The 72,089-nt window shown below is 37.4% G+C and overlaps 1 protein-coding gene, 1 non-coding gene and 1 pseudogene across 2 annotated transcripts; 2 read left to right on the top strand and 1 right to left on the bottom strand.

Moving 5' to 3' along the window:
• Window positions 1-36,853: 36,853 nt before the first annotated feature.
• LOC149258283 (adenosylhomocysteinase-like) lies at window positions 36,854-39,369 on the bottom strand. Its single transcript, XM_089409063.1, has 2 exons — window positions 39,334-39,369; window positions 36,854-37,384 (listed from the first exon to the last, which is right to left on the bottom strand). Exons 1-2 carry the CDS (start codon window positions 39,367-39,369, stop codon window positions 36,854-36,856), a joined length of 567 nt encoding a protein of 188 aa, XP_089265189.1.
• A 20,047-nt stretch (window positions 39,370-59,416) lies between these two features.
• LOC149258282 (adenosylhomocysteinase pseudogene) lies at window positions 59,417-60,140 on the top strand (annotated as a pseudogene).
• A 289-nt stretch (window positions 60,141-60,429) lies between these two features.
• On the top strand, window positions 60,430-60,501 carry TRNAV-UAC (transfer RNA valine (anticodon UAC)). The gene has a single exon. It is a non-coding gene; the product is annotated as a tRNA-Val (tRNA).
• The last annotated feature ends 11,588 nt before the right edge of the window (window positions 60,502-72,089 follow it).

Genomic DNA, 72,089 nt, shown 5'->3' with positions numbered 1-72,089 from the left:
GCATGATCATGATGACGAATAGGTGGGAGGCCTTTGGGAGTCTCAAATACCTTGGAATGATTGTCTAAGAATTTTTTGAGATCTCGAGAAATAGATTATTTCGATGTGGAAACCTCTAGCGAACATAATTGTGCTTACTCCTCATTGTTCTTTCTTTAGAAGCTTTGTCATTCCGTTAGAGCTTATTAGCTTTCCCAGTTTCCCTGTGATACCCCTTAATTCAACTTCCTTTCCTTCTGAATAAAATTTCATGAAAAGTTCTTGAAAATTAAAAGCTATTGTACCCAAGGATTGTATCCATTGGACTCCTAGTATAAAATCAACACCACCCATTGGAATGGAAACCATTGGGATATTCAATACATATTATCCCATGGATAGCTTGATATTATAGCACTTTCCAGAGCAATTTATGGTTCCTCCACTTGCAACCATCACTTAACACTCTGGTGCTTGATATAGGGAGCAATTCTATTCCTTGGCTATCTTACAATGAATAAAATTATGGGTACTACCCGAATCAATCAACACTATTACCTTTTTATTCTTGATATGTCATTCTATCTTTATAGTTTGAGGAGTGGTAATTCCGACCAATGCATTACAAGATATGGTCGGATTCATTTCTTTTTTCTCTAGGGTTTTTGCCTGGTGTATATACTCTTCTTTTGACATTTATTGTTCCTTTTATTCCTCCTCTTCACAATCTATGTAAAATAATTTCTTCTCACCACACTTATGACCTTTAGTGTATTTGCTATCACAACTGAAACAAAGCCATTTTTCTCTTTTTTCTTCTAATTGTTGTGGTGTCAACCTTGTAGGTTTTGGAAGGCTAGGGGAAACAACACTTCCATATTTATAGTTTTGAGTGGTAGGCTTCCTTGTTGCCATAATTTTGCTTTCCATTTTTCTTGCCAACATGAATGCCTTCTCCAATGAATCAGGTTCCCAAAGGCGAACCTCATGTTTGATTTTATCCTTTAAATTCCCTATGAACACATCAATCATATTCTCCTCTAGAATATATTTTACCCTTATATTCAAATTTTTGAAGTCTTCAATGTGCTCCATCATTGAACACTTTTGTTTGAGATTTATCAATTGACTAAAAAAAGTGTTTTTTTTTGTATCCTCATAATGTGCTATCATTTCTTCCATAAAAATTGCCCAGGTGATAATTTGTTTATGAGAACAAAGTTATCGATACCATACAAACTGATTTGGTTCCAAATATAAAGTTGCAATGCATACATTTTTTGTGTTTTTCACATTAAGGGGATCGAAATATTGCTCCATCTATAGTATCCATGTTACGGGATCCTTGCCATAAAACTTCCTCATATCGATCATTGGAACATGGTGGGTCTTCAATCCACTGTTAGAGTCTATGAAATCATGATTAACATTTCTTTTGTTCTACTCATGAGTTTCCTCTACAACCATTTCTCCATTAGTAGGAATTTCTTGTACCAAAATTTCCAAATCTGTCTTCAAATATTCCATGTTGCTTTTAAGTTTTTCTTCTATACCATCTATCTTAGCTTCCATGCCTATCTTCAAATCTTCCATTTTTCCTTTAAGATTTTCTTCTATTCCATCCATATTTGTTTCCATGCTTTTTTTCAAACCATCCATCTTAGCATCCACATCTTTCTTTAAGCTATCCATCTTAGCTTTCGTCACTTTGTGTGAGAGTGAATTTTGTTGCACTTGGTCTTGTAATTTTGATATATCATGTTGCATTTCTTCCTCTTCTTCATCAGTCATGCTAGAGCATTCAGGTTGTTTACTAGGTGTTTCCATTTTCTTTCTTCAAGGAATAAATTAATGATAATAATGATTCACTATGCCCTTTGAATTCCTTCAAACTAATTTTTCAAACCAAACTTATGCAAAATAAAAAAAAAAAACTACAAACCTTTTTTTACCTTGTAGGAGCTCGATATTGAATCTGTTGTCACTCTATAATTTCCAATCTCCAAGGTCTAAAATTGCATCTTGCAGTAGCCCTCTGAGTCCTTTTTCCAACCCCATAAGTCTTATCAATGTTGGATTCCCCAAGGAAGATTTATGCCAAATCTCCCATGATGACCTGATTATAGAATAGTTCAATAGAGCGAACTTGTACGAAGTGCCATGTGTCATTGTTTCGACCTTAGTACCTGAAACTGATACACAGAAAACTAAAGGTCGGCATCTTTCTATAATTTTTTTACGAAATTTCAATTTGATGCTCAGAGAGAAAGTTATGATGATTTTCCGAAGGTCACCTTTTTGAGATATAATTCGAGAGCTTGCAAAAACCTTAAATTTCTTCGATCATATCTCTAAAAATATAGCAATAAAATATCTGAAATTCAGAACCGAGGTTGATTGGGATTTCAGCTCAAATGGATTTTCATTTCCATTTCTGAAATGTCACATAAAAAAAGTTATAGTGAAAATTCCATGATGACCTATTTGGAGCAACGGAACCCTAGAACCCAAAGCTCTGATACAAAATGTTATGTAACGAGCTCACAAAATAGAAGAAAAGATAGATCAATGACTTCAAAATCAGCCTCTTTGAGAGGGCAACCTCCTTTACATTACACAGATGAATAATTCTTGGATTATACAAATGAAAAAACCTCATTTCTATATATAGGAGTCTAAAGGGTCACAATATAATCAAAGCTGAAATAACAATAATAATATAAGGGAACAACAATAATAATAGTGGGTTGTTATGAGGCACAATAATAATAATATGGGGAAAATAGGGGCACAACAATAACAATAAGGGCTACAATGAAAAATAGTAATGGTGGAATGACTAGTATTATAGGAACCTAACATGCAGTCACATCATGATTACATCACACAGTCAATACACACTCACTTTCTACCCAACTCCACGAGTGTCTCATCGCTCAATCAAACAACAACCGTCACTTTCCAACAACTCTTTACTTCACAAACAATGGATTCTCTCTCTCTGCCATGAGCATGCATAGTAACTCTCCTCCACACTCACGGTAATGGAAGTAACTTTCCTCCACATGAACAGGCCAGATAGTCAATCAACAGATCAACAGATTATTGAGATGTGAAGTGGATGACCGATGGAGCGTGGGAGCATGAGTGGGTATGACACATGCTATTTTCAATAATATTAGATTTAAATTATCTGGAAAACAAGAAAGCAACCCAACAATTTTCAGCTTACCAATGTCCAACTACAACATAGGACCGTATAAGTAGAAGAGATAAGTGTTTTTAAGCTTCTTTCATAAGTGGTCTTAGATGTGTCTCTAATTCCTTTAAAAGATGAGATGGGCCTCTAGTGAAAAGTATCTTTGAAGTAGTATTTGGGAATCCCCCTTATGGATAAACCAACGCGCAAGAGTATCTGGGAACTGGTGCTCAACAAGATGCAAGACAAGATCAAAAGATGGACTTTTAGAGCATTGAACCTGGCTGGCAGATTGATTTTGACGAAGGAAGTTCTTCAATCCATCCCTATTTTATTTCTATCAACCCTGCCAGCTCCAAAAGGGGTTTTGCAACAACTCAGGAACATTCAGAGAGACTTTCTCTAGGGCAAGGAGGAGACAAGAAAGAAATGGGCCCTCATTTCTTGGGATAAAATCTGTACACCCAAAAGTCATGGAGGCCTAGACTTAGACGATCAGGAGATTCTAAGTAATGTTCTAGGAGCCAAACTCTGGTGGAGATGGGTTAAAGAACCAGGGGCGCAATGGGCTAAAACCTAGAAAGAAAAATATGCCAGCTCTTGGCAAACGAGTGATCTCATTAGAATGTCAGGGAACATAAAAGGCTCTCACATCTGGAATAAAGCCTCGGATAACAGAAGCCTAGTTTAGAACAATAGCTTCTGGGAAATTAGAGTAGGAGAACAAGCTCTCTTCTGGGAAGATAAATGGCAACAAGAACCAATGTTGTTAAGGGAGGACTTTATGAGCATCAAGCAGGAAACTGATTTCCAAGGACTAATAAAAGTCAGGGATTTCTGGAATCTTCCTCATGACACTGAGAAATGGAGAAGCTGGAGGAAAATAGAATGCAGAGGGGACGGCCCCATAAAAGAAAAAATAGAAGAACTCATGAAAATTTTAGAACAGAGGAAGATCTTGGTCACAGATGGGCAGGATCAGTTAAGATGGGGACAAAACAAAGAAGGCATCTTTAATATCCATGAAGCAAAAAGAATTACCCTTAACCTAGATCCCTGCATTTTGGCAAAGTCCTGGCAAAAACTTTGGAGCCACCAAGGATGGATGAAGATCAAACTGTTTATGTGGTTATTTCATCATAAGAAAATATTAACTTGGGAAAACATTCAGAAGAGGGGAGTTATGGGGCCCTCTAGATGCCCATTTTGCGAGGCTCAAGAGGAAACAATGGAGCATATTCTCAAAAATTGTACCTATATCAACTCATTGTGGGATTCTTTCAACATCATTTTTCAACAGACAGACAAAGATAAAGGTAGCATCATTAATACCCTGAACAAGTGGAGAAAAAACTTTTCAGAGAATGAGATCCTTAATTTGGCATGGATCTTGACACCAAGCTTCATTATCTGGAATGTTTGGAAGGAAAGGAATAAAAGAATTTTCAAGGATGAAAAAACTACTGCCCTTTGCCTGATGGAATTAATCTTAAAGCAGATTAAGGAGACTGTCTCCACCACCGTGCAAAGTTATCCCTCGAATCCTCCCACTGCACTCGAATTGAGAACTCTCAAGTAGCTGGGAATACATGAGATCATCCTCCAGGGTCTTAGCAAAAAAGTAAGAGTGTTGGAAAGGGAAAAGGAATTCTGGCATCCTCCACCAAAAGGTTATCTGAAATGCAACATTGATCAGGCTTCAAAAAGCAACCCGGGGACAATAGGTTATGGAAGTGTGTTAAGAGATGAAGAAGGAAAAATAATTTTCACTTTCCACTGCCATTTAGGCAAAGCCACCAACAACATCACTGAATTAATGGTGTTGGAACAATGTCTGGAGCTGCTTAAACTCAATCAGAACTCCAATGTTCTCATAGAAGCAGACTCCGAGATTTCTATAAATGCAGTTAAGAAAATCAGCTATGGAATAGCGCCTGAAAGGGTCTCAAAACAATGGATACTTATACAAGTGTACCAGAGAATCCATAAACATCTTCAATGCCTATGAACGGTTAGCTTCAATCATGTTCGGAGGAAGGCCATTAAACTTACAGATCTACTGGCCAACCAAGGAGTGATTAATTCCGAGTGCAGAATAGACATGAAATGGCAGGAGATGCCTCCTAGTAGGCTAAAAGCTATCTGCGAGGCTCAAGCCACAGAGGACAAGGAATTTATGATTATTGGGCTCGTGGGGCAAGAAAGATTAATTGGAGATAGTGAGACGGTTACCATAGTTCTTCAGGGTGAGCGTAATGGTAATCACAATTCCTTCTTTAAGGGAGTGTTCCTTTTCCTTTCTGGATTCCAGGTTCAGGTGAGGAGAAACAGTAAGCACGAGAGGAATCCTGGTTTTCTTGGCAGCTGGGATATTCTGATTTTTGGGGTTTGGAGGGATAAACCGCTTCACTGGCGGTTTTCATCTGATTGCACCACTCTCACACGGGAAATGGTATTTTCTTTTTTGGAGTGATCACAATTAGCTTCCTACACATGGCAGGGAGGTGGTTTGGGAAACCGCCCTTCCCCGCACACTATCGTGGGGTCTACTTGTTCGGTGCGATATAGATCTCCACCGTAGGATTCTGTAGATGTTAATCAACGGTCAAGTTTTTTTGTGCAGCTTGGAGGTTTGGTTCCGCTATACTTCGGATGTCTTGTCGGAGTGTTTTCAACCTCGGCCGTCGGTTTGATTGCGGAATGAATAGCCTAGATCGATGGGCTCTTCCGAGGGTGGGGTGGTGGGAGTCTTCGTGGGCTTCCAGAAGGCCAGAGGCTCTTTTAGTTTATTTTTCTTGGGTTAAATGTTTTTCCATGTTAAGCTAATTGGCTTGCCCTAATGGCATTTTTCTTAGTATTTTTGTCTCCTTGGAATCGAGGAGATAATTGTTTATATTGTAAACTATTTTTCCAATTAATGCAATAGAAGGACCGAAATTTGCTTCAGCAAAAAAAGAAAAGTAGCTTTGAACTATTATTATTGTAATCATCATAGTAAATTTCACAAATTTTAATCAATTTATACTCTTGAGATTCATATTTTTGTATCCTTAAATTGCAAAATAGATTTAAGATCAACCACATGTAACACTTGGACATATTAATAATCAATAGATTCCTCCATTTCATCAAGTCCAATAAAATTATGATAGACATATATCTACTATCCTATGCATTGAGAATTTAAGGAAGATAACTATTGAGTTATGAAGATAATCAAAGAAAGAGATTTATTTTATCTTAAGATGATTGTAGCTCTAGTAAACTTGCCAGCAATGAAATAAAAGATTTGGTAACAATGGAGCAATAAGATATTCTTATTTGCATTCAAATGAATGAGACAGAATGAAGAAATTTTCTATTTTTTAGATTGGTATCAAAGCTCACGTGAGCTATGAAGAAAGTACCTGCGCTGGTGGGAGGATCTTGTTTCGTTGAGTGGATCTGCCTTGAGTGCTTCTGTTGCTAGGTGTCGTGGATTGAAGAGTTTTTGTGTATTCATTTAATAAGATCTGCGTTGAATTGTCCCAGTTGTGTGAATGGTTTTCAAGGGACACATGGAGCCTGCTATTTTTTTGACGTAAAGCCTGACTATGGAGATCATTGTGTAACCGGTGGACATTGCTGCCTTGAATTGAAGATAGGTTTATTGAGAGGTTTGAACACTCATGAGCCTAACCTAAAGCGATGAGGAGGGTGCAATTTCCTATTTCTCGTGTAGTAGCAGAGCGTGGAGAGGTCGAGTGTAGTAGTAGAGCACTGGAGGTCATGCCTACTAAGAGCTCATTTGTGTTTGATCTATCTTGTGGAGCCAATCTGTGTTGTGGACCAATCTTACATCATTTGGAGGACCCGAGTTGTTGACGATACCAGTGGAGATCTGTCTTTCGAGGGATCTCGTCCGTCGATCTACCATAAGATTCGAACTGTGGAAAGTGAAGGTGAGTTGCAGGGAAGGGGGTTTGCGTCGAGTTGCCGTGAAGGAGATCTCGCATTGAGCTGCTGATAAGTAGTCATGGTGTGATACAGCAAGTTGTGGTAGCTTCATGTTAGAAAAATTTAGGAATTTAGTTTTCGTTTACGCGGAAGGGAGAGGCCGAGAGTTATGACTTTTGTGAAGCTACTTTTGCAAAACTAGGTTCGCGTACAGTGAAGCTAATTTCATGGGGCTACCTTCGCGCATTACGAGGCTATTTTCCAGAATTGGATTTTTCCCACTCCACAACTATTTTAGAGACTTATGAACAATATTTACTCACGGCAAAAATGAGGAAGTAGGTTTTGGAGCAACACAATAAAAACTTGGTATTGAATTCTAAAACATGAAATACATTTACATGAGACTACGGCTCATTCATCAAGTAAAATAAAAGTTACAGTGATTTAAACTTACGCGGAATAACACGCAATAAAACAAATTAACTGTTTCTTTCACGCGCCCACCAAAATTTGCTCCACCATTTTCTCCACAGAGACTTGCGCTCTTTTTCTTTTTTTTCCCTCTTACTCACTAACCTCTCTACACAGTCAAAATGAGTTTTACATTCATATTTAACTCAACATACAATTTTTACATTTAATTCATGACAGAGCAAAATAATTAATATGATGTTGTTGTTGAGTGTGTTCAGAATCACGCAGGTGTTTCTGGAGTGTGGGCAAAGGTTGTTGAATGAATGCTTGCCCATATCTGTTTACCAAAGTACATAACTTCTTTAAATGCCTTTGCTGAGTTTTTGAATGGTTCGCGTTTGGCTTCAGTCCTTCTATCTTCAAGCAGAGACACAACCTGCAAAAATACGTCTGACAGGTATGGCTACTGTTAGGCTATTTATTGCGGTGGTTGGGATTATTATTTCCAACACTCCCCCTTAATCACAACTGCCGCCATTGACAATTCCCAAACAGTTTCTGAGATAAACAAAACTTTCACCTGCCAATGGCTTTGTGAAAATATCAGCAAATTGTTCCTGTGACCTGCAGTGCTGCAACACAATTTCATCATTGTTAATCAACTCTCTAATAAAATGATATTTAGCATCAATATGCTTGGTCCTTTTGTGGAAGACATAATTCTTTGACAATGCAATTGCCGAGGTGTTGTCGCAGAAAATAGTTGTAGCACCCTCTTGGTCATGATGAAGATCCCTCAACATCCTTCTCATCCAAACTTCCTGACACGCTACTGCTGTTGCTGCGACATATTCAACTTCTACTGTTGATAGTGACACTATTCGCTACTTCTTGGAGGCCCATGAGATGTCTCTGGAACCCAAATGCAAAACATATCCTGACGTGCTCTTTCTGTCTTCGACACTGCCTACCCAATCACTGTTAGTGTAACCAACCAGCCTGAAATCACTTTTTACTGTGTACAAAACGCCATACTATTTTGTCCCATTGAAATACCTTAGAATCCTTTCCGCTACTTGCCAATGTGTCTCCTTGGGTGTCTCCATGAACCTTGACACCAAACTTACTGCATACATTATCTCTGGCCTAGTGGCAGTGAAATACATCAGGCTGCCTATCATGCTTTTGTATAATGTCGGATTGACATTGCTGCTACAATCTTCTTTGCTCAACTTCAACCCTATGACAGTTGGAGTTGGTGTGGACTCGCTATTCTGCATTTTAAACCTCTCCAAAATTTCTGCCACATACTTTGCTTGAGAGATAAAAATTCCATTTTCTGTTTGCTTCACTTCTATGCCCAGAAAATATCTAAGCAAGCCTAAGTCAGTCATTTCAAACTCACTCTTCATGACTTGTTTAAAATCACTGATGAGGAAATCATCACTACCTATAAAGATCAAATCATCTACATATAAGACGACAATGAGAATCTTACCTTTGCTCTCTTTGATGTATAGAGTAGGCTCACCATCACATTTGTCGAAACGGTTGTCCAACAAGTAAGCATCTATCCTGCTGTACCATGCGCGCAGTGCTTGCTTCAACCCATAAAGAGCCTTCTTTAACCAATATACATTGTCTTCTTGGCCTTTAATCTCATAACCAGGCGGTTCCGCGACATACACTTCCTCTTTCAGCACTCCATTCAAGAACACTGACTTTATGTCCATTTGATACATTGTCCATTTATGCTGTGCGGCAATCGCCACAACTACGCACACTGTCTCCATCCACATGACTGGCATGAACGTCTCCGAGTAATCTCTTCCATGCTGCTGCTTGTATCCTTTGACAACTGGCCTTGCATTGTTCCTTTCAATCTTTCCCTAAATGTTGCTTTTGGTGTTGTAGACCCACTTTACCCCAATAACATGTTTTCCTTTTGGAAGGCTCACTAAATCCCATGTATCATTCCTTTCTATTGCTTCTATTTCTTCCTCTATTGCCGCAACCCATTTTTCTTCTTTGACTACATCTTCAAAGGGGATTGGGTCATCTACATGAAAAAATAATGCAAATAAGGAATTCAAACCTGCGCTACTATCAACTTCATCTTGCTCATAAATTTCATTTAAATTTATGAATTTCGGCCTTCTTGTGCTTGCTGAAGATGGGCTTGATATGTCACTTGGTGTTGTGCTTCGCAGTGTGCTTGGAGAAGCACTTGCTTGGTTGCGTGAAAATGTCTTATTATTTGTTGATGGCGTTGCTTGCTGTCTGCTTTGCTGCGCTTGAATAGGAGTAGAGGGAGTCAGAGTTGAGGAATTACTTGCTGCTGTTAATTCCTCTCTGTCCTCATTTGGTATGCATGCTTTGACATTGACTGTCTTTTCTAAACTTCCATCCCATGCTTCCTCTTCTATGAACTGCACATCTCTACTGATTATGACTTTCTTGGTTAATGGATTGTACAGTTTGTATGCCTTGGATTCACCACAGTATCCAACAAATATGCATTTCTCCCCCTTGTTGTCCAACTTATTTCTCAACTCATCCGGGACATGTGCATAAGCCACACATCCAAAAACTTTCATGTGAGTGACATTTTGTTTTCTTCCACTCCATGCCTCTTCTGGAATGATGTTCTGGATGCTTTTGGTTGGAAATCTATTCAAGCTATATGCTGCACAAGCAACAGCTTCAGCCCAATAGTCATTTGGTAAATGCTTTGCGTTCAACATACTCCTTGTCATCTCCATAATGGTCCTATTCTTACTTTCTGCCACACCATTTTTTTGCGGTGTATATCTTGTTGTAAATTGCTTGTGAATTCCATGCTCCCTACAAAAACAAAGGAAATCATTTGAGATGTATTCACCACCTCTGTCAGTCCTAAGGACTTTGATATAGTGTCCACTTTGCTTTTCAACAAGAGCCTTGTATTAGCAAATGCGCTCAAACACTTCACTTTTTTGTTTTAGGAGAAAGACCCATGTCTTCCTTGTGTAGTCATCTATGAAGGTCAATACATAGTGGCTGCCACCAATTGATGGTGTCTGCATTGGTCCACATAGGTCTGAGTGGACAATCTCCAAAGGTGCCTTTGCCCTCACTGACTTTCTTGCTGGAAATGTCTCTCTATGTTGCTTGCCCAAGATACATCCTTCACATATGTTGTCTGGTTTTTCTATGAGTGGTAAACCCTTCACCATGCCTTTCCTATGCAGCAGATTCAAACCTCCAAAGTTGAGATGTCAAAATATCAAGTGCCATAACCAATTTTCATTTTTTACCTCTACTTGAAAGTTTATTGTGTGACAGCTGGCCCTTTTCTTCCATTTTCTTGTGAGTTCATAGATAGTTGTGTTTGTGAACCTTCTTTCTGCAAATCTGATATTATTTTCAAGGGAAACATTCTATTGTCTGTCATCTGAACCTTTGCAATCAACTGTCTACTTGGAGGCCTATCTAAAATTGTGCACACATCATTTTTGAAGAAGACATTGTAGCCTTTCTACATGAGCTGTCCAACACTCATGAGATTACGTTTGGGACCGGGGACAAAGTAAACATCAGAGATGTATTTCTTCTCCCCCTTCTTTGTTAGGATATTAACTCTACCTTTTCCCATGACAAAGACTTCGCTATCAGTCTATAATGTCACTTCAGATTTCACACTTTCATCTAGATCAGAAAACATTTCTATGTTTCCTGACATGTGGTTGCTACACCCTGAATCTAGATACCATAAATCACTTTGTTTTTCTTGTGCTACATTACAAGCTAAAAACATGTTATCATGGTTCTGATTTTCTCTTGTGAAATTTACACTTGGTTTATTACTAATATCATATTTCTTCTTTCTATATTCATTTTCATAATGACCATACTTCTTACAGTAATGACATTGAACTTGAGATTTATTGTACCTCTGACCTTGTGCTTGATTTTGGCTTGGGCCTTGACTTGGATTTTGATTGCTGCCTCTTCCATTTGAGCTTGAAGGGTTGCTTCTTCCACCTCTGTGTGGGCTTCTTCCTCTTCCTCTAGCATATGATCTTCCTCTACCTTGACCTTGACCAAATGATACTTGTGTCTTGAAGGCATGCTCCAATGAGGAGCTTGCTGCTCTATTCAGTCTATGTTCATGAGAAATCAGTGATGCATTAAGCTCATCCACTGAGAACTGTGAGAGATCCTTTGTCTCTTTTATGGCCACAAAAATGGCCTCAAACCTTGCTAGCAAACTTCTCAAAACTTTCTCAACTATTCTTCTTTCCTCAAGTGTCTCACCATGAGACCTGATTTGAGTAACTAGCCCACTTACATGTGTAAAAAACGAGACTATATTATTAGTCTCTTTCATACAAAGTGTTTCAAAATCTCTCCTCAACATTTGCAGCTTTGTTGTTTTGACTTTTGCCATGCCTTGGTAGGCTATTTGGAGGGTGTCCCATGCTTGCTTGGACTTCGTTGCTGCTGCAACCCTTGGGAAAATACTTTCATGAACTGCTTGAAAGATATAAAACAGGGCTTTTGAATCCTTCTTCCTGTTGTCCCTTAACACATCTTTTTCTTGTTGAGATAAGGCATTATATGCTGCTGCATCTACTGGTTCTTGAAAACCATTCTCTGCAAAATCCCAAATGCCTTGAGAAGAAAACATGGCCTTCATTGTAATAGCCCAATAATCATAATTTTTGGCATTAAACTAAGGTATTTGAGGATTAGTCAAACTTGTGCTCTCCGATACCATGTTAGAAAAATTTAGGCATTTAATTTTCGTTCTCACGGAGGGGAGAAGTAAAGAGTTGACTTTCGTGAAGCTACTTTCGTGAACTAGGTTCACGCACTGCAAAGCTGATTTCATAGAGCTACCTTCGCGCACCGCGAGGCTATTTCCTAGACTTGGATTTCGCGCACCGCATAGCATAGCTATCTTAGGAGACTTATGAACAATATTTACCCACGACAAAAATGAGGAAATATGTTTTGGAGCAACACAATAAAAACTTGGAATTGAATTCTAAAACATGAAATACATTTACAAGAGACTCCCACTCATTCATCAAGTAAAATAAAAGTTACTGTGATTTAAACTTACGCGAAATAACACTCAGTAAAACACAGTAACTGTTGTTTTCACGCGCCCACCAAAATTTGCTCCACCATTTTCTCGAAAGAGACTTGCGATCTTTTCATTTTTTTTCCCTCTTACTCACTAACCTCGCTGCACAGTCAAAATGAGTTTTACATTCATATTTAACTCAACATACAATTTTTACATTTAACTCATGACAGAGCATAATAATTAATATGATGTTGTTGTTGAGTGTGTTCAGAATCATGCAGGTGTTTCTGGAGTGTGGGCAAAGGTTTCTGAATGAATGCTTGCCCATATTTGTTTACCAAAGTACATAACTTCTTTAAATGCCTTTGTTGAGTTTCTGAATGGTTCGCGTCTCGCTTCAGTCCTTTTATCTTCAAGTAGAGACGCAACCTGCAAAAATACGTCTGACAGGTATGGCTGCTGTTAGGCTGTTTATTGGTTTATTGCAGTGGTTGGGATTATTATTTCCAACACTTCAACGAAAGTCAAGTCACCTATTAACTGCGACCTAGTGAGAACTTTCCTAGCATGTGGATGGTTGCTATAGAGTACACCTGAGAAAGTCAAGCCATGGGAGGAGGAGAAATTCGTTGGTGACCGTGGGATAACGTGCCTATCAATTTGGACATAGAGCAGATTTCTTTTTCCAAATGTTTGTATCAATCTTGTATAGAACATTTTTCTTTCACACTGTTCATCGTAGAATGTGTACCTATGCCTCTTACATCGATTAGAGAGTAACATCAAGCTGTAGCATATCATTCTGGCGACAAATTGCATTGCCAATATGTCTATATTTTTAGACTTCTTCGACCTTGGTCTTTTTAATGATACCATTTTTAGGAGGCCATTTGGAAATATTTTGGTTTGGGTAGTATTTTTGAGTCAAACATTCTCTAACAAACAATGTGGTTTTATTGATGACTAGAAGCAAATCACAATCTTCTCGCTACCACTTGCTCATGAGGAAAGGTGTAAGGAACTTACTGTTGAAAATCCAAAAAATGATGAAGACAATACAAGATTGAGAACACAACAAACACAAAAAGGAAACGAGGGTTCTTTCAAGGGAGTTAACAATTCTTATTTAAGACAATCATCATCTCAAAGCTCCAAAGTAACCTATGGAGGACAAAGCAGTTCATATTACACATCCTCAACAATCATGGGAATGAGCCCTCATGAGGTGACTCACAAGGAGCAAATGGAAGCAAATAAAATTATCTATGGGCACAAAGAATTTGGTGCTCAAATGTTGGACAGTAAAAGCAGGAAAAATGCTCCTACCAAGCTTGCACCCTCTAAAGTGTTATCAACTACCAACAATCAAGGCAAACCATATTGTGATGAGGACAAACTAGATCACAAGGTTTATGGTGTTTTATCATCTCACACTAAAAGGAAGGAAAAACATGACTTTGGATGAATTTCTCCATTAAAAAGGGATGTTAACCTAATATTGAAAAAAATTCCAAAAATTATTATTATTAAAACTTTGTTAATTTCTAGTTAGAATTGTGTGTTTTAATTAGCTTTCAATCTTATTTCCCAAAAGACTATTCAAGTCTTTAAACACTAATGTGTTTCTATATATAATCACATATTGATTGATGTGAGTATTAGAGAGTGTGGGCAGCCTCTCACTTAAGAGATGCAAGTCACCATTCCCAAATTCTTGTCCTCTATTTTCTAAATAGAATATTGCCTAAGATATTATATATTGTTTTATATAATAAAGTTGAGTATATACCTAGAGAATATGTATAGAATATTAAAGTTATATATATATATATATATATATATATATATATATATATATATAATCAGATATTAAACACTAATGTGTTTCTATATATATATATATATGTATAGAATATATACCTAGAGAATATATGAGTATTAGAGAGTGTGAGTATATATATGTGAGTATTGGAGAGTGTGGGCAGCCTCTCAAAGTGAGCAGCGTCTCACTAAAGAGATGCAAGTCACCATTCCCAAATTCGTGTCCTCTATTTTCTAAATAGAATATGGCCTAAGATATTATATATTGTTTTAGGTAGTAAAGTTGAGCATATACATAGAGAATATGTATAGAATATTAAAGCTAAATAAATAGAACACATACAAAAGATTTATCAATTTTTAAACTCTATTTTTAAAATAGAATATGGCATAACATATTATATACTATTTTATCTAGTAAAGTTGAGTATATACCTTGAGAATATGTATAGAATATTAAAGCTAAATAAATAGAACATATACAAATTTTTTATCTAATTTTAAACTATGGAAGAAAATACAGGAAAGGAAAACAATGTGGTCTTGGTAGACACTGTAACTATATTTCAAGCAAAAACGGTTGTTTATAGTAGCAAGGGTAAGATAATATGGTAAATACATGTATACAAACGAAGCCCAATTAAAATCGTGTATATGGCAAGAAACGCCCGGAATATGCTACGCAGTGTATGCCGAATATAAAATTTCAAAATTTTCAAGAAACTATATTTATTAATTCATAGAAACCGATATAAATGCATACACAGAAATTCGAGAGAAAAAGAAGATTCCTCGAAGGCTTTTTAAAACAACCAATATTTTTATTCCAATAAATATTTTGAACATTTATCAAGAAGTGTAGCATAAGTTATCATAGCATCTAGTTAGACAGTTATGACCAGGTAATCTTGGCCCAAAATAAGCATGAAAGTACTAACTATATCTTTCTGAGTAGGAACTAGTATAGGTTTTGAATATTGTAAATAATTAATACTGGCAATACTGTAGCCACCAGATCTGAACAGTCAAAACATACATATACACATGCATCAATAAAATCGGATGAAATAGCTGCAATAGGATTTCGAATTGTTTCCAAATCCTAAACCTAAAGAAAACCCTAAAATGGTCTCGTCCACCCAAGGTGGAATACCCTCGTCATGCATGTAGGAAACAAAGTTACAAATTTTGGATGTCATTTGCTATAATACATTTAAAAAAAATGTAATGAGATGAATGGGGAAAACATGAATTTACCTACCCCATTAGTTAAGAGTTGGAATCCCATAAATTTTCCATGAATATAAAGATACAAGACTATTAAAGTTACAAGAAGGAGATTAAAAAAATTGTAACTACGTTTTGAAAATTCAAGATCTAGGGTTCGATACTTTCACCTGGAAGCAAATGTTGTAACCTCCCGAAGGTTCTCGGATTGAAGAAATATCGTGCCACTAAATCCATCTCTAAATTAGGGTTTCACCCGGAAAAAGAACCTGAAAACCCTTATTCAAGTAAATAATTAAATCAAGGAGGAAGGTAATGAAAGAAACCTTGGAAGCAAGTAAAAAGACATAACCTATAAGGAAGCCAACACAAAATCACATATAGGGTTTAAATATTGACCTCAATAAACCAAAATTTGTGTTGCATGCCAGCAAAGTCTAACTATTTCCACTTGAACCTAGTAAAGTGGAGCTGACCTTCAAACGAGGTAACGCTATTTCCACTTGAACCTCGTAAAGTGGAGTCGACCTTCAAACGAGGTAACGAATTTTAATACTCTAGTAGTAAACCTAAGTTGTAGAGTTCTATTCACCAACTGTGAAATGTGTAAATGGAAAATGGAACGACAGAGTGGTCGTAGGAGTAGTTACTCCAAACTAACCCCAAAACATCTCCACGGTCGATAAAAAAAACATTAAACAAATGGACTGACGATATGTTTACACATCATTGGACAGTGTGGAAAGTGGCTACATTCCATTCGTATGGTAGTCACATGGACCAAAGATCTGATATACATCCAAATTGGTTCAGACTCCACCTCAAGCCACATTTTCATAATGAGAAACTTCGAAAACTTGTGTATTAACCTTTCCCATTATCAAATCAATAAAATTTCCATACATGACTGGGCCTCAATGCAAATATATACATAAAGTTTTTACATATGATAAGAGACCCTTTTTCGGGTTAGATAAAACTTAGGTAAGCCCAATTATTTATTATAATGCACCATGGTATGAACTAGTTATGTTTTATAGGGTGTCAAACTCTTGGAATGTGTGTAATCGCAAACAATGGTGACCATATTGTATATAAGGAAAGTTCCACCTAGTGTTTTGAAATTGTAAAGGTCAATAGGTCCAATACTTAAAAAAATAATAATAAACTTTTATTGCAGGTAGTGTAGAATACCAAAAAAGGGAATTTTGAGCACAAGGTTTAATTACTAGAAAGTTCTTAAATTGAATTGGACATCAGTTCTAGAGAAAACACTCTGTAGTTGAGAAAAAAGAAACTTAATGTATGAACTCAGTAAAATTATAACACTATTATGGTTCCTTTTATATTTAAGAGAATAATATATTACGACGATATATATTTCATATATGTGTATATTATTCTATTAAAAAAACTTTGTGAATTTTAGAAGAAAAATGAATATAATGTGAGGGATGTGGTAGGTTGATTCAAAGAAAAATCATGTCCAAAAAGTGATACTTTGGGTTAAGCATAATTTCATTTAATAGCAAACATTTGATTTTGCATGGATAATGTAATGAAAGTTTAGATAAAGAGAAAAGTCATGGAGACACTCATATAGGTGAAGAATAAATTTATGTGCACTTGGGACAACATGCACAAGTTCATGCTAGGGAATTATTAAATATAATGAAGGACCTACAAACAAAATTAATAAGCCTTTATGTTTGACATGAATGATAGTTGAAGGAAAATGCAGAATAGGAGCAATTAATCAAAAATTTGACAAACAATTCAAATCCCAAGAATATGGAAATAGTGAGAGAGGGGGAAGACAAGGGGGAAACCTCATAATGGAAAACATCGGAGGAGATTGATGAAATTCAAGAGGAGAAATCTAAGGAGGAGCAATATAGCTCATCCAAATTTCAGTCTAAATTTGAGAAAAAACCAAAGGTGGAGTTACATGGAGAATTTAGAAAAATCATACCCCCAAAATACGATGGGGAATCTTAGGAAGAAGCAAAAGCCTAGTTTCTCAATATCAATCAATAGTTTGTGATTACATTTTTGAATTAAAGGCCAAGTCAGCCACTTATGAATTGTAGGGAAAATATTCTCTGTGGTGGGAGAAGGTTAGAAAAGTTCATAATTTTGAACGAAAAGAGGCTAACTCGGAGGAATTCCAGCAACTATTCAAGGACAAATATTTAATTGAATGGTATATTGATGATAAGGTGAAAGAAATTCATGACCTAAAACTGATTCAAATGTCTATGGAGGAGTTGGTGACTAAATTAACTCAGTTGCTACATTATCTACCTTACATGAATGAAGAAAAAGTGAAGATACAATGATTTATAAATTTCCTCCCACTCTCTTTTAAGCAGCGAATTGAATATGATAGCCCCAAAACGATGGATGAGGTTATCCAAAACATTAGAATTTGTTACCAACAAGCCAAGCGTAAAATTGAAAACTTGAAATATTGGCCAAATAAAAATAAAGATCGGTTTACAACATGTGGTAAAGGAGGAAAAGTGGACAGTTTATACAGTTTAGTAAAGCATGTCAAAATCAAAATTTTAATAAAAATAACAATAAGTCCGAGAAGTATCAAATGAAAACTCAAATTGGGTCTAAATAGACAGACTCTAATAAAGGACTTAATGAAAAAGATAGGAGTCCTTGAAGTGTTGGTGTTGTGGTGAACCCAACTCCTACGAAATTGGCCCTACAACACAAGATCAATGTCACATATATAGAATATCAAAGAGGCCTCCAGTGTCAATGATGTAGCTAGGAACATTCCACACATTAGCACCTCATTGGAGGAGCACCAGGCAGAGCATCAATCCACCATGGTGGAGATAGAAGGTACTATCTTTAAGTAATATGTTTATGTGTTAATTTATCTCGGTGCTAGACGAAGTTATGTTAGCCCTAAGGTTGTAGAGAATTGTAAATTAGTGGCTGAAAAATATAAAAGTTCTTGGTTTCTTTAAAAAGGACATACATTTTATTTTAAAGAAAATATCACACTAGCCCATAGATTCATAACTTTATAAAATCATTTCTCATAGTGGAATAATAAACAATTATGTGTTGTTATTTCTCCCTTTTTCAATTAGCCTCCAGGTTCTCCTTAGTGGTTCTCCGGGAATTTTTACCCTACTAGGTAATAATATCTTCTTTTTTCCATAACAAACATGTAGATACTTTAGTTCCATTACATTATGAAACTATATGGGGGCACTTCTGGCCTTTTAGGCCCTATCCCTCTTTTTTCTAAGACTATCTATGTTTGGGCATATTAACAATTTATTGTTCTTAATAAACATGTAAAGATAATGTGGGCATAATCCCAAGATTTCTTACTTTAATATTATAATATAGATATATTCATAGACATTCTATTTTGTTTCTTATAGGACACACATTCTAGTACAAATAAGCTATGTATGCAGATTTTATATATGTATAAAAATTGTAGTTACCACCTGACACTATCTTTTCTAAGGAAATTATCTTGTCAATTTATTTTACCCTATCTTTCATTTACTCATGATTTTCCCTCTCAAAGGGTTCCTAGAGGAATTTATGGGTAACTTCTTGCTACTCTCTTCAAAAATCATGGTTGTTACCCTACACTTGAGAACCTCCACATACCTATAACAAACACATATTTCCACACATACATTGACATATATGTATACACATACCTATGCTCATTGAATAACAATAAAAATATTTCATTTATTATTTTGTTATTTTGGAATCATATAATTTCACAAAAGTAATCTATTCAATATTTTCCTAAAATAAGATAACCATTAAATATTTATCATTCTCAATTTAAATCAACACTCATATACTTATCTAATTTCTTCCAAAAAATAGGTTAAAGTATTTTGTGTTCCACCAAACCATGAACTAACTTTCTAATTTAGTTCCTGAGCTCCACTCCTCCCTTCTAGAAGAAAACAACACAAGAATCCTTTCCAATTCACATGCTTAAGCCTTTTAGTAGTGCCCTACTAATTTTTCCAAGGCTCGGGACCAATCTTTCTCTCTCACCGGTTATGTTTATAAGAGCAATTCACTTTTTCTCCCATAGTTATCCTTATACAGATTCCACTACATGACACTTATCTCTAGTCATGTATCCCTTGTGGTTTGTCTCTACAAACGGTTCTCCTTAATGGAAAAAAGGAAAAATTCTTCTTTTTCTTCTTGCCCCTTCTGGGGCATAATTCATTCCAACTATTTCTCCTTAATCATTAGGAGTCTTATCTTATATGTTAGCCTTTAACATATTTACCAAAATAATAATACAAAACAAAAACATTTTTTCCTTCTTATTTAATCGAAATAAATATTTACATCATCACATTATGTCACTTCTCCCTTTGAATTTTTAGCTACACATTAACATGAAAATAATAAAATGAATTACCGAGGTATTACAAACATCCATGGATATCATGTCTAATATCACTATTCCAACACACAAAAAAAACATAATTTACTATTTAATAATCATAATAACTCACTTATGTTTCTAAATAAAGTTTTCTTTAAAACTAAATTATACTTCAATTTTAAAAGCCCAAAAAATTGCAAGAAAAAAAAACAAATTATATTAAATCTATAAATAAAATGAAAAAAATGGAGAAGTAGCATCGAGATTATTCTCTAAAATTTCTTCTTCTTGGCTAAGAGCTTGTTTTCTCAGGACATAAGGAAACAGGCTAATGGCCCAAGTCCCAAATGCATATGGAAGGAGTGAAAGTCTACCCCTTATGGACCACCAGTTGGGTAATTTCAAGTGGCATGGTTTTCCTTGAATAACAATGATGAATCAACTACATTCACAAATACTAGCTAGTTATAGTTGTCCTCACTTCTAGTTTGGCAACTAATTTATGATACGTTTTCTTGGCATCTAAAGAAAAAATATGGTGAAGTTGAACATAAATATCTATATATCTATATATATATAATGGCCCAAGTCCCAAATGCATATGGAAGGAGTGAAAGTCTACCCCTTATGGACCACCAGTTGGGTAATTTCAAGTGCCATGGTTTTCCTTGAATAACAATGATGAATCAACTACATTCACAAATACTAGCTAGTGATAGTTTTCCTCACTTCTAGTTTGACAACTAATTTATGATATGTTTTCTTGGCATCTAAAGAAAAAATATGGTGAAGTTGAACATATCTATATATATATATATATATATATATATATATATATATATATATATATATATATATATATATATATATATATATACATATAGATATATAGATATATATATATACACACACACACACTCTTTTGTTTTTTAAGCCATATTATTTGTATTTGTTAATTTGTTTTTAGGGTACGTGACTAGTATGTGATCTAGGAAACAATAACAAGTTAATACAAGATGTTAAAATTATTTGAAAATCACAACTAGCTTTGGTCACATCAACCCTTATTAGAACTATATTTTTTTATCTTTTTTCAGGTTCTCCTCCCCATTACAGCTAGTTTTGAACCTCAGATTTTTCATAAAATGAAAATTTCAAAATCAAATCATGCTAATTAGATTTGAATTTCAAAATTCAAATTAAAATTTTAAAAAACAAAAACATAAATAAATTAGAATAAAATCTATAAAAAATATAAAATAAAATAAACTAAAAATAAATAAATGAATCCATTTAAGACGTCCACCAACCCTTACCATAACTAGATTTGTTTTCCTTTCTCTTCTCATATTGTTGTTTTGAACCTTAACATTTTCATGAAATGAAATATTCACAATCAAATCATTATAACTAAATTTGAATTTTAAAAATCACATTAGAAATTTAAAAATAATTTAAATGATAAACTAAATTAAAATAAATTTTGAAACAATATAAAATAAGATAAACTAATGCTTTTATGCAACAATATGGGTGGTCTTTCTTCTTTTTGGATAGATGTTCAGATATTTTTTGTGACTCAAGCTTTCTACAGTAAGTTTCAGATTATATTTTTTGACATATTTTTGATGGATGGGAATGATCAAAGCATTTACATATGTAATTGTTTATATCTCAATAAAATGTTAAGATTTATATATATATATATATATATATCACTTCATAATTTTCCTTCGCCTCCCTACTCACATATATGAATTATCCATTTCCTTCTTTCATTACTTTCTTCCACGCTCTCTTTTATTTTTAAGGTTCTTTTTTTTTAAGAAAGTGAGAAAAAAGGGAATTTTTTAGCATGGTTAGCATTGTTCTCTCCTCCTCTCTCACCTCCTCCCTACTCACACTTACAAATTTCTCATTTCCCTCTTTTACCATTTTCTATAAATGAAAAATAATTTATATAACTTTTATTACAACTTATACTTGAATTTATATTGTTACTCAAAAGGTACAGAGTGAGAATTTAATGGTGTTTAAAGAAGACTTTTGACCAATCCCAAAAATGTAAAATATATGCAATATGCAATCCTTTCAATTTTATCCACTATTTAAAGGATGGGTAATAGGGATATTCCCCTTTTCCAAATAATAGAAAGCCTCACATTTTCTCATTGGTCACTCAAGCCTCCAATCTGTTTAAAAGAAATTAAGAACCAACTCATTAAGTTATTCCAATACCAATAATGATATTTGCAATGCATAAGAACTCAAAAGAAATAAAATAATATTTGTAATACAATATGTGATGTTTCACCTATCTAATAAGGAAAACAAAAGCACACAAATAGTTATAAATTAATGTTTGGATTTGTAGAATAATGGGCACAACCAACAAACCAATCCCTCAATGTTACAACATATAAACACACCCAAACCAAAAAGGGACAAGATCTAACAAGCATACACTTTATTTTCATTTTCTTCATATTTTCCAATATCTAGTTCTTATTCAAAGTCTCTATCATCAGCATCAAGTGTATGCTCCAATGTAGCCTAACAAACTTGTATATCATCCAATAAACAACAACATAATCCATCTAGTACTGTAGTACATCATTCATTAATATCATTAATGTAGTAGGTTCCACTACTACACCAAGGGCACTTTTAAGACATTCTTTTAAGACAAAATAAATCTTTTGTCTCAAAAAATCACTTTATTTTAGTTATTTTACATTAAAATCTAATATCAATTGAATTGTCTTAAATAGAAACTTTAAGACAAAAACAGTTTGAGACATATTTTAAGATAAAACTTTATATTTAAGACAAAAATAGTTTAAGACAAAAGTATTTTAAGACAAAATCAGTTTGAGACAAAAATATTTTAAGACAAAACTTTATATTTAAGAGAAAAGTAGTTTGAGACAAACATTTAAAGACAAAACTTTATATTTAAGACAAAATTCTTTTAAGACAAAACTTTATATTTAAGAATAAAATAGTTGGAGACAAAAATATTTTAAGACAAAACTTTATATTTAAGACAATGACCACTTTAGATGAAACCTATTTAATACAATTAACAATTAAGACACACACATATCAATTTAAGACAATATTATCTAACAACTATGAAATTGACTCTCACAGTGCACCCTAAGTTTGCCAGCTTGCATGAAACTATTGTCTTGTGCCTATACCAAGGTTGTTATTTTACTTACCATTCACATTATCTTATATAACGACAACAATTTTTTGGGCTCTTTGTTTTGTGGGGGTTGTCGACTAAGAAGAACGCAACAACTTTTAATGACAAGATTTCTCAGACATCAATTCCCCTTCTGTCCCTTTCGTATCTGCTGATATGATTAGAGACAACTTGTCTATCGTTGCATTCAGTACTGCTACATGGAGGGGGATTTAAAGACAAATTTTTAAGATAAAATAAATATTTTGTCTTCAAATTTTCAATACGGGGCGCTAGTAAAAAGGTAAAGGTAAAGGATTAGGGGTCCTTCTACTAGCATTCACAAAGTGGTTGGTTTACCATGGTTGTGAAGTGATATTCAACAAAGGAAAAGTGTTCCTGAGACACATAGACATGGGACATGTGAAGAATATTGGAGTTTGTCTTAAGAACCTATATAAGCGAAATGTGGAAGATTGTGCTGCATTAAGCACTAAGGCGGAGAAAGTGCAGGTCACGATGTCGATGAACTTTGGCACAAAATACTTGCTCATTTTCACCATGGTACTTGGAATATTATACAACAAATAACCACTGGCCTCCCTAAAGGAGAACTTAAGAAGTAGGATGTATGCAAAGGATGTATGTTGTGGAAGTACATAAAATCCATAAATTTCCATGATTGCGACAACAAAGCACATGTAGTCCTAGAAAGGATCCACTATGATGTTTATGGACATTTCTCGACAACCTACACTATCAAACACAAATATTTTGCATTTTTATTAATGACTTCTCATGGAAGTGTTGGATCTTCTTCATGTGGAAGAAAGATGAGACATTCTCCAAGTTCGTAGAATTCAAGGCACTGGTTGAAAAAGAAGCTAGCAAGAAGGTGAAGGCTCTGTTGTAGCAGCTACAACACCCTCCAAAATTCTGGTGTGCACTTAAATTTTGAAGCCTACAATGGATATTGTGATTGATTGTTCCTTAGTAACTTAGTGGTAAGTTGATGATCTCAAGCTCCCCTTTTCGATCTTAAGAGTCGTTCATGCTTTTATATTTACATAAAATGTGTCATCTTCGAGCATGGGGGTTATCCATTGTCATGAAAAGGGAGATTTTTTTTGCTTCAAGGGGAAATCTTTATGATAATTGGTTGTCCTCACCACATAGACATGTTTCACTCTCATTTCACACACTCTTACATAAATCTCTCTTTTATCCTCCCAAAGCCTATCATCGAAGCCGCACTTGCCGTAAGCTACCACAAAGTTTGTTGCATTAAGAGAAGTATGTGTTATACGTTCTGGATGGTTTATGTTGTATCGCTAAGTTTTCAAGTGTATGCTTATAGTCAAGTTTTATCACTATTCAAATCAATTCCACTAATCCCATACTTAGCCAAATTTCAGAGATTCCTTAGCAACCTAGCCTCATGCAACTTTCCTGAACTACACACTTCACATATGTAACCCTTAATATTTTCCCTTGCCTATTAAAACTGTGCAATGCACAAAAATCCCAACCTCCCTTACCATTCAAAAATGCAGAGTGGTTTCCTCCAATGTCCTTCCCTCAGCCGAAACCCACTATCTCTAGAAACTGTGCAGTTTTATCCCTCGACTACCCAGTCTGCCTTACATCTTGAAATTGCGTAGATGTGTCCTCCTAGGGCCTCATCCCATAGCAGTGCCTTGAAACCTAAAACTATGTAAATATTCCCTCCTAGGGCCTCATCCCGCAATAGTCATTGCCCACTGAAACTACACAATTATGTCTCTCAGGGGCCACGAAGAATGATGACATGATAGGTGACTCTCAAGGAGTTGAGGAGAAAAATAAGCAGACCAAGGAACCTAAGGTATGATAGAATATCAGGTCCGCATGAAGACTCCATCTGATGCATAACTCTTTGGAGGCTAGGTATGGAAAACAAAGCACATATTTTTGAATATACCCCTTACTGTAGCTTAAAAGTTTGCTTACTGTTGTTGTATCATTCTGTCTTTAATGACATGCATGGTTTCAAGAACTGAAATTCATTCCATGTGTTTCCTCTATGTGTCTTTCTCACTTTCACTTGTTTATTGCATAGCTTAGAAGATGAAGAGTATTACCACTTGTTTATTTAAGCTACGGAGGTTGTGACCAACATGATGTTATGACTAACTAGGCACGATGCAAGGCATCCTAAGTGGGACGAAAGATGTTTGATGATATGTATATACTCAATACACTCCTTTGCATTAATCCTTGCTTTGTATCTTTCATGTACCCTCATTGCTTGTTAGATTTGGCTACTTGCTGCTAGTAGTCTCTTAGCTCTTTCTTGACAAAGCAGGGGAAGGAATTTCCTTCAACCTGATTTCTTCAAGGCTCTTCATAGAAAGTATATAGCTAAGAGAAGGAGATGTGGAATCTCATTATCAAACTCTTGAAAATACTTTGGATGTTTGAATCTATCCAAACGATTATGCTGCCACTCAAGAGCATTGTCAATCTTGGAAGACTCAATAAAGATCACATCTCTAGATATTATAAACTTCTTATTCACTTCATCATAGAGATGGTATGCTTTCGAGGTATGAGTACCCAAATAATATACATTTGTGACTCCTTAGGCATTTTAATCCGTTCCTTAGGCATGAAGGCATAACAAGAGGAACCAGAAACCTTAAGATGTCTCACCGAAGGAATGTGACCATACCACATTTCATAGGGAGTCTTGTTTCTAATACCAAGAGATGGACACATGTTCTTTATATACACAACACATAGAACCACATCAACCCAAAAACTTATGAACTTAACATGTGAACTATGTCAAGTTCACAATGAAAGTAATACATTCCAGTGAACTATGTGTTGAAAATGTAGCAAGAAATTCTCAATTTGATTTTTCCTTGATTAAATTGAAAAAAAAATAATTTCCACATTAACAGACAACTTGGATGATGTTAACTTGTGTGACATGGCTTCTGCCACCTAGTTTACTCAGTAAATTCGAGTTGGAGGAGTTAGAGTTCATTTCTGCATATGTGATTGCTAATTTGTAGCAATAAAGGTCAATTGTCTCAGGTTGTTGTTAGTTAAACTAGTTCTAACTTTTGGAGGAACTAGTGGAAGGTCATTTAAGTAGCGGGACTTCAGTCAAACTCAGTGATCATCCAGATAACTAATCAATCAACCCAAAATAGATGGGGCATGTAGAGAAGTCACGTTCCCTAAGATTGGTGGAGATTCAAAGGAAGTTTTAATTTCTTGTAGCTCACACAGTTGCAAAAACTTACTATAACCATAATGGAGGAGGTAGCTTGAGTAGGAGCTTATTTTGAAATTAGAGGGGGAATGATTGTTGGTAGCATTAATAGCTTATCAAAAATTTGTTTTGCACCACACTTCAATGTTTTGGGCAGGGTTTTTTGAGGGTGGATAATTTTTTCTGATGCTTTTTCATCATGCACGTCCTCACTAAGTATCTTGGGAGGTCTGTAATAGTTCCTTGCATGCACGTCCTCACTAAATATGTTTTGGGATGTTTGTACTAGTTCCTTGCAAATTTCTATTTGTTAAGGCTTAACTACTTATGATCTTAGGTGCTCACAACAGTCTGATAGTTTATGGCACTCTCCAAATCACCATTCCTGAAAGGTTCCAACAAAACAACTTGAGAGGAAGATGAGAAGGGCACACTCTTATTGGAACTAGCCTAGAACTAATGTATTTGGTTGGTCCAAATGGTTTTAGAGTTGTACTAGTCTAGTTTGGTGGTTTAGATTGGCTAAGGTTGATCTTGTATTGAACTGACCTTAAAACACCAAAGTGACTAGTTCTCTACTAAACTAACCAATTCTAAAGAATGTAGTGCAACATAGCTAATGGCCACAAAATATTAATTTTTTAATAAAAAATATGTAAAAGGAAAAAAAATATCTTAACCCTAGGGCCCTACAAAACCTAACCCTAGTGATTAATGGTAATATTTAATTTTTAAAGTTAAAGTAAAAGTTGACATTCTCCATATCTTTCCCTGTTGAAGAGGAAAGATAAGGATAATGTCAAATTTTACTTGAATTTTTAATATTAACATTAATTGTTTCGGGTTGTTTCAAAGTGGTTCCAACTTCATTCAATTTTGAAAAATTCAAATTTCAGATCCCATTCAAAACTTAGTGGTGACTCTTTGAACTACTTCTTTGTAATGTGTCCTAGACTTTGACTTCCAATTTTTCATGTGTTATGAAACTAACTCACAAAAAGATAGAAAATATAGATGAACACCTTAGAATAAGCCTCTTCGAGGGGACAACCTCCTTTACATTACACAAATGAATAATTCTTGAATGCTACAAATGACAAGACCTCATTTCTATATATAGGAGTCTAAGGGGTCATAATATAACCAGAGCCGACATAACAATAATAATGTAAGGGCATAATAATAACAATAGTGGGCTTCTATGGGGCACAATAATAATAATATGGGGACTACATGGCCACAAAAATATAATAAGGGGGTTTGTACTAATAACAATAAGAGGTTACACTAGTAGTATAGGGACCTAACATGCCCCTTTCCTTCAAAAAGTGTTGTCCTCAACACTTGAGTAGTTCTTGATGCTTTTGTATAAATTCTTGTCCTCCCATGTGGAATCTTCAGTGGGTAAGTTCTTCCACTTGATGAGATACTATGAAATTGATCTATTTCGTAGCTTTCGATTTCTCGGTTCTGTGACTGTTTCAGGTTCCAATATGATTTTTTCTTCCTTGTCAAGTTCTTGCAATACTATTTGAACTGGGATCTTCTGGAACTTTTGAATGAGTTCCCTCTCCTTTCGGCATATGGATATATGTAAGGCCTGATGTTTGGAGGAACAATTCATGGAATCAAATTAATAGCATGATCATGATCACGAATAGGTGGGAGGCCTTTGGGAGTCTCAAATACCTTGGAATGATTGTCCAAAATGTTTTGGAGATCTGGAGAAATACATGATTTCGATGTGGGATCCTCTAGTGAACATAATTGTGCAATTACACCCCGTTGTTATTTATTTAGAAGCTTCATCATGCTGTCAGAGTTGATTATCTTTGCAGGTTTTCCTTCGATACCCCTCAATTCAACTTCCTTTCCTTCCTAAAAAAATTTCAAGAAAAGTTCTTGAAAATTAAAAGCTATCGTACCCAAAGATTGTAGCCATTGGATTCCTAGTAAAACATCAGCACCACCCATTGGAATGGAAAGCATTGGGCTATTAAATACATATTCTCCCATGGATAGCTTGATATTATGGCACTTTCTAGAGCAATTTATGGTTCCTCCACTTGCAACCATCACTTGACACTCCGGTGTTGGATATAGGAAGCAATTTAATTCCTTGGCTATCTTACAATCAATAAAATTATGGGTACTACCCAAATCAATCAACACTTAACTTTCTCTTCTTGATATGTCCTTCTATCCTAATAGTTTGAGGAGTGGTAATTTCTTCCATTGCATTACAAGATATGGTCGGATTCATTTCTTGAGACTTGATGTGATCTTTCAATTCTTGAACATTTTTCTTCCTGATATGTCCTTCTATATTGATAGTTTAAGCAGTGGTAATTCCGTCCAATGCATTACAAGATATGGTCTGATTCATTTCTTCTTTCTCGATGTGATCTTTCACTTCTTGAACCTTTTTCTTCTTCATATGTCCTTCTATCTTGAGAGTTTTAGGAGTGGTAATTCCTTCCAATGTTTTACAAGATATGGTCGGATTCATTTCTTCTTTCTCTAGGGTTGGTTCCTGGTCTATATACTCTTCTTTTGATGTTTCTTGATCCTTTTCTTCCTCCTCTCTACAATCAACGTAAAATAATTTCTTCTGAGCACACTTATGACCTTTAATGTATTTGTTATCACAATTGTAACAAAGCCCTTTTTCTCTTTTTTCTTCCAATTGTTGTGGTGTTTCTCTAAAGAAGGTGTTTCTCTTTGTATCCTCATAATGTGCTATCATTTCCTCCGTGAAAATTGACCACGTAACAATTTGTTTAGGAGAACAAAGCCCTTTATACCATAAAAATTGATCTGGTTCTAAATATGAAGATGCAATACATACCTTTTGTAACAGTGGTACACCATGTAGATCAAAATATTGCTCCATCTATAGTATCCAATTTACTGGATCCTTTCCATCAAACTTCCTCATATCACATTTTCTTGATTTCAGGAGCTCAACCTTGAAGTGATTGTAACTCTGTACTTTCAGATCTCAAAGTTCTAAAATTGTCTCCTGCAGTAGCCCTTTGAGTCCTATTTCTAACCCCGCAAGTTTGATCAGAATTTGATTCTCCAAGAAAGAGTTATGCCCAATCTCCTAAGATGACTTGATTATATAATGTTTCAATAGAACTTGTACGACGTGCCATGTGTCACTGTTTCAACCTTCGAATCTGAAAACTATGCACAAAAAACTACAGTCTGTCCTATTTCTGTAACTTCTTATGAAATTTCAATTTGTTGCTCAGAGAGAGGGTTATGACAATTTTCCTAAGGTCACCTGTTTAGGATGTAATTCGGGAGTCTGCAAAAATCATAAATTCCTTAGATCATATATCCGAAAATGTAGTGAGACAAGATCTGAAATTCGGACCCAAGATTTAGAACGATTTCTTCTCAAACGGGTTTTTTCTTTAGCTTTTGAAACTTCGTAGCAAAAAGTTTATAGTGAAAATACCACAATGAACTGTTTTAGATGAAATTCTAGAGCTTGCAAAAACCCTAAATTCCTCATATCATATCTCCGAAAATATAGTGACACAAGATGTGAAATTCAAATGTGCAGTTCAGCAAGATTTCTTCTGAAATGGTTTTTTTTTTTTTTTTAGTTGTTGAAACATTTCAGAAAAAAAGTTATAGTGAAAATACCACAATGACCTATTTGGAGCAGGGAAACACTAGAATCCAAAGCTCTGATACCGAATTTTATGGAACCAACTCACAAAAAGATAGAAAATATAGATGAACGCCTTAGAAATAAGCCCCTTCGAGGGGGCAACCTCCTTTACAATACACAAATGAACAATTCTTGGATGCTACTAATGACAAGACCTCCTTTCTATATATAGGAGTCTAAGGGGTCATAATATAATCAGAGCCGACATAACAATAATAATGTAAGGGCACAATAATAATAATAGTGGGCTTCTATGGGGCACAATAATAACAATATGGGGACTACATGGGCACAACGATATAATAAGGGGGTTGTAATAATAACAATAAGGGGTTACACTAGTAGTATACGAACCTAACATCATGTGCATTTAGTGCATAATCATATTCCTTGTGAGACTTTGCAGTAGAAGTTGATCTTTAATCCATTGCAAGCACTTGACCTAGCTTAGGGAACCATCAACTACCCCTCCCAAGTTGCTCCTCAACATTAAAATTTTCTTTGGAAGCAGGCATTCATTTTATCCATTATATCATTTTTCCACTGTGACAGTCCAACAACACCCTTGCTAGCATATGCTTGACAATCCATCTCATCTTTACTGCTACCTTATAAACACTCTTAAATCTTGTGTCTCAAATATAAAAGAGGAAGAACCAGAAAGGGCCTTCTTGGCCCTCTTCTCAACCCACAATATGTTTAGCTTCTCTCTTGTGCTTACACTCTAGTCTTCTCGCAGCTCCAAAATGGAAAATCTTAGACATAGTCTCATGATGTGCATTTAGGGAGGCATAATTCACCATTTCTTTGCATAAAATTATCCCCCTAGGATTCCCTTTACCTTTACATGCAAGCATATATATTCCTTGTGGAGGATTGTTAAGCTTCCCATCCCTATTTCGCCCCCCTCTCCTACCCTCATGAACCTAATACGCTAACTTTAACAAATCTCACTGTATCTAAGATAAACAACCCATCCAACTAGGTAGATTGAGTTGAGACCATTTTATAAATTAAATCCATGCCTCCACAATGATACGTCCCTCTCTAACAACATCATCATGTTGTCTTTGAGATCTATCATTCCCATGATCACCATAAATTTCCCATTCCTTCACTTACATCTTCGATAATGTCGTCATTCAGATCACTTATACTTTGTTGTATTTTTGATTTTGTTATGATTTCCTTTAATGGAAATATCTCCCTAGTAGGCAAGAGTAACCAAATTCAAGTACTTATTGAACTCTTTTGTTAACATACTTAATTTTCATTTTGACCTATTTAGTTTCAAATTCTAGTGTGGTTGGTTTAGTGGTTGACTACTAGCATTCACCAAGTGGTTATTGATGATCATAGTTAGTTTAGAGTGAATTTTGGACTTTGCCTTGAAAACCAAGCCCCAAGAATATGCAATTATCATGGAAAATTTTAGAGCTCATACTTTTCTACAAAGGAATACACTATTTTCATTAATCAAGAAATGTTATATGAGAAAGAACCAAGTGGTTATGCTTTTCAACAATTTCACCTACATTTCCTATCTATCATTTTCTTATTGAATGGGAAAGTTGGTTTTTGGGATTTTCAAATTAAAGTTCTATGCTGGTGGTGTTCATCTCGCATTTTGGTCTCCTTCTAAAATCTTGTTTGGTATGTGAAAAACGAGCATTGGTGCAGCTTTTAGTGGTGCAATTTTTAAAGATATGCAAATTCTATATTGATTTAAGACATGCAATGTTCAATATCTACATGATACCTTTTCTTGACATTCCATTCATAAATTTGAAATTTGTAACAAGTATAAATTTTACTAATTAATTTTTGTATTGATTATTACGAAACTGAAGACAAAGGAAGAATAATATATAATATAGGCTTATGTGAATGGAAAATGTTAAGACAAAGGAATAATTATATAATGATAGGTGGACCATAGGAGTTGGGTTCCTTACCATCGATGTATTCTATATAACGAGGGAGAAGAAGGAGAAGATGGCATTACTTTTTCTTCTGTAATTGAGGACAAGGCTAAGAAGAGACAACGTAGTAATGGATTGATGGCTCATGCGTGACTTGTTTTTGAAATATTTGGAGCAATAAGGCCTATGACTCGGTGAAGAGTAGAACTTCAAATATTCTTTGCAATAATCAATATTAAGTGAATAGAATGTCATATCTACATAGAACTTTGTGAGAGTACTCTATTCTAGGTGGCGATAGAGTACATCATTTCCTTATTCGAGGTAATTAAACTTTTATCATGGTATAATTTAATTATAAATATTTAAAATAGTAGATGTTCACAATCAATTTTATCAAGGGTTATGGGCCTCTTAATTTTTTTGCTCGAATTTTAAATATTGAGATAGAAATTTGTAACGAGAATATAATGACCTCAATTCCTTGTGAATGCTATAAGTATCTACTATGTCTATTTTTTCCAAATCGAATAGAAATATGAACAACTTTGTTTTTGCTAATGAAAAAAACACAAATATGTTCTATTATATAAGATTTTTTGTTATTGTTAACAAAATTATTATCAACCATGGTTTATTTAGAAAATAACATATATTAAAATATATAATGAATTATTAAATTGATAACTATTTAATATGGGTTGACTTTTACTAATGTTTCTATGGATCATCTTATGATGTTGTGGACTATTTAGAAGTCACATTACTAGTAAGTCAAATTTTCATGTCTCCTTCTCATGTTTATACAAAATAAAGTAGAGAATGGATGGGAATATTTAATTCATGATACTAAAAATGGGATCACAAATTATCTTAAGTTTACACACAATATATTGACAACACATCCATGTGAGAAGTACTAGAGTAGAGGGATTGGATATTGATGGGTGGAGGTTAAGTTGTAGCTATTATGGGAGCCTCATCTTTAGTATCTCCTTCGTCTATATGTTCTCCTTGGGTGATGGAATTTTTCACAAAACTATTTTGAGCGTTAACATTTGTTGATTACATAGTCATCTCGTTTCATTAATAGAATTATATTTCTTGATAAAACAAGTAGAAAAATCCTATTGGTGTGTTAGGATTCAAAGTAATTTTTCCTTCCCCTAATATTATTTTTTAACTTGAGGAGGTGGAGGATTTTTAGGATGCCATATTATGTTCTTCTAAGCAATGTGAGCATGTCTTGACAAAATTTAGGGCCTCAATAGAGAAACCTGGTGAAAGAGATAGTTGTTAGGTAAATTATATTGATATTGCTGTGAGGATCTCAGATGGCGCCTCCTACATAACCTAATCACAGTTAAACAAATTAAACTTTGAAGTTCCCCTTTAGTTCTTCCCGCTAAGTTTTTACCATAATCTTAAGGGACCTTGGTAAAATAAGTCCATTGATGATTAGTCGTGACATTCTGGTGTAATAATAATTGTACATACCATAGAGTACATAACTCTGTATCAATAACTAACCTTTTGTATCTATGTGGATGATATTTTGGTTATGGATGACATAGTATCTTGGTGGAAAGATGTTTGGATCCATATGACCATGGTGATAATATTTAACAAAATCCTCATGTCTATTCATCAATTTCATGTGTGATTAGTCGAGACCCAACATGCACATTGTACCTAGGATATAAGATTATGTAATCCTTTCTTGGATGACTTCATTGTCAACATTGAAGGAAACATTTATACTTGATAGTTGGATTTTTGGATGCATTGCTTGGATGACTTCATTCTTAGTGTGGAGTGTAGTACTTGTACATGGGGCCTTGGTTTATGGATGATCCCTTTATGGACACATTTATTGGACTTGTTCGCTCTTAGGGTGGGGGAAATGCCCATACACAGGATGTTAGCTTATGGAGATACATCATAGATATAAAATTTGAGAGCAATGTGTTTCAAAGTGGATGAAATGGTGGGATCCCCCCTAGTTATGTAATGGGTTCCATAATGGTTAATAATATTATAAGTATGTTGGTCATTTAATGTAATGTATATAAAGTCTGTTATGTTAGTTACTGTTAAATAAATCATTCTAGGTAGTTTTCATGTCATAAATGTAATATGGTATATTCATTAGCATAGTCACCAATAGTGGTTAAAATTTAGGTTTTATAAATGAATAATATTTGAGTCCTCCTTATTGGATTTGTTAAGTATAGTGATTGTATTTGAGCATTAGTTCATTGGGAGGTTGCCCTTGAAGAGGAAAATGAACAAGAGTTTATCTTTCCATAAAATGATTACCATAGTTAACTTACCTTACCTTGATGGTTTTGGATTCAATGAAGTAAAATGATTTTTTATCATATTCTTAGAGACATTACCCCTTAGAGACATTACACCGTAGTGAATTCATGCACTGGAAACTTATGGAGACCTTTTATAATCCTTACACCTGTCTTTATCTCGGGAGTTGGATCTCATCAACGGTCCAAGACACAGATGCCCATCCGACGGTGAAGGTTTTCTTGAGCTTGGTCATGGTAACTACCTGCCTGATCCATGTTGGCTGAGGTTCATTCGCACTATTTTCTGTAGGGTTTCCAAACAGCTTCTCCCTCACAGGTTCCAGAGGTTTGGCAAGGTAACCTCTGCACCCTTCCCTACGAAATTTTATAGTTGGTTTCCATAATGACGATGTAAGGTTTTCTAATGAACCTAATACTATTTCTGTGCTAAGTTTCCAGCTTTCATTTTTCTTTACTTGGGGTTCTAATACTGATATGCAACTAGACAAAGTGGCTTGGTTCCAGTTGACGTGGGTGATGGCTCCAGCAGAAAGAGGTTGAAATTAGGTATTCACTGTTAACCCTCACTGGGTTACCCAAGACTCCGTTATGGCTCGGTATTATCTACGAAATTGATGGAATGGTTATGATATGTTACCTACAGTAACAACCCTCCTTTTTTAAATGCTTTCGGGTCTGTGCATGTGTTCCACCTCTCATTTCTCTTATGGCCGACAAATTTCCAGCAGTCATGCTCAAGATTATATTACTCTGCATTTTCCAAGTATTTCATAGACTTATGGTGACATGAAGAGTTAGGGTTTGCTTGTCTTGTTTCCTTAAAAGTGTAAATGGTCGTAATGGCCACTTGAGCCTAAGAGGCTATTCCAGTTTTTGGTCTCCATTGATGCATCTATTAGACTTGGTTATTAATTTTGGGTCTGTAATGTAATTTCCTTAAGTTTCGCTCCTTCTTAGCTAGTTAGGGTTTTAGAAGGAAAATTAACTCGGGTCAAAACCTTTTTTTCAATATAGTTGTGCCAGACTCTGGCATTATGGCTTCAACACAATTAGAGTGACTCTACATGGTTAATAGTACTACAATCCTAATTGTTTAATGGTTATAGTAGTTTCTATATTGTGAATGGTGCTACCATGTTAATCGTTAGAGGGGTTGAAATTGAGAATTTGATTAACTGTCTTTTGCTAAGATTATGAATGTGGTTCTTATTACTATTTGTTACTTCTTGCAATTGTCTCATTCTTTACAGTATCGTAGAATTGTTCCTCTTGAATTTCTGGGCCATATCACCTCTCCAATCCCCAAGACTCTTGAGCCATATTTCTAGTTCGTTCGGTTCCCATTTGTCGTTTAGTTTTTTTATCTCTAGTAACAACGACAACTCCAACGTTTCTCTGTCAAGTAGTGGGAATGATCTACATCTTAATATGAACACAACCTTTCATTTTACCCAAATAGATGGCATGAAACTCCATATTCTAAAGATGAATGATACTACGGTCTGCTGAGAATAGACTACATTTGTAGTCTATATTTTTCGCTTAAGACAACCATCAGAGAACATGGTCATATTTATTGTGTTTAAAATTGGTTACATCTATTTGCAGCTTTGCAAACATAGACCGATCCTTGTATGAAGGGAAATGAGTCCATCTCGCTTTTGTCATAAGCTATATGGACTTGTTTTAGGAGATGCCATGGCACTCCCATGTTGTATGGACACTGGATATTATAGATATTATTATTAAGCCATAGGTGTGGTTTATAGGGCAGTGAGGAATTTTGATTTTTTAATAATTGAATGGATAAAATTTGATTCCACAACAACAGCTAATCAATATTCCACATCTCAAACACCCTGACAAGATCTAAACAACAACAAACCCACCAGAAAAGTGTGAGTTCAAAAGAAATGAGAACAAATTTCAAATCCAAACCACAACACCTAGACAAGATCCTACTTCAAAGCACCCTAACCAAATCTCAATATTCATGCATCTACCTGAAAACATTTATTAAAAAACAGCAAGTGATAAAGAAATGAGGCAAGAATCCAAATCCAAGTCACAACATATAATCAAGATCCCATTTCAAAAAATCTAGATGGGATCTCAACATATCCACCATGCCCACCTGAAAACATCTATTAAAAAACAACATAAAGTTTATGAAAAAGCACAGAGAGCATGGCTATGACATTAATTATTGAAATTGGACATTTCTATGACATGCATGACCCACTCCACCATATGTTGCATGAGATTTAATATAACAGGGCTAGGTACAGGGAATGGGGACTTCAGGAAAATAGAAATGGGTAATATGCAACAATATAATCAAGGGATTAGTATGCCTGGGAAATATAATACGTGCAAGCAATGGTTGCAGGGCATTAGAAATATTTACCTGTTTTATAAAGGAGAAAGACATGACAAAACTTTGGTGGCTAGTTGCACAACCCAAGTCCATAAAACGTCCCTCTGCAAGAACAACGATGCCAATGTTGGTGTCAAGGAGCATCCACCTATCAGTTTAAGGTTTGATGGTAATCTTCTTAACTTAGGGAAAGTTTCAAGGCCTTGCATATCAATATCATTGTCAAAGTGACCAATGCTACAAACAATGGCATCGTTCTTCATTTTCTTGATGTGATCTACCATGATGATGTCCTTGTTGTCAGCAGTTGTCAGAAAGATATCAGCAGTGCTAACTACATCCTCAAGGGTGAGAACAGGAAGGCCTTCCATAAGCACTTGCAGGGCACATATAGGATCAATCTCTGTAACAATGACCATAGCTCCAACGACTTTCAAGGCTGCAGCACAACCCTTGCCAACATCTCGAAACCCACAAACAACAACAACCTTACCAGCAATCATGGCATCTGTGGCTATCATAAGACCATCTCGGAGAGAGTGCCTACATCCATACAAGTTGTCAAACTGCAAAATAAGAAAGAGAATCAGAATCAACACAAACTGCATCTCAAATAGAAAAATTTTGAAAAAAAAAAGATCTGAGAAATCTGGCCTTGGATCTATAATTCACAATAATTCAAAACTTCGATACAAGTCCAATCAGCTTTCAAAACCTTAGCTAATATTAACCCATCATAACTAGATAATTGAATATATGTAAAGGTCCTTGATTTTAAATATGAAGATGCTTCTACACCCACCATGAACTCACATTGATTCAACATCCTGAAAATTGAATTTATTTTAATGTAGTGGAAACTAGTGAATCCTAAAATGTAATGCAATGCAAGATAACTATACCAAAAGCATCATGATGTGATCTCAATGACATGGAAGACTCAAGGCAATTAACAAGAGCAGTGTGACTCATAACATCATGAATAAGACCAAAATGTCCCCAAGGCGATATCAGATCCAACATCAGGACACTGGTATGACATGATTAACATTAGCATTAAGATTAAGATACTTCGTAATGCCCTAAACATATATAAGATAATACTGTCGAAACTGATAAATAGTGGTTTGACATTTACCATATTATATTATAAATATGTATACACATTTGTTGATGAGATCCTAACTGCTTTGAAACAACCAAAAAACTCATTGCTAGAACCAAAAACACCACAGCGAATCAAGATTCCACATCTCAAACACCCTGACAAGATCTAAACAACAACAAACCCAACAGAAAAGTGTGAGTTCAAAAGAAATGAGAACAAATTTAAAATCCAAACCACAATACCCAGACAAGATCTTACTTCAAAGCACCTTGACTAGTTCTCAAAAATCACGCATCTACCTGAAAACATATATTAAAAAACAACAAGTGATAAAGAAATGAGCCAAGAATCCAAATCCGAATCACAACATGTAAGAAATATCCCATTTCAAAAAATCTAGATGAGATCTCAACATCCCCACCATGCCCACCTGAAAGAATCTATTAAAAAACAACAGAATGTTTATGAAAAGGCACAGAGAGCATGGCTATGACATTAATTGGTGAAATTGGACACTGCTATGACATGCATGGCCCACTCCACCTTATGTTGCATGAGTTTTAATGTAACAAGGATAGGTACAGGGAATGGGGATTTCTTGCAAATAGGAATGGATCATACACAACAATATAATTGAGGGATTGGTATGCTTGAGCAATCTAGTATGTAAAAGAAATGGTTGCAGAGCATTAGAAATATTTACCTGGTTTGTAAAGGATCAAGAGTTGACAAAACTTGGGTGGCCATTTGCATAACCCAAGTTCATCAGACGTCCCTCTACAAGAACAATGATGCCACTATTGGTGTCAGGGAACACCCACTTATCAGTCTCATGCTTTTTATTAGGAATAAATAATAATTTTAGGGAAAAAATAATGTTACCTTAGGGATAAGGAAATTTCTAAAATGTAAATAGAACCCACATTTGTTTAGGGACTGAACAAATAAAGGGAGGTTGCATCAATAGACTGGTGACCGACCACCTAAGTGAGTTGAGCATGAAGATGTGTGCAATTGGGCATGGTTTGATGGGAGCCACATGTAACATATCCCCATAAAAAGAACTTTCTTTTGACAACAATTTACTGATATTATAAGTATTACGATAACTCATAGCGATGTCACTTACCATTTCACATAAATATACATATATCACTTACCATTTAACATAAATATACAAATATCACATAATATTTTGTTTTAAAGTCATGGTTCGAAATATTATTTGCATCACGATGAAGTTCATAATATTGTTGGCTTATGATCTAACCCTCACCCAGCCAACCTTGGGTTTCTGTAACCCAGGCTCCGCGAACGTTCTAGGCTCCCTTGAGTGCTAGCCACCTGGCTTGCTCTCCTCCAAAGGATCAACAACAAACCAATGCGATCCGATCACCTTGGGATTACCCTCCGATTGATGACTACGGTGTTTTGGGTCTCCATCATCGGCTGAGGAGGTTTGTAGGTCGGTAGAGAGTAATTACCCTCGGTGGCTGTGTGAACCAAACCCTCATTCTACCAATTCGCATCTTGCTCCACCCCACTCTGCAACTCTGAGGAGGTTTGTGGGTCGGTAGAGAGTAATTACCCTCGGCGGCTGTGTGAACCAAACCCTCATTCTACGAATTCGCATCTTGCTCCACCCCACTCTGCAACTCTGGTTAGTTTGTGGTTTTGTCTACTGGTTTGTTGGGTAGAGTGTATCACTACTACCTTCTGATGTCCACAACATGCTAGGCAATGCCCAGATTCACACTCTCCCTCCAAAAATGCCTCAGTAAAACCTTGTTCTAAGAATTATTAGTTAGTGTTACAACCTTTACAATTAATTTAATTACTGTACATATTTTATTAACTTATTTTATGTATTGATGCAAGGTCTTGCCATTATGGAGGTCTCTGTCAATGGAAAACCCTCAAACTCAAGGTACCCATTTTCCCCTTTCATCAATCAATCAACGACGTGGCTTGCAATGTTTCTCTCCCTATTTCAAGGTAACTGTCATGATTTTTGTTTTCTTTCCTGCATCACTATTAATTCCCTATTTTTGTTTATTACCCATTTCTCTCTCGTGCTGCAGGGAACCCATTGCGCATTTCAACCCTTCATGGGAGCCATTTCGCCGAGGTTCCTTTGAATGCGTTGGCTCTAGTTTCCAAGTTTCAGTTCTATTAAAAAATTAAACTCCACAAGGGTAATGTTAAACCTTTATTAGCACGAGGAGGAGGTATTGCTGCAAGTTGAGGGTTTCTCCTCCAAGTTGAATCCCTGGAAGTTTTGTATAGTTTATGAGCAAAAAAAACTTTTACTTATCTCGCTATAGGAGGGTATGTGTTAAGTTATGGTTTGAAGCTATTTGTTTTTCCAGCATTGTGTTTATTGATGCCAAGTGTGGTTTTAACCCTCCTCCTTGATTTTACTGTTAAAGGCTTGAGATGTGAGCATTTCGGTTGTCGACTGTGATAATGGCTTAACTTATTTTCTTTATATTGGAATTTTCAACCTATGGGGTGTATCTTGTACAATGATGGATTCGAACAATGATTTAATGAAGTACATGATTTGTGTTGATTTTTGTAGGTTTTGATGATGATACTCTAATACTAATGAAATGAAAATTCCTTGCTTTTATGTCAACGGTTATGTTTCTAGCGTTTTCTTTTAGTTCTCTTGATTGTTCTTTTTATTAAAGAAACTACCCATGAAATTCTTGGGTTATCTATGGCTAGACTCTGTCTTTACAGGATGAACTAGAGACTGTTCGTAGGGTATTTAAACTTCAGGTAAATTAACGTAACTCTTAACTATGATGGACAAAAGAATTTAACATGTACAAGGGTAGCAGTTCAGGGCTTCTTTAGTGAGTTGAGCTAAAAAAATTAGTTGACTTCAGCTTGTCATTTCCATTTTTTCTTAATCCCATCAAGAAAAGTTAATTTTTGTGCAAGGTTACATGACTTGTGGGTGTGGCAGCCCCGTCCTGAATTTAGGAATCAGGGTAATTTTAGAATATATATATATATTGGAAATTTGGTAAAAAATTCAGGAAACTGAGAATTGTACATTTTTTCTAGATATGATTAAATGATGTCACATTCTAAAAGAAATAAAATTTTAGTTATTAGAAGTTAGAAACTATTCAACTAATATATATTTTCTGGAGTATTCTTCATGTTAACAGCATCAAAATGACTTTCTTTTTCTCTAAATATATTTTTATTTTGATCATCTCTATTAGCAGCAATTAATTATTTTCTTGCAGTTTCCTTACCAAGAGGCTTTATTGTTTTCCTATTTGAGAATGTATGTATTCAAAATAATTTACAAGTACCATTTCCGGTGTATTCTATTTTCTTTTTTTCTTTTGCTTAGAACATGGCATCCATCTCTGACAACGGCAGAACATATGTATGTATCAAAAATAATTTCCAAGTATTTTTCTTTTGATCATCTCTATTAGCAGCAATTAATTATTTTGTTGCGGTTTCATTACCAAGAGGCTTTATTGTTTTCCTGTTTGAGAAGGTATGTATTAAAAATAATTTACAAGTACCATTTCTGATGTATTCTATTTTCTTTTTTTCTTTTTCTTAGAACATGGCATCCATCTCTGAAAACGATAGAACATCTGTATGTATCAAAAATAATTTCCAAGTACCATTTCTGGTGTATTCTCTTTGTTTTTTTTTTCTTGGAACATGGCATCCAGCTCTAACAACAAGAAGAACCTGTGTTTTTTGGTTAGAAGTGACTCTCTCAAATATATTACCTTAATGTTATAGACATTTTTGTGCCTTACAGCATTGAGCATGAAATGTCCATAATCTAAGGGATCCAAAGTCCCTAAACATGTTGTTCCTACCCCTAGAGGAACAAGGCTAACAAACCACAACAATTCACAGAAGTTCTCCACCAGAAACTGCTCAAAAACAAGTCAATTCAGGATCAATTCAAGAGCTCCACTAGCTGTCTGTGCTAAAATGCAAACCCTGAACTAGCTACCTGCACTGCAACGCAGGTAGAAGCACTACCGGGGTGCGCTGCGCGGGAATTGACAAATGGCAAGTTCATTCAACGAGGTGTCAAGACCCTGGAAGCTTCCAGAATCTTCCTCAATGACACTTGCCTCAATGAATTCGACTCATGATGAGTAAGAGGTTCTCAAACTCCAAGTGGAAGCAAGAACCTCCAAGTGGAAACAAGAACTGACAGAGGGAGAGGACACTAGTCAGATCTCAAGCTGACTCATCCTCTCTCCAAACATCTATATATGGATCTCTCCTCCATGAGATCTAGAGGCTGGAATTTGGTTATTGCAAAGAATTGCTGTTGGTTTGAGATTGGAATCATTGGGTGCTTAATGATTTGAAAGGAGGTGAAGATAGGAATTCCATTTGCTGGGAAGGAGATGCTGGATTGGAGCCTTCTTGGTTGTATCTCTTCCTGAACCTTGTTATTCATCAATAAAGCTATCTTGGCTTCTCCTATATACTGATGTATCTTTGATGTATGATTGCATTAGTATGTTTAGTTTATTTCTAATCCTGAACTAGTTATGAATATGAATCTATGTCTTTGTGTAGTGTTATCTTCTTGTGATCTTGCAGAGACCTATTGAAGCTGGGCGAGCGAGAAGGTAAGTAGCTGGGAACTCTCAAAGAGAAGAGAAATCGGATCGAGGGACAAACGAAAGACACCGGTTAGTCCATCCATCTCTCTTCATTCTTAATTCACAAAGGAAGAATACTAGAATAGCTGTGTTTGTTTGTTGCTAAGGCACTGTCACACCTTAGGTGGATAGGATCGTCCTACATAGGCATTTTTCCCCACAACAAATTGGCGACTCCGCTGGGGAGATCTGTTTAGTCATTTTATTTGTGTCTCTATCATTGTTTGTTTCATAGACTCAACAACAACAATCGAACTGCATCTGCTATTCTTAGATGCAAAGTAGACAGCTGCTGCTTTGATCCAATCACTGGATTTGTCTATGATCTGAACAATGGATTCAAAAATGATTTGATGATCCTTTGTGATAGATCTTAGTCCTCCCTCAAAGCATCCCTTTGATTGTACCTTGCTTGTTGCTTTGATTTGGCCTGAAACCGTAGATTAATCAGCAAAATGTGACCCAGAACCCAGTGAGAAACTCTCGTTTCTCCTTCAGCGCAGACCCTGTGAAGAGGTTCTGCATTTCAACGCAGGTCCCGTGAAGGCCACCTGTTCTGAATGTCAAAACCCCTGTGTTGAGGTTGCGCTGATCCAGTTAGGCCTTGTGCAGCTGGGGTTCTCTGCTCTGTTTTTCCTTGTTTTGATCTTTGATTTTTGCAGCCTGTAACCAGCATAACTACCAGTCTGATAACCCTTTTTCTCTACTTAAATTCCACCTCCTTTTGTACAAAAAGACTGTGAGTGTTTTTATGTGTTTGTGGCGTCATTTACAGTTTTCCTTTGCAAGAGTGAAATAATCGTCCTGTAGCCCTTGATTCAGATCTGTTGATTGTGATCTTAGGAGAGAGTTCATTGGCTATTTATAGTTGATTATACATTTACTTTTGCTTTTGGTTTGAGTTCGTCTCTTTTAAGTGTTGAAACAAGTGTTCATTTCGAAAGTCGTAAAGTGTTGTATTCTCTTCTACCCTTTCTGATTTCGAAAAAGTAAACTTGTTTGTATTTGTCATTTAAAAGCGAATTCAAAGTTGTACAAAAAGCTTTCTTTTTAGGCATCAATATTAAGAAAGCAGAAAACAAACACCTGCATTGTGCATTTGCATCTTGATAGTTTGCATGCTTGATTTAGGAAAAGTGCATTAGAGTGTGCTGATTGCTCTTTGAGAAAAGATGGTGTCTTTCTTTTCCCTTTGTAGCTAGGATTTTCATAGTTGAAAAGATATAAAGCTTGCTTATCATCTTTAGACTGCATTTAGGAATTGTATCATACATCTCGTGGTGATCTAGAAAGGCAAACTTCTAAAAAAGATCAACCTAAAATAAACTGAATGAACTTAACAACGTTTTGCAACATAACGCACAACATAGAGGTCTAGGCTAGAGACGTGTTCTAGCGTCGTAAAGCCTGGTGACTGTCGATCTCGTTGATGGTGGGTGATTCCTCCTGAGGGATGATAGCGCCAGTACGGATTGTGCTCCCACGTACCGTCGCGTATATATTGGGAGACCCCTATAGGAATACAACCTTTATCCATAGGAAGCCGTGTCGGCCGCCCTACTGATCGCAATGCACTGAACACAGCATTCAGGAAGATCAACCGCCCATACCCTAAAAAGTATTCTGTGGTTTTGCGAAAAGTTTGGCACACCCTCTGCCTAGAACTCCAGAGTAGTTTCTTTTGGCCTTTTTTAGACTCTATAACAGAAAAAGTCCATCCGAGCATTTGTCACTTCGGGCTCGTTAAAACATCGAAGGAGACTAGAGTCATCTTTAGCTTTTTCTCGACTCTTTAAAAGTGAAAAAGCAAGTTGTGTCTAAAGCGTCTAAAAATTCATTTAATCTGGAAACACACTTTCCCCTTTTTGTATTTTGGTTGATCGAGTAATCCGCAATCGTGGAAGAAAGTCAATTGAAACCCCGTCGTTCGCGGAGGCTTACGAGTCAACCGTCTTTGTCTCCGGAATAAAAAACAGTACGGACAAAGCGAACTCGTTTAACCGGTTCGAAATCTCCTATCAAAGTTAGAACAAGTGTTCCAACAACATCTGAGATTCCGGTTACTCCAAACATTTCTGGAAACCCTGCCTCTATAGAAGAAGTTCAACGGCCACAGAGGGACAGTGACACTGATCCTAGTCTGAGAGCAAATACTTGCGTTACTGAACCAGTTCCATCTGCGACCGGTTCAGAGAGTCTTGCTCCTCAAACAACTGTCGCTGTCGAATCAACCCCTTCTTCGGCACCAGAAATATTTTACGGACCTGACGGTCTTCCTCTTCCACCTGGTTTGATTGCGATAGAGGAAATTGTAGAAGATCCGCAAGCAAGTACTCCAACACATTTTGGAGTCGGGGTCACTCTATTTCCTTCTACGTCAGAAGTTGGTCCATCACCAGTGGAAGTTCCTGTAGAATCGCTAAACGATCTATTGGATAGACTCAAAATGTCTGAACAACCGTCAACATCTAGGACTGTGTCGAATGACACAGCGACAGCAGAGCTCCCTGCCGTCACTCCGACAATGTTTGCCGACGTACCATCTGTCCCAACTAGCTCACAACCGCTAGAAGGAGTCCACCCAGGGACTATTTCGACAGTGTGGTCAGTTCCAGTTTGTTCCTCCGGAATAATATCCGGCAACTCTTATGTTGAAACTCGACAAATTGATCCATTTGGAGGTCAATTTGGGCCATCAAGTCCCCAAGGGCAAACAATCCCCTTGAGCTCTGGATTACCACCGTATGGGGGGCAGTATGCCTTTTCATTACCCCCTCTGGGAGGATATCCATACGGGAGTTCTCAACAGTATTCAGGTTATACTGGAGTTACGACAAGTGGTTGGGTACCTATGCTACCCCAACAACCAAGAGTTGTGTATTTTATGCAACAATGTGTACCCATGTCGAACATCCCGACAACACCAGCTATTGTAACAGTGTCACAAGTTCAAACGATGCCTGTTGTATGTCAACCTCAGATTTCTGAGGTTGTAATGCAACAACCCCTTGACCCTGTGACTCAACCACAATCGCCAACTGGTGGGGCGACACAGGTCCAAACGGGTACAATTACCCCACATCTTGGTCCGACGGTTAGTATAGCACAACAGAACATGGCTTCACAACCATGGCTGGTGCAATACCAACAACCATGGCTGGTGCAATACCAACAACCACAATTCCAACAAGTGTACCAAGGTTCTGAGTAGCAGATCTTTGCGAACGGTGGACAACCATATATTCAAAACGGTCAAAATCAACCACTTTACAGTGGTCAGGTCCACCAACCATATCAGTCATACCAGCATCAATTACATTATGATGGTATGCAAATACCAACTGCTCAGGCGATTCCATCGTATCCTCGGTATGCTTCACCTAACCTGAATCAATAGTTACCATTCGTGGCAACTTTAGAGTTACCCGATTTACACCAGTTAACGAACGATCTGATTGCTTACACCCCTTGGTGGTCAGCGATTCCTCACAAACTTCCATCGGACATTCCTAAATTTAATGGAAATCCAGGCGAAGACCCGTCGAATCATGTGATGACATTTCATCTATGGTGTTCATCAAACACCTTAAATGATGATTCGATAAGGCTTCGCCTTTTTCAGAGGACGTTAATGGGTCCAGCGGCAAAATGGTATATTGAATTACCTAGAGCCTCGTTCGACAATTTCGGCTCCCTAGCCACGACTTTCTTAACCTATTTTCAATTACCGATAAGGTATGAAACAGGAACGGAAATCTTAACCAACTTCAAACAGACAACGACCACTCATATATCCGATCATATACATGAGTGGCGTCGTCATCGTAGGATGGTAAAAACGTACGTTCCCGATCAGCTATTAGCTGAATGGTTCATCAAGTCGTTACTTCCTGCCATAACGGAAGATGTGGCCAAGGGAGGAGTCGTAATGGAGGAGCAAGTTATTGCTCGTGCAGAATATCTAGACTTAGTCTACACTCAGTCTGGCACGCTCTACGACAAAATACCTGACGCCCCTAGACCAGAATTCTCAATTCCTCCTCCTCCTAAATTAAATAGTGACTCTCATGCCGGCGATGGTGTGATTAGCACGGCAAACGTGAAATCGACAAGGGCTTCGTCTAAGAAAGCCCGTAAGACTTCAGATCAAAATGCAAAAGACGAAATTCTTGCTTCGGAAGTAAATGTCGTATCAGCAGATAAAGGCAAAGAAATCAATCAACCAGGAAGCAAGAAGAAGCAAAACAAAGGGAAGAAGAAGAAACAGGGTGAGTCATCTACCGAAGAAACCTCTTCAAACCCTCCTGGGAAAGGGAAACCAAAAAATCCATGTTTTATATGTGATGAGGATCATTGGACAGCCAATTGTCCATACAGAGCTGAGCTTAAAAGGTTCTTCAAAAGTTCGCAAACCTCAGCTGTGTTAACTGATCCGTTTCCAAATCCAGGTCAAAATCTGGTTGATAGTGGAAATGCTTCCCCGTCGCAAGTGCTAATGTTGTCGATCTCCAAGCAACAAAATGATGCTTTGATTTCGACAAGGAACAAAGATTACGGGAATCCGCAGTTGTCGAACGACAAAGATAAAGATTAACCAAGTAGTTCGACAACAACTTCGACAGAAGTTGTACCACCCATCATTCCTGAATTAACAATAAAACCGCCAAAGGGAGTAGTACACAAGTCGACATTTAATCCTCGCGCCAGAGCGGCGCAGCATTATAACATAGTGGAAGATTTGGCCCAATCGCCATCCGCTATGTCGACTCTTGAAGTACTACAAAATTGTCCATCCCAAAGGCAGGCTTTGTTATCAGCCATTGGTGGGGTTGATCCTAAGGATTCCAATCTTGTATCCTTCGACCACAAAGGATACGATCCTCAGTTACCAGCTCAACTAGCTTTCCTTATTCAAGTGAAAGCCCTCAACAAAACTGTTCACCAAACAATTATTGATGAGGGGGCATCCACATGTATTATGTCGATGAGTTCCTGGAAAACTTTAGGATCTCCAACCTTGTCGCGATCTTTGACGACATTAAAAGCATTCGACGGAAGGACATATACCCCGTATGGTATCCTTAATAACTTGAAAGTTGAACTAGAGGGAAAAACCGTAGAAATAGATGTTGAAGTCATCGATGGGAATCTTGATTACAACATCCTACTGGGAAGACCGTGGATATATGCCATGGCAGCTGTAGTGTCGACATATTTTAGAAAGATCGCATTCCCTTTTCAAGGGGGGATTACGATCGTCGACCAACAAAACTTCCTCCCAAATGGTTCACAAGTTACGGGAAGCATTCCCATGATCCATGGAAGCAACCATTCGCTTCAGAATATCGGAGTAGGCCTACTGAAAGACCCCACATTAATGGGAACTTTCGCACTTCCACCTCCAATCTATATAGGAGAAGTAGCGTTGGTAGGAGCCTGCAACATGATATCTTCCACGAAGATCTCAAAAGACGATATCGACATGGATCATGCAATGGTTCTGCCCCCAAGCCCAATAGAAATATTGTAGCAATCAATGTTTCGGGCATGGGAGGCGAACCCAAATCAACGCTCATCAAGCGTTTGGGTAGATAGGTCTAGAGAGTATGGTACCCCATTAGATCCTTGGTCGAGAGTGCATGGAACCGACGAAGGAATTCTACAATCAATGTTGATTGAGGGGGCACCATGGAATGATTACCACCATCATTCCCTTCTTCCAGATTATGAAGAAGATACTCAAAAAGACCTTTATCACCCTTCAGTTTTTGAATTCCTATCAAATACTGTAAATACGGTGGATTCCGAGTGAAACTTATCCAATATTGAAGAGACTATAGCCATAAATATCTCGACTAAAACAAATGTTGTAGAGAATATTTATGTCGGCAAAGGTTGTTCTCCTTCAGAACTGGAAATATATAACGCTCTTTTTCGCGAGTTCAGAGATGTCTTTGCTTGGTCATATGATGAAATGCCAGGCATTGACTCGAGTATCATTGAACATGAAATTAAGATGTATCCTGATGTCAAACCAGTAATACAACAGCTTCGGCAGGTGCACCCCAAGAAAGCCGCTGCCATTAAGGCAGAAGTTGAAAAACTTCTCCATGCTGGTTTCATCTACCCGGTTCCTCTAACCGATTGGGTATCGAATATTGTCCCTGTTATGAAGAAACAAGGGACAATTAGAGTGTGTGTCGATTATAGGGATGTAAACCAAGCTTGTCCGAAAGACAACTACCCTACACCCTTCATCGACCAGATAATTGATGAATGTGCCGGATGTGAGATCTTTTCATTTATGGATGGATTCTCTGGGTATAATCAAATAAATATCCGCCCACAGGACGAGTCAAAGACTGCATTCATTTGTCTGTGGGGCACATTCGCTTATCGAAAATTACCCTTTGGTTTAAAGAACGCAGGGGCGACATTTCAGAGGGCAATGAATTATGCCTTCCATGACATCAAGAACATCGTTCAACCATACCTCGATGACCTTCCGGCTCATTCGCGAAAGCGGACTGATCATCCGCAGCATTTAAGAGCGATATTTCTACATTGCCGACACTACAAGATAAGACTCAATCCGCACAAATGTGTGTTTTGCGTCAGTTCTGGTTGTTTACTTGGCTTTGTAGTCTCCAAAGATGGGATTCGTCTCGACCCTTGCAAGGTTCAGGCAATCATCAATTTGCCTCCACCTTCAAATTTGCTTCAGATTCAGAAACTCCAAGGGAAAGCAAACTTTCTGAGGAGGTTCATTCCAAATTACGCAGAACTTGCTAAAGGTTATACTCGTCTTTTGAAAAAGGATGTACCTTTTGTCTGGGATCAGGTGGCGCAAGCTTCCTTTGACGCTCTGAAAGATTCTCTAGTAAAAGCATCATTAATGTATGCCCCAGACTATCAAAGAGATTTTAACCTGTATCTGGCTGCAGCGGATACGACCATTGCGATGGTTTTAGTTCAAGAAGTCGACGGAATTGAACATCCTATATATTATTTAAGTAAAAACTTAAACGATACAGAAAGAAAATATTCTTATGTTGAAAAACTAGCGCTTGCAGCTGTTCAAGCGATTCAAAGATTTCGACATTATGTCCTCTTTCGGAAAACTACCATTTTATCAAATTGCAACCCCATGACTTATATATTGTCGTGACAGTTGCTGGGGGGAAAATATTCAAAATGGATAGCGATCCTTCAAGAGTTTGATCTGGAATTTGTAAAATCCAAATCAAAGAAAGCTCTAGTTTTCGCAGAATTATTGTGCGATCTCCCATCGTCGTCCAACGATGAAACATCCGAAGAATCAATCACGGATGAGAATTTGTTTCTGATATCTGCAAGCAATGAGTGGTATGGAGATATAATAATTTATCTCCAAACCCAAAAATTTAGGCCTGACACCTCACACTCTGAACAAAAACGTATACGATACCAAGCAAAAGACTACATGATCGTCGGTGATACACTTTACTGTCGTGGTATCGATACAGTTCTGAGGAGGTGCCTCACCCATGAGGAGGCCGAAAAAGCCCTGAATGAATGTCATTCAGGCGCATGTGGGGGGCATCAATCTGGATATGCAACAGCACAAAAAATATTACGAGTAGGATACTTCTGGCCAACCATGTTCAAAGATTGCATAACCGCAGTCAGAAGTTGCCATGCTTGTCAAATTTTTGATAACAAAACCAGAAGACCACCCACACCTTTATAGCCAATAGTTGCTGTTGGGCCTTTCGCCAAATGGGGCATCGATTTCATGACATGTAACCCCACCTCGACTGGGGGGCATGGGTATATTATAGTCACCGTTGACTATTTTACCAAATGGGCCGAGGCGATGCCTACATTAGATAACACTGGTGAAACAGCTGCCCTTTTCTTTTTCAATCATGTAGTCGCCAGGTTCGGCATACCACAGGCTATAGTTACAGATCATGGATCGCATTTTCGCAATCACATGATGGTTGAATTAGCTGCCAAGCTAGGGCTATCTCATGACAGCTCTACCCCGTATTATCCGCAAGCCAACGGACAAGTTGAAGCGATCAACAAGGTCCTGAAGCGTATGTTGCAAAGGATGATCGGAGTTCACAAAAGAAGGTGGCACCTAATCCTGTACTCAGCCTTGTGGGCTTACCGAACATCAGTAAGAAATGCGACCGGGTTCACACCTTTCCAACTGGTATATGGCCTGGAAGCAGTCTTACCAATCCAGTGCGAAATTTCGTCTCTTAAACTCGCAATCGATCTCCTCCCCGGAACTTCAGAAGAAGAGGCCCGTTTCTTGGAATTAATCCAATTGGATGAAACCCGTCATGATGCCGCTTTGGCTAATGAAGCCCATAAGAAACGAGTCAAGGCACAGTTTGACAAAAATGTCAAACCCCGTGTCTTCTCAAAAGGTGACTTGGTCTTGCTTTACGACCAAGAATTCGATAAATTGGGAGCAGGTAAATTCAATTCTTTATGGATGGGCCCCTATATTGTTAAATGGGTGTTAGCAAAAGGAGCCTATGAGTTGATGGATTATGATGGAATTCCACTGGCGCAACCTCGCAATGGGTTGTACCTCAAGCGTTACTATGCTTAAATAGTAACCTATATGCTTTTGGTGTATTTTGTTTTCGCTAAAGTGTTTGTTTTGGTCGAGTAATCCACCTTTTTACATTTATTGCAGATGTCGAACCTTTTGGAGACATGTGTTGGATATGCCGACGGAGCGAGTCGTAGTTCGCGGAACCTGTCCTCCGCAGCCTGGGCCATTTTTGATCCAAGTGGCGAGTTAGTAAGTTTCAGAGGTGTATGTATTGGGCAATCAACGAATAACATCGTTGAGTATAACGCGTTGATAGAACTACTCTCTGATGCCATCACTCATGGTATACGCCGACTAATCATCAGGCTAGACTCACAACTCATAATACTACAACTCAATGGTATATATTCCGTCCGCAATCCAGCTATTTATCGTATGTTTCTAAGGGTTAAGATTTTGGAAAGACAGTTTGATTTAATTCAATACCAGCATACTTCCAGAAACTTAAACACATTAACCGACTCATTAGCAAACTATGTGTTAGATAGACATTTGCGACATTTATAAAAGGAAACGCATCAATCAATGTCGTACAAGTGGACCATATAACTCAACCAGAATAAACCCCGAAAATCAAAATATATATATATATATATATATATATATATATATATATATATAAGCTGTTTATCGTTTACATATAATGTTCTGTAACCAAGACAAAATTGGTCGCATGACCCAAAAACTCAAAAATGCTAGGGGGAACCCTAGCCTAGTGATGCTCATGATAGCACGTCACGGCCTGTGCAATCATGCGTAAGAGACGAGTCCATCGTCTAGGCACACCAGTAGTATGCCGTTGCAACTGTAGAGGTAACTCGTCGATCCTCACATCCGGAATGCCGAGAGTAAGGCTCTCAACCTGCTCCTGCACAGCGGTAAGGGTCTCGGCCACGTCAAGGTCGCGAAGAATAACCCTCCCAGCAGTCTCCCCTGCTGGGGCAGCGACTGGCGCTCTCGGGCGAATTGCTGGACGAACAGGACCAACATCTGCATGCACACATGAGTTTGATTAAAGTCTTGATAGAATAAAGCATAAGGACATTATAAATAAAAACAGTAAACAGTGATATGGTCAAAAATTTTACCAATAGCGCCCCACTGTTCGCCATCCGGCAGTGCCAAATTCGGATCACCTCGGAAATCCATGCCAACATATGGATACTCGGAATAGACCATCTCCTGACGCTCGAACGACCTGAAGAAGGTATCAGTGAAAGAAATCTGAGATTGACCAGCATGCCTAGACATGTGATCAACCCATCTCTGCATGCGTGGCTCGGTAGGAGAAGGAAAGTCGAGTGCAATGTACTGAGGCTGCATCAGTGGTATCTTCTCCAAGGCAAAGGCAGTCAAAATAGAACCAAATCCAAAGTTCTTCAACTTCCCGTCCTTTACCTTGGTCAACTGACTTTTCATCTGAAGAAGTACTGCATCACACCAGTTGAATATTTTCGGTTGGAGGCACTCCAAGGCGTGCTGCACATAGGATCTATTGGCAACATGAAGAGATGCACTACCGGCCATCCTACCAATAGTATACAGAATGGACCTGAGAGACCTGTCAGTAATCTCACGGATAACGACCTTGCCGTCTCTGCTCGGCTGAGATCCTTCCCTGCAATACTGGCGGACATAATCTCTCACGGAGTCACTCCCTCGGGCCGAACCTGACAAAGAAATGGGGGCACCCCGCCTTGACAACCCAGTCAAGAAGTAAATGTCTACTATGGTCAAGGGGATGGATTTGCCCCTAATCTGGAATACTTGGTTGATAGGATCCCAAGCATCGAGCAAATACTGCAGTAGGGAGATCTGCGCTCTCATACTAGAGATACGGAAGAACTTCAGCAGGCCACAGTTCCGCAGCGCGTTCACCGTGACAGGATCATGTAGGGCAATCATGTCCTCTTCTTCATGTTCTCGTTCTCGCCATGTAAGGGTCATTTTGCTCAAAGATCCCTGCAAAACAAACAAGAGAAGGAGTAAGATCCTGATTTTGATGCAAAACAGGCAAAATTTTCATCAAAAAATGAGCAACAAGTTCCTCTTTTTCGCCCAACGCACCTGCAGGAGTGGTTCACCTACGTTGAATGTCAAATTGCCTTCATACTCACTGACATTCAACGCTGGTTTCGCTAGGCACAGGGTGCGTTGATAGGAAAACGAGCTCATGAAACCCCAGGGGCTCAGAAAAACAGGAAAAGAGGCACAGAATGCAAAAAGGAAACCATGAAAAGAAAGAGCTAGGATTTAGCTCCTACCTAATCCAGACGGCGCCGAGAATCGTCCACAGAATCTCCTGGAATCAGCTGATGAAAATCGAGGGGGAAGAGGCACCTCCAAAGCTCCAACAAACCAAGTTCAAATGAAATGGTAAAATGAGAGGTAAAAACACTTTTTAATTGCTTTTTACGTAGTTCAAAGCGAAATATTAGGGTTTTAATCTCATTTTCAAGCAAATGTTATTCATTTCTAACTAGTTTGATGCAGCAATTGAGGATACAGTACTATCTTTGAAAAGGGCAAAGCTAGTTATGGTAAAAAATCAAAATTTGACCATATAATCGAGCAGTTTTAGCACACAGTTCATGCTCGTTAAAAAATAAACGCAAGATTCGAGCAGTTTTAGCACACAGTTCATGCTCGTTAAAAAATAAACGCAAGATCCGAGCAGTTTTAGCACATAGTTCATGCTCGTTAAAAAATAAACATAAGATCGAGCAAGTGTTTCAAGCCGCGTTTAAGCTCATTAAAAAATGAACTACCCGGTAAATAACCACTGTAAATGTAACATTATCAGCCATTAAAGCCTTGGTCGTGTTTGCACCATCACCTCCACTTTTCCATTGGCTGATCATTCACCTCCATTTGATTGTTTACCCATTTTGAGGAATAGCTGTGAAGAGTGATTACACTAGCCATCCTTGTGACATCGCCGTGATTGGAAAATTCCAACCTGTACCTGGAATCAGCTGCTAACCCATTTTATCACTCGTTCCTCAAAAGACGAGTCTTCTTTAAGCTCTTTTCATCTGACTCGTAAAATATGAAAAGATTGCCGAGTTTTGGCCTTCCAGCTCGTTAAAGCGATCGGAAGTGCTCTCCCTCCTCTGGACCTGAGGGATTATTGCACAAAAAGTTCGAGCGCTTGTTTTGTTCGGCTCGTTAAAACTATCGAAAATCCATCCCTTTTGTATTGTTTTATACTTTTTCGGACTTAAGGGATTAGATGACGAAAAAGGAACTTTGGAGTTATCTTTACGTACCTTTTCAGACTCTCTAAAAATGAAAAGGGACCGAGTTATCTTTGTCGTTAAACTCGTTAAAAAACATTAATAGCGACAAACTTGTCTTTAGACAAGAACGAGTTTCACTATCGCTAGGCTCGTTAAAATATAGCGATGGGCTTGCCCGAAGGGCAAGTTATAGAACAAGCATATGTTATCCTCCTCAAGCTTGACAAAAATAAAGAGGTACTGGTCAGCAATGACTGGGGAAAATTAGGAGAAACTCAACAAAACTTTGATGGTAGCAAGTCGCTCTTGAACATGACACTTTTCCTCCGTACCACAATCGGGTTGGGTTGTTTCATTCACCGGTCACATCACCATGGTCTTGCCATACCATCCATATTTGGGGTAATGCTACCGATCCATCGCATAAGTGTCGCCATATGTTCAAGAGAAGTCATTCAGAGAAGTCAACCGTGTCCCATCCACTGCCGTACATTATCCTTCATCCTTTCATGACCGCCACCCTTAGTCATATGTCACAGATCGTTTTCACCTCCATCAAAATCATTAGCTCCGTTCCGTGTCATTGATGTGGGATTCATCAAGGCCCTCCTTTGACGGATCGCTTCTTGTCGACATCAGCTCATTATCCAAGAAGTTGATCTAGGAACACCCCCTTCAGTACTTTGAAGCTTGCATGCCTCAATGGCAAGTTTCTCACTTCCGGCGATAGGTATACATCAATGACCTTCAACCGAAAGATTTTGCGTGGTGTTCGATGCCAAGTCCTTTATTCACACCACGTGAATTGTGCTGTAGTACATTGAGGGTCATTATCATTATCAGTGACTCCTCTCGCGCTTGTTAACGGTTTACCTCATTGACCGATAATCAGGCGATGTCTTTGCATGTTCAACTTCAGAACATTTCTCACATGGATCGACTTGTACTTAGAGCGAAGATCAAACGAGTTTGAAGACCCCGGATCTAGTTTCATCCATCCGGGCTGCGATATATATTCAGGAAAGATAAAGACATTGACATGTACATCATTGCAGCAGATAATTATCCTACCCAAAGGATGATAATTTCATCAAAATTATCAGTCTACCATCAGACGATTGTCTTTGCTATGTACAAAAAAATGAATTTATAAAGCTGAGCATGGGAATGCCCGCCTCAGCTAGATCATGAAAGCAGTATGAAAAATAATGTATTGTATTGTATCTTATTACAGGTCTCCTCCTAGCATTGGATGAACTTCGGATCCTCTTGATAAAGCATTTCACCCGATAAACGGCCTCATACTTTAGGGGGCAACTGTTATAGACATTTTTGTGCTTTACAGCATTGAGCATGAAATGTCCATAATCTAAGGGATCCAAAGTCCCTAAACATGTTGTTCCTACCCCTAGAGGAACAAGGCTAACAAACCACAGCAATTCACAGAAGTTCTCCACCAGAAATTGCTCAAAAACAAGTCAATTCAGGATCAATTCAAGAGCTCCACTAGCTGTCTGCGCTGAAATGCAAACCCTGAATTGGCTACCTGCACTGCAACGCAGGTAGAAGCACTACTAGGGTGCGCTGAGCGGGAATTGACAAATGGCAAGTTCATTCAACGAGGTGTCAAGACCCTGGAAGCTTCCAGAATCTTCCTCAATGACACTTGCCTCAATGAATTCGACTCATGATGAGTAAGAGGTTCTCAAACTCCAAGTGGAAGCAACAACCTCCAAGTGGAAACAAGAACTGACAGAGGGAGAGGACATTAGTCAGATCTCAAGCTGACTCATCCTCTCTCCAAACATCTATATATGGATCTCTCCTCCATGAGATCTAGAGGCTGGAATTTGGTTATTGCAAAGAATTGCTGTTGGTTTGAGATTGGAATCATTGGGTGCTTAATGCTTTGAAGGGAGGTGAAGATAGGAATTCCATTTGCTGGGAAGGAGATGCTGGATTGGAGCCTTCTTGGTTGTATCTATTCCTGAACCTTGTTATTCATCAATAAAGCTATCTTGGTTTCTCCTATATACTGATGTATCTTTGATGTATGATTGCATTAGTATGTTTAGTTTATTTCTAATCCTGAACTAGTTATGAATATGAATCTATGTCTTTGTGTAGTGTTCTCTTCTTGTGATCTTGCAGAGTCCTGTTGAAGCTGGGCGAGCGAGAAGGCAAGTAGCTGGGAACTCTCAAAGAGAAGAGAAATCGGATCGAGGGACAAACGGAAGACACCGGTTAGTCCATCCATCTCTCTTCATTCTTAATTGACAAAGGAAGAATACTAGAATAGATGTGTCTGTTTGTTGCTAAGGCACTGTCACACCTTAGGTGGATAGGATCGTCCTGCATAGGCATTTTTCCCCACAACACTTAAGGAAAATCTGTGTTCTTAACATGCATATAAGATTTGGCAATGTGATTCTGTGTTTGTTTTTATGCCTATAAATTCGTTGAGGGCATTCATTAGCTGGCCTAGGGAACTAACTCAGCTTCCCTGTATCGCTATACAAATTTGAATTTGTTAATTAAATAGGAAATTCCTATGCCAGTTTCACAGCTAGTTCGTCTTTCTAAATGGGTCTAAATTCTGTTCAATTTGTTCTGCAGGAAATGTATGATTATAGAGACTTTTCGAGTATATACTTTTCCAGTTTGTATTCCTATTTATGTGCTCTTGTTACTATTCAATGCTAGAACAATAATTATCAACACAATAAAAGGGTTGCAATATTGTTTCCTTGCGAATGCAAAGATTATAATGCTACTTATATTGATGTAGTGCAGAGCCTTCTATATGGAATGGGTAGAATTGGAAAGAAAGATATGGTATGTGTGCCTATTTAATTATTTTTACATTTAGATGTTAAATATTCAAGTTTAGTACAACTTGTTTTAGAAATGAAGCCAATGAATTTTCGTCATAATTTTTTCATAATTTTAGTCATAATTTTTTTATAATTTTAATGTTTGCAGTGGAGCTACCTTGTCAAAATAACACGTTTTTAGAAAATCTCTATAGGAGAAGATTAATTTTGCAAACCATATTGCAAACCATGTAAAAAGTAGTATAAATTAGCACGTTTTTATTTTGACAAGTTTTTAGAAAATCTCTATAGGAGAAGATTAATTTTGCAAACCATATTGCAAACCATGTAAAAGTAGTATAAATTAACACGTTTTTAGAAAATCTCTATAGGAGAAGCTTAATTTTTCAAACCATGTAAAAGTAGTTTAAATCAACCATTTTGTCAATACTTATGTTGTGAATAGTTATGGTGTGTTATGCTCTATAGAAAAATTTAAATTCTCTGCATATGCATCTTCAAAGTTGTGAAATTGTATTTACACCAAAAAGAAAAAAGTAATGTAATTGTCATTTCAAAACTGTAGGACTTTCATATACCAGCATGACATTTATTAATCAACCATTCTGTGAATAGTTATGGTGTGTTATGCCTTATAGAAAAATTTAAACTCCCTGCATCAACATCTTCAGAGTTCTGAAATTGTATTTACCAAAAAAAGAAAAAAATAATAATGTAATTGTCATTTCAAAACTGTAGGACTGTAATATACCAGCATGGCATGTGGTCATATACTCCCATTACATGTTTCATATTTCATTGATGTCACCCACGGCTTTGTAAGTTGGCTATATCTAGAAACCCCCCTCCAGTTTGTTGACATAATTTGCTATATCTAGAAACCCCCTTCCTGTCTGTTGACATAATATGCGGGTTGGCCATATCCAGAAACCCCCTTCCTGTCTGTTGACATAATCTACGGGTTTGTAAGTTGGCTATATCTAGAAAGCCCCTTCCTCTCTGTTGACATAATCTGCGAGTTGGCCATATCCAGAAAGTCATTTCCTCTCTGTTGACATAATATGGGGTTTACAACATGGGTGGGACTACTTACAAATCCAAAACAAGCATTTTGTTGATTTTGGGGGTTTAGAGCATTTCCAGAAGCATTTTGTTGATTTTGAGACTAGTAAATCGATTCCAAACACCAAAACTCAGAGACATTTAGTTGATTTTGGGGTTTAGAGCATTTTGTTGATTTTGCCTAGCTGAGTAATTTGTTAGAGGCGGTTGTCCAAATTTTCACCACCAAGTTGCAGTCATCTACTCTGCATATATGTGAAATGCGCACAAGTTCTAGACCTAGCTGCAGTCATCTACTCCGAATATATGTGAAATGTGCAGAAGTTCTAGACCTAGCTCCAGTCATCTACTCCGCATATATGTGAACTGCACAATAAAATCTCACATAATATCCATATTGTTTGATCCCCAATACTCTTCGTAGACTCAACCGAATCCATTAAACCGCCCTGCAAGACTTTTAACGGTCATGAATTTCTACTGATATTATGTCATTTTTCACCTTTTATGGTTGGGATTTAACCTTATCCACTTTTTTTTTTATTGTTGGGGATTTAACCTTAACCACTTTTTTTTATGGTTGGGATTTAACTTTAGCCAAATATTCTATTTGGTTATTTTTTTGTGCTTTTTCAATTAAATAATATTAGTTTCTTATGCTCTTCCTTAGAGCACTTCCTTGGAGCATGTGTGCTTCTTCATGTGTTTATTTTTAAGCACACACACACACACACACACACACACACACACACACACACACATATACATATTTTTAATTTTTTTATTTTTTTTCAATTAAATTAGTCTCTTATTCTCTTCCTGAAAAAACATGTGTGCAAACATGTGTGCTTCTTCTCACAACGTGTATGTTTTTTTTACTAGCCCCATTTTCTATTCCTTAACCACATATTTTTTTTTTACTAGCCCCCTTTTCATGATTGCTGGTAAGGTAAGGTTGTTGTTGTTTGTGGGTTTGGAGATGTTGGCAAGGGTTGTGTTGCAGCCTTGAAAGTCGCTGGAGCTAGGGTCATTGTTACAAAGATTGATCCTATATGTGCCCTGCAAGCGCTTATGGAAGGCCTTCCTGTTCTCACCCTTGAGGATGTAGTTTGCACTGCTGATATCTTTGTGACAACTAGTGGCAACAAGGGCATCATCATGGTAGATCACATGAGGAAAATGAACAATGCCATTGTTTGTAACATCGGTCACTTTGACAACGAGATTGATATGCAAGGCCTTGAAACTTTCCCAGGTGTTAAGAAGATTACCATCAAGCCTCAGACTGATAGGTGGGTGTTGATTACCATCAAGCCTCAGACTGATAGGTGGGTGTTCCCTGACACCAATAGTGGCATCACTGTTCTTGCAGAGGGTCATCTCATGAACTTGGGTTGTGCAGCTGACCTTATCATATCTTTCTCCTTTACAAACCATGTAAATATTTCTAATTCCCTACAACCATTGCTTGTACATACTAGATTTCTTAGGCATACCAATCCCTTGATTATATTGTTGCATATGATCCATTGCTACATAGGTGGATGTTCCATAGATGGTGCATAATCTCTACTTTTTGTTGTAGGTCATTGCTCAGTTAGAGCTCTAGAACGAGAAGAAATCAGGGAAGTATGAGAAGAAGGTCTATGTGCTGCCTAAGCATCTAGATGAGAAGGTGGCTGCTCTACACTTGCCCAAGTTGGGTGCCAAGCTAACAAAGCTTTCTCCTGATCAGGCCGAGTATATCAATGTGCCTGTTGAGGGACCTTACAAGCCTGCTCACTACCGATACTGAAAAGATCTGACATTTGGGATGGCTTGTTGGATGAGTAGAAAATGTCCTCTTTTTTTTCAAATAAAAGAAACTCTAGCATTTATTTTTGGCAGCTCTATTGTTTTAAGGGACCTTACAAGCCTCCTGACTACATACTGAAGAGATGACATTTTGGGTGAGACCTGGTCGGTGAGTATCAAGTAGAAATGCTCCTCGACATATAAATATCTGGCCTGTCTTTGTCGGTATTTCCATTGTTTGGGTAGAATTATAATAAAATTTTGTCATAACTCTTCATTTAATTCTTTAAAGTGTGCTAGCTCAATGGAAGAGCACCTGCCTTACAAGCAGGAGGTTGGTGGTTCGATTCCACTGTGCACTAACATGAATTAATCAACTATTTTTGTAGTTTATTTTTAATTAAATGTTTTTTATATCGATTTATTTCAATGGTGAGATATTTCTGGATTCATTGTTTTATATTGTCTCTATAGAGACAAAAGTGATCTTTAAATAAAAAATTTAGTGTCTCTAGAGAGACAATATCTAGTATTAAAGACATATTGTCTCTAATCCGAGTGTTGTCTCTAGAGAGACAAAAATGAAATTGTCTAAAGAGAGACAAAAATGAAATTGTCTCCTAAGATAAAATAATGCTTGTGTTATATATTGTCTTTATAGAGACAATTTTTTAAGACAATCACTTTTAAGACAATAATTTTTCAGACACTTGCTTAAACACAATATTTAAGACAATACACAAATTTTTTTTTTGTCTCAAGTTTAGACAATTTACCCAAAAATTGTCTCAAATATTGTCTTAAAACCACCCTTTATGTAGTAGTGTGCATTACATAGACCAATTAACATGGCTAACCACTCGCACAAACCTTGTGTAATTTTGAGGGCATTCATCCAAATATCTCCTTCTCTAACTCAAACCTAGTTATACCCTAATTTTAAATCCATTAAGTAAAGTATTATATATGTTGCGACTAGGTTGTTAGGTCATCTATCCTAGAAATAGGGTAATTGTTCTTGACCCTATTTTTATTTAATACCTTATTATCAATGCACATTTGCCGAGTCCCACACTTTCTTGCAAAAAATATGATGGGTGACCCACATGGTGGGTTAATTGATTGAATAACACCCTACTCTAGTAGTGATTGTAGTTCCTTCTTCACCGTGTTTTCTTCTAAAATGAATTCCCTATATAGTCTGAAATTTGGAAATGGAGATTCGAACAACAATTAGATCACATGCTCCACTATCCTCTTGATTGGTATACGTTTAGCCTCTTGGAACACTCCCATATATGCATATAGGAGCCTCTCTACTTATGAAACGTTTGAATTTCCCTTGAGCATGTTGATGATGAAGGATTTTCCACCCTTGCTAGGGTGGTATTAGTTGGTCATATGCATAGCGATTACATCTTGCATGTACAAATAGGGACTCCCAAGTATAACTACACACACATAAAGTGTGCTTACATCCAATTCTACTTCATTAATAAAATCATCATTGATAGAAAATTTATTTTGATAGTAATGGTTATATTTGTTTCTACCTCGTCGTTGACCCATCCTAGTGGATATGGGATAGGAGGGTCCTGAACCTATAATCCAAGTGTGCGGACCATGTCCACTACTATGAGGTTTGTTTGTGATATTGAGTGGGAAAAAGCATTAATTTTTATATTCTACATTGATGTGTAGGATATATTCTCATACATGTCCAAGTTGATTTCCATGAGATTGATAGAATATTTGGTTATGAGAATTTTCTTTTGCACATACTTCTTTCGGTTTTGTAGGCTAAGCTCTAGATTTAATTCCTAACACTTCTCTATGTGGAAATAGATATTGCAATGATTTTAGTGGTTGCTAAAAATCCTTACACTTGTTTTCTTTGTCAATTGTCTTCTTTAGAAAATTTGAATAATTTAACACATATTCAATGGAGATTATCCTGATCATGTACTATTGCGGAAACCATACACAATACATAAGCTCCTCTACGTTGATCAACAATATAGCAGCATCAATAACAATAAAACATCAAGAGCATTCACACATTAACACAGTATGTATCCCGGGGAAAGAATCTCGCTAAAAACCCCAACTATCTGTATATTAATGATTGAGTCATGTAACATTACACAGCATAATACTTCTCACAAGTATCTCCACCTCTGTTACACATAATACAACTCAGATCTGATCTCCAAATCTCTTCCACTGCTTGCCTGCCTCCACTGCTCAATACCTGCTCAAGAACTGATGAGAATGGCTTACCAAAATCATTTTTCACCTGCAAAATAGTCACTCACACTTTGTTGGACGTGAGCACAAGCTATAATGTGGGCAAATACGTGAGCAAACTCATTGGCATACTCAATCCCTTGATTGTGCAAGATCTGGTGCACAACTATAGTCACAACTGATAATAATCTGATTCTCTACCACCTGTCCCTGTTGAACTGAACATGCACTAACATGCAACTGAGTTAACTTGATGTATTCATTAGTTGTATTATGAGTTAATAACTTGTGAATTAATTAATAACTAATTCACCCAACTCATCTCTAGTCTATTTTCCAGTTAGACTAAATACAACTAGTTTAACAAAGCTAAACTGAACACAACTCCATCAACTCCACAATCAACTCCACCAAACTCAACTGATTGAGTTCTAACTGAAGTCATGCATGCAACAACTCAACTGACTCATAAGAAAAGCGTATTTCTTTCTGACAACTGCATGTGCCACCTCTGTATCTCAAACTAAAGTCCTCCAAGAGAATAAGATTAAGTTTATAGTCCAAATATTATTATTAGACAATAATATTTGACTTTTCTATTTTTGACAACCAGTCTAAAAATAGACTTTGATCACTCACACTGTGATCACTCACACTTTGATCAAAAATAGAAGTCCATTTATTTTTTCCAACTTGACCAATAATCCATAAACAACAACCTGCAATCCATAGACATGATCCATATGTCTAAAAATAGACTTGCGCCAAAAATAGCCTGCGGGCCCACTTAGTGAAGGCGACTCTTTTCACTAAGCTCCATCATCTTGTTGCAATCTCAACACTCCCTCTCGACAAGATATGGATTATCAGCAACCCCTATCCTGCCTCGGTGGTACTCGAATTTGCTCCTGGTGAGAGCCTTCGTCAGAATATCAGCATCCTGATCCTCCGTTGGAATGTACGAAAGTAACATGATCCTCCGCTTTACACAATCTCTGATATGATGGTACCTAATGTCAATATGTTTAGATCTATCATGAAATACAGGATTAGCCAAGATTTTAATGCAACTCTGGTTATCACAGTAAATCACAGTAGGATCCAAATGAGAACCGAACAAACCAACCAGGATCTTCCTCATCCATATAGCCTCGCATGCAGCCAAACTTGCTGCCATATACTCGGCCTCCGTTGAACTGAGTGCCAGGGATCTCTGCTTCCTGCTGTACCAAGAAACTGTTGTTGATCCGATACTGAAGACCCCTCCTGATGTGCTCTTTCTGTCCATTGGGCTCCCTGCCCAATCTGCATCCGTGAAGCCACATGGCTTCACCTCATCCTCCTGTCTGTACCACAAACCATATCCTGATGTGCCTCTCAAGTAGCGCAATACATGCTTGCCCGCCTTCCAGAAGAGCTTGGTAGGCTTAACCATAGCTTGTGAAAGCTGGTTAACTGCATAGCATATATCAGGTCGTGTATTGACCAAATACATCAGCGGCCCCACCAACTGTCGATAAACAATGGCATCCACTTCTTCTCCCGAAGTGGCATCCTCCTTCCTCCAACCTCCAGGAAGAGGAGTATCAACAGGCTTGCAGCCATGCATGTTGAACTTCTCCAGTATCTCCCGAGCATACTTGCCCTGAGAAACAAACAGTCCACCACTGCGCTGTCATATTTCCAATCCCAGGAAATAGTGAAGGAGGCCCAAATCCTTCATCTCAAACTCTGTAGCAAGATCCTTCTTGCATGACAGTATCAATAGCTCATCACCCGTTAGAATCAAATCATCAACATAGAGTACAATGATAAGCAACTTACCCTCCACCACAATCTGGTATAGGTTAGGATCCGCCTTGCTCTTGGAGAATCCAAGTCCTGTGAAATAGCTGTCTATCCGTGTGTACCAAGCACGTGGTGCTTGCTTTAACCCATACAACGCTCTCTTGAGCCTGCACACATGCGACTCGCTGCTGAAGACCTCAAAGCCTTCGGGTTGCTCAATGTACACCTCCTCCTCAATGACTACGTTGAGGAATGTAGTCTTCACATCCATCTGATGAATGTGCCATCCCATCTGCGCTGAGAGAGCAAGAATCGTCCGTATGGAAGAATACCTTGTGACAGGTGCAAAGGTATCCTCATAATCGATCTCCTCTATCTGTGAAAAGCCTCGGGCAACAAATCTTGCCTTGTACTTCTCCACACTCCCGTCAGCTGCCTGCTTAACTTTGTAGATCCATCTCGAACCCACCACTGATTTCCCTTCCGGTCTAGGAACAATCTCCCATGCACTGTTTTTGACAATAGAATCATACTCTTCCACCATGGCGTCTACCCATGTAGGATCCTCCACAGCTTCCTCGAAAGAGGATGGCTCAGTCACAACACACTTGCTCATAAGAGCCATGTATCCAGTGTACCGATCAGGTGACTGTCTCTGCCTGCGTTGGGCTGTAGGTGGTCCTACAACTTTCTCTGCATCTTGATCCAGTTGCTCAGCTTCTGTCAAGCGCTTTCGCCCTCTGATGGTTGGCGCTGCATGAGTGGTCTCTTCCACTCGATGAACCTCGTCCTGTGGCTGATCCACGTCCTGAAGCTCATCCTTAGGAACTAATAGCTCCTCATCTGTATGTAAGTGTAGCTCCCTCTCAAGCGAACATTTCATGGCTTTCTCCTCTTGAAATTTTATATCCCGCCGCACAACAGTTTTACCACTGTCTGGAAAATACACACGATAGTTGTGGGGCATATCAGTGTACCCCACAAATATCCCAACCTCTGCGGTTAGCTCCAACTTCTTCCTAGCATCCTTCGTCACATGCATGTAGACGTTAGCACCAAAAATCCTCAAATGAGAAAGATCAGGTTTCTTACCAGAATAAGCCTCCTTGGGTGTACTCATGCCAAGTATCCTATGAGGACAACGGTTCTGCACATAAACTGTTGTATTGCATGCTTCCGCCCACAAGTGAAGGGGTAGGCCCTGATCATGCAACATTGCCCGTGCAGCACCCACAATCGTTCTGTTCTTTCGCTCAGCTACCCCGTTCTGCTGTGGGTTATGGGGAGCTATGAGCTCTCTACGAATCCCTTCTATCTTGTAGAAATCCTTGAACTCGTCCGAGATGTATTCACCATCATTATCGCTCCTAAGAGCCTTCACCTTCTTCCCCGACTCCTTCTTGACCAGTGCTTTGAATTCACAGAACTTTGAATATGTCTCGCTCTTGTTCTGCATGAAGAAGATCCAGCACTTACGAGAGAAATCATCAACAAAAATCACATAATACCTGTGTTTTGCTGTCGAAGCAACTGAGAAAGGTCCACACACGTCTGTGTGAATTCTCTCAAGGATCGTCGTGGCGCGACTATCCTTCTCGTGAAAGGTGGCTTTCACAAACTTCCCCAAAGTACACCCCTTGCACTGATCTGACTGCACAAGTGTGCCTTTAGGAATCCCTCTACTGATCTGCTGCAGTATCTTCAAGGCTCCATGGTGAAGGTGACCCAATCTCCCGTGCCACAACTCACCATCATCCCGGCTCACCAATCCTTCTGCCTTGCCTGCCATTGCTGCGCATCCATCTACATGCAACTGATAAAGGTTCCTCACTTGAACCCCTATCTTCCGGGTCTCACCAGTTGTCTTGCTGCGCAGGAAGGCCTTTCCCTCGCTGAAAACAACATCATACCCCTTGTCTTCTAACATTGCCACTGAGATGAGATTCTTCTTCAATCCTGGAACATGCATGACTTCCTTCAATACAAAGGGTTTACCAGACTCCCTCTCAAAGGAAATAGTACTGATACCGGTCGCACTGTATCTACCATCATCGCCCATCTCGATGTGCACTCCAAGATCCTTGTCCTCCAGATCAGAGAACAAATCTCTATCTCCCGTCATGTGAAAAGATGCACCACTGTCCAAGAACCACACTGATCCCATCACACTTGAAACCAAGCATGCGATCAATGAAAAATCAAGCTCAAACTGAGAAGCTAAGGCCTCTCCCCCTGCAGATCCAGCAGCTTGCTTGTTCTTCTTCTTCTGCGGACAATTTGTGGCATAGTGTCCGTGCTGGTGACAGTGAAAACACTTCACCTTGGACATATCCTGCTTCTTGCCTTTCGCACCAGACTGAGAAGCTTTCTTTCTCTTCCCTTTCTTTGCTTTGGCAGCCAAAACACAATTCTCTTCATCAGATACCTTTGATGAAGATCCATTCTCACCTTTATTGTTACTGAGTTTATCCTTGAGCGCCAGGTCGCTCTTGCTTTGGAATAACATTTTCAATCTGTTGAAAGACATTTCAACAACACTGCTGCAAATTCGATTTTCCACCAGCTCCAAACTCAACCGCCTTCGATCTAAATTCGTGAGAACACAATATTTCTCATACAGATATTGGCTGTATGGGCATTCACGGGATATCTCACCTTCCAAAGGAAGGATCAATCCAGAGGCTACCTGGCCCAATTACAGACTCTGCCTGAAGAAATAGAATGTAAACACTTCCTGAATAGTAGATCTGATGATCAATCCTCACTTGATATCCTGTAAAAATCTCTTCTACAAATCAAGCAGCTCCGATACCATGTAGAAATTTTTTCTACAATTATCTAGCTCGCTCTGATACCATGTAAAAATTTTGAATAATTTAACACATATTCAATGGAGATTATCCTGATCATGTACTATTGCGGAAACCATACACAATACATAAGCTCCTCTACGTTGATCAACAATATAGCAGCATCAATAACAATAAAACATCAAGAGCATTTACACATTAACACAGTATGTATCCCGGGGAAAGCATCTCGCTAAAAACCCCAACTATCTCTATATTAATGATTGAGTCATGTAACATTACACAACATAATACTTCTCACAAGTATCTCCACCTCTGTTACACACAATACAGCTCAGATCTGATCTCCAAATCCCTTCCACTGCTTGCCTGCCTCCACTGCTCAATACCTGCTCAAGAACTGATGAGAATCGCTTACCAAACTCATTTTTCACCTGCAAAATAGTCACTCACACTTTGTTGGACGTGAGCAAAAGCTATAATGTGGGAAAATACGTGAGCAAACTCATTGGCATACTCAATCCCATGATTGTGCAAGATCTGGTGCACAACTATAGTCACAACTGATAGCAATCTGATTCTCTACCACCTGTCCCTGTTGAACTGAACATGCACTGACATGCAACTGAGTTAACTGATGTATTCATTAGTTGTATTATGAGCTAATAACTTGTGAATTAATTAATAACTAATTCACCCAACTCATCTGTAGTCTATTTGCCAGTTAGACTAAATACAACTAGTTTAACAAAGCTAAATTGAACACAACTCCATCAACTCCACAATCAACTCCACCAAACTCAACTGATTGAGTTCTAACTGAAGTCATGCATGCAACAAATCAACTGACTCATAAGAAAAGCGTATTTCCTTCTGACGGCTGCATGTGCCACCTCTGTAGCTCAAACTAAAGTCCTCCAAGAGAATAAGATTAAGTTTATAGTCCAAATATTATTATGAGACAATAATATTTGACTTTTCTATTTTTGACAACCAGTCTAAAAATAGACTTTGATCACTCACACTGTGATCACTCACACTTTGATCAAAAATAGAAGTCCATCTATTTTTTCCAACTTGACCAATCATCCATAAACAACAACCTGCAATCCATAGACATGATCCATATGTCTAAAAATAGACATAGTCTAAAAATAGACTTGCGCCAAAAATAGCCTGCGGGCCCACTTAGTGAAGGCGACTCTTTTCACTAAGCTCCATCATCTTGTTGCAATCTCAACATCTTCTTGTCCTTCCTCACTTTCCACTTCTTCTTCCTCTCCCTGTAAGTTTCCTAGTGTCCCTTTTTGCTTTGAACCTCTTGCTTTCCCTTGAAACTCTTCATTCCCCTTTATTCAAGCTTTTGTTTTCTAGGTATTTCACCCACGCATAGGAATCATGCATCATTTTAGGCTTGAACATCATTAGTTTCTTTAGAACATGGTTGTCTAGACCCATAAAATACTTGAGGAGTATATCTAGGTTCTTGGGAGAGATGCCCAACATTATTTCCATCTTCCTAAATTTCATTGTATACTCCTATGCACTCTACCCTGGTATCTACTTAGAATAATGCCACCAGATCCATTGTTTCTGAACACACGTGAGGGTAGAATTAGGAATTTATAAGAGTTAAAAAAATCTACCACTTATTTACTAAATGACTTACCTCATTCCTAAGGGTTTAAGCATGCCTTTCCAACTAAGTCAACAAATGACCTTCTAATTTCAGACAAGAAAATGATTTTTTTTGCTCCTCATCTATTTGGTGAAAAACAAAATAAACCTTTAATTGCTATAATCAATGATTAAATTTCAAATCATTGATTTCACCTTGATCAAGTTTGATGCTCACCTTTGTTTCCATATTGAAGAGAGAGTGTTAATGGTTCATGGCACTTAATGTCAACAATTATTTTCTTGGATTTCCTAGACTCCTTCTCTGGTTCTCCTTGATCCCCTTATTTTCTAACCAATATAACCTCTAAGTTAGAACCTGTATCTTATTTAATTAACCCAAGATTACTAGTTAGGGCCACCATAAGAAGGTTAACACTACAATTTATATCTGTGAGTTATTGTTACATCTTCAAACCTATCCTCTACCAAATCGTAAGGGCTATCATAAATTGATTCATTTTCCATGGCTAATGAAGACATGCTTTGGGAAACCCTTTCGGAAGAACACTCAGCTGGAATGTGAGGTTGCTTTCGTCACTTTTATCTAGAGTGGAAATAATGTAAATACCTAGGAGAAGGAACTCTCTATGGAGTTACTTGAGACTTGTGGCATGTGGGCTGCTACATAATACAAATGTTATCTCTCTCTCTCTCTCTCTCTCTCTCTATCTATATATATATATATATATATATATATATATATATATATATATATATATACATATATGCACACTCTCATGTACTTTGCTCTACCATGGAGAAAAATGAACTCGAATAATGGAACCCCTTTCCCTTCTATTGAGTTGGTTATAACATAGTTGAATAGCCAACCGGGGGTCGATTTTGACTCCTTCAACTCCTAACTAGATTAAAAAATTTGACATTTCTAGAGTATTCTTGATACTTTCTACATAGTTATCCCATTTTTCATTCAAGTAATATACACTGACATGGCATCCTCACCAATTATGGCGGCCAATCATGATAGGTCAACTTCCAAGAGGCATAACTTTTGCATTTGAACTCCAAATGTGATTTTTACACTATTGGTAAGGTATTCAAGGCTATAAAAATATCACGAGATCGAACAATCAAGTAGGAAACGTTTATCCATATAAAATTTCATTCAAGGCCTCAAACTAGCCCTAGAAGGTTCCAAACCTTAATTCTCCAAACTGGGTCCCATAGATGAAACAACTCCTATAAGTTGATCCATTCAAAATTTTCCACTCTAAAAGCATCAAGATGGATGAAAAATAATATAATTACCTAATCTAGATTGACTATATTGTTACATGGGCTACAACCTTTTAATTATAATTTTATACTTTGTCTCCTCTATATATAGAAAGGAAACATAATCTTAGGATCATCAAATGTTTTATACTGCATTGTTTGCATTCTAAAAGGAAGTTCCCCTCAAAATAGACTCTAATTATTGAATTCTTATCGCTTTTAAGATGTGTGATTCATAATAGTGCATAGCTAGAATTAAGAATAGTATGGAGTACAACAACACTAGGAACAAAGTGTGCTTGTTATAGAAACAATGGGTGTGAAAAGGAGTCACTATAAAACATGATAGTTTGTACAAAATGTGACAATGGATATAGAATCTATTGTGGGCATTAGCGAACATTTTTCCACAAATTATGTATCGGTATTGGTTATGGAAATCCTCAAATGAATGTTGGAATATTAAAAGTGAGAGAAAATAAAGAAGGTCAATAGGAATTTTTTTCACCCGTATAAAAGGGAAGACAAAGGGCATTTTAAGTGATATTTAGTGGCATTTGGAAGGTCACGCTATAAGGGAAAATTGGCTAGGAAGAGATTAGTCTAGAAGTATAAATGATAATGCAATAGTTATAGACTAAACGACATGGGGATTAGTAACTTGAGCTAGTACATGGAAAAAACATTTCATAGGTGAAAATGAATAGTTCAATGACGATAAATGAATACAAGACTCTTAATGAAGAAAAGGTGTCGACGGAACATTGGAGTGAAGGACTTGGGGATTGTAGGGCACTTGCGATCCAACTCTGAAAAGAGAGCGAAGGTGAGAAGAATGAATGAGTGAGTGCTTATTCATTGAGGTTATGATAATTTCAAAATCAAAATCCCACGGAGTGATATCTACCGGGTAATTGATTTTTCTGGTTGCAATGTTAGGGTTTTTACATGTTTGTGCCCAGTGGCATCGGTGTAGCATTGTGCTTATGTGTGTCTATAACTCTATGATTATCATCATTATTAATTCAAGACTCGGTAGAAGTGTTGTAATTATTAATTTGAAAATTAACAATTTTTCATTCTTAATGCTTGTTGGGGATTTTTCTGGTAAAATCCCAAAAACAAAAAAAACTAAACACACAGAGGCGATGCTCTGTTTTCTTCTCTCCACGGGATCTTTTGCACAGGGAAGCTTTAAATAAATTTCTTGAGAACAGAGTATTACACCACGTTAAAATGATTTCTATTCATTAAAATATAATGCCTGATACATATTCATCCTCTTTTATTGAGAGGGATTTACCAAAAATAATAACATTCAGCAAAACTCTGTCTCCACCTGAGAATTTACACTGCTGGGAAAAATTCTCATTTTCTTTTACTGCTGTAAAACCCCTTTTACATTACTGCTGTAAAACTATTTTTACATATGGAGTAAAATTTTCATTACATTCCAATTTCAAAATAATAACTCATACAGTTATTCATATACCTGTGCGTTCTTTTCTTTTGCATTTCAATGCATATCCAATACATTAAAAAAAAATTTACTCACACCATACGCTCTTGCTTCTTTCCCCTGATTCACGCTGGTCAACAAAACATTACCTAAGCTTATGTGCTCCCCCCATTTTTCTTTATGCACTGCTGTGCAATATACATTGGTTTTCTGCTGCTGCCTCATTCTTCAAATGGTCAACACATAAAAACTATCTGCTGCTCCCCTGTTCTTTCGCTGCTGCGAGCTCACACATTGCACTACTGTGCAAAACCTTGGTTTTTAGATGCGTGAGTTTCATATTACAAAAATGGTCAACTACAAATAAAAAAGACTTCACATTTTCTTTAATGTGTATGCCACACAAACACGTAACATACACATACCCATACCTCCGACATAAAAAAGACATTAATACTTCACCTACGCATATGACAATTTATTAAATGCCTTCATATCAAAACTGCGGTCAACCAATCTTTAATTTTACTCCACGCAATGTAATTAATTCGATGCAGGCTCGTATGCTACTTTGGTTGATGGACGGCGGAGAACGATCAAGAAAATCGGACGGTGGACGGAGATTTCAGGAGGCATTTTGCTGCTGAACATTAGGCTCCGAAATGTCAGTTCTGCTGACGTATACAGAGGACCACGCGTCCAAAAATGATTGCATCGGAGGCGAGCGTAC

The sequence above is a fragment of the Pinus tabuliformis genome, chromosome 6 (genome assembly GCF_031772625.1).
Source record: "Pinus tabuliformis cultivar Carrire ecotype Pingquan chromosome 6, CPIR1, whole genome shotgun sequence".
Lineage (NCBI taxonomy): Eukaryota > Viridiplantae > Streptophyta > Pinopsida > Pinales > Pinaceae > Pinus > Pinus tabuliformis.
This window is presented reverse-complemented; position numbering and strand designations above follow the sequence as displayed.

Bases quoted from the DNA above. Each gene is read 5' to 3' on its own strand.
- LOC149258283 (XM_089409063.1), bottom strand. From the start codon at position 39,369: ATGGAGACCCAAAACACCGTAGTCATCAATCGGAGG. The intron at 37,385-39,333 runs GTAATCCCAAGG...CTTATTTTGCAG, and splicing joins CCGTAGTCATCAATCGGAGG to TTTGACAACTTGTATGGATG.